The sequence below is a fragment of the Haliotis rufescens genome, unplaced genomic scaffold, assembly GCF_023055435.1.
Source record: "Haliotis rufescens isolate VD_foot unplaced genomic scaffold, xgHalRufe1.0.p SCAF_15, whole genome shotgun sequence".
Lineage (NCBI taxonomy): Eukaryota > Metazoa > Mollusca > Gastropoda > Lepetellida > Haliotidae > Haliotis > Haliotis rufescens.
The window spans coordinates 16,222,404-16,294,492 of NW_025963835.1; the positions used below are offsets into that span (position 1 = coordinate 16,222,404).

The 72,089-nt window shown below is 40.7% G+C and overlaps 1 protein-coding gene across 1 annotated transcript; it reads left to right on the top strand.

Moving 5' to 3' along the window:
- The first annotated feature begins 733 nt into the window (after nucleotides 1-733).
- LOC124138707 lies at nucleotides 734-29,010 on the top strand. The gene is made up of 5 exons (XM_046505521.2): nucleotides 734-1,028; nucleotides 15,400-15,517; nucleotides 16,958-17,031; nucleotides 26,748-26,892; nucleotides 27,890-29,010. Exons 1-5 carry the CDS (start codon nucleotides 993-995, stop codon nucleotides 28,285-28,287), a joined length of 771 nt encoding a protein of 256 aa, XP_046361477.2. The 5' UTR covers nucleotides 734-992; the 3' UTR covers nucleotides 28,288-29,010.
- The last annotated feature ends 43,079 nt before the right edge of the window (nucleotides 29,011-72,089 follow it).

Here is a 72,089-nt window from a genome sequence, read left to right on the forward strand (position 1 = left end):
TATGATTGTGGCTTCGAATCCCGGTTCGCCCCGATTATGTTTCTACGTTTGTCAGCACCATACCCGTGCTCGTGGGTTTCACCGAAGTGGTAAACGTCTGAGACCTGCATCAATTCGGGCTTTTCTTCCCACATTAAGCTGACACGCCTCGATATAACTGGAATAGTGTTAAAAGCGGCGTTAAACCAAACTGACTCACTCACCACACAAAAAAATTCCTCAAAACTATTCATGATCCCTGACTGTTTTTGTTCAGTATATAATAGACACATAGACTGCCTGAATTTGGAAAAAAGGTGTGTTCACCCAACCCGTTCTCGCCAAGTCTTGCATTCAAACTCGCATTCAAAGTCACAAGCCAGTCTACAATACTTTGTCTAGATCTCTTTTAAAAATTATCTGTGCTCCTTTATATTATATATTAAAAGGAAATTAACCAATACAATATTTAAACATGTTTTCATTCAGAGAGACATAACGTTAGTCTAGTTCTGCCCGACTCCATAACAGACCGCTGTGAATATCATATAGCTGAAATATTGCTGACTAAGCGTTTGATAGAAAGCGAACGATTTATTACAACCTATATAAGTAATGCCATTACAGTGTATTGAAATTAATAAAGCCTTTTACAAATGCTCCAGTGAAAAAAACCCAACTAATATACAGTGTCCGACATGCGCCAGATGTCGACGCGACTGTTATGTACATACGGTAGTCTGAACAACAAGTTATGCTGACTGTCACGTGCAGTCAGTGCTGCTCAAACGTAAACAGGACGGTATTTAGTTCCTGGTCCGACGTATACGACGAAACCACTGAATCAGGACAGTGTCTCATGCAGTGACATTTCCCAGCAGGGTGACAAGTACCAATAACAACACAGGCCTTATCGGATGCTGTATTGCGTTTCGTAGGGGGCCGGGTCATAAGCACGGGTCACTAAGCCGGGGTCACGAGAAGCATGTGACGAGAGACTTCTCAGCGACACGATGGGGTGTTTGTGCTCTTGTTTTTTGCCGGTTTCGGTAAGTACTGTTTGTTTTACACACCCACTACTGTTATAGGACATGCAAAGAACATAGCCGTGTTTCCTTCTATTCATGTTGCTTGCTAAGCTCGGAATATTGTAAACAATCACGATTTATCAAACAGGTAAGCGAGATTGACTGACCAAGGGAGCTAACTCTCGTTATTGTTTACACCTGTTTTGTGTTTTGTAGTTACAGGTAAGTATTTTAACAAATCGATTTTTGTTCAAGGGGTAGCATTTTGTTAAGTATGTTTTAATACAAAGTTGAAATCAGCTTTAGTAATTTATCAATGTGTTTTAGAAGGTACGTCTCTGTCTATACACTAGTCAGTGGTTGCTCCAACTCAATGCTGTTATATAATAGTTAACCTATAAAGGAAGCCACATCAGGGTCAAGGCTGGATCATCTACAACAGGTTCAACCAAGTGCTTGCTTATTGCTTATGCCTTCGTATTTAAAATTTAAACGATATTTCTCTCTATCTAAAGTCCTCAAAATACGTGTAACTTTTGAAGTTTAATTGAATTAAATAGTCTATCGATTGGCCTGTCCGTAATGTTCAGGTTACTGTGTTGAAAGTGTAACACTTCCTACACCCATGGAGCGGTCGGGTAGCCTAGTGGTTTAAGCGTTCGCTATATCACGCCGAAGACCCGGGTTCGATTCTCGACATGGGTAATATGTGTGAAGCCCATTTCTGGTGTCCCCCGCCGTGATATTGCTGGAATATTGCTAAAAGCGGCGTAAAACCATACTCACTCACTCTGACACCCAGATAATACTCTCCGATACCTTGTTCGTTTAACACATATATATGGCGCCGTCAAGACCTGTCTAGATGCCTTCTTCTTCCGCGTTGCCTTACCATTTGCCTGTTCTTACCACTCGGTATTGATTGTTCGATCAAGCAATTTGGTTTGGATTGTTTCCACTCAGCAATATTCCAGCTATATGATGGCGGTCTGTAAATAATCAGGACAATCCAGTGATTGACATCGTGAACATCGATCTACGCAAATGGGATACGATGACATGTAACGAGCCAGACCATCCGATCCCGTTAGTCGCCGCTTGCGACAAGTATGGGTCGCTAAAGAACAAACCCAACCCGGATCTCGATCGAGTGAGCGAGTGTTGTTTGACGCCGCAGGCAGCAGGATAATAACAGGATAATGACGAATGGGGGTTTCAGAGAAATGGCAAATATTGAACATAAAGTAAATTCAAATATAGCAGTTAAATTCTTTGCTTGTTTTAATCCTATTTAAAATGTAGTATCATATAATATTACAATACTTACTCATGTTTGTTTGTCTGCACAGACGTATACACGAACTTTGTTCTTATGCCATGCTTTGAAGCACACTCTACACCACAATCTTTAGAGAGACAGGACTCAACCACAAGTGATATAACATTGCCCATGCTCACAGAGCGTTACTAAACTATGAAATTCCTCAACTGAGTTTTGACATTTTTAATTATTACTTACGGAAATTAATTTTTAAGCAGTACCAATTATGAAAATACAGCATTCATTCCTAAACATGCATGCGTCCCATGTGTTTGTTTTGCGTCCATTTTCAAGTTGTATGCGAATACAGGACGCATGATTTTGCGTCCGGTACATCCCTTGACCCAAAACGTTTGTTTGTTTGTTTGTTTGTTTGTTTGTTATTTTAACGCAGCACAAAGCAATATTCCAGCTATATGGCGGCGGTCTGTAATTAATCGGGTCTGGACCAGACAATCCAGTGATTGACATCATGAGCATCAATCTACGAATTTAGGAAACGATGACTGCATGAACCAAGTCGGCGAGCCTGACCACCCGATCCCGTTAGTTGCCTTTTTGCGACACGCATAGGTTGGTGAAGACCTGTTCTAACCCGGACGTTCACGGGTCCTCACCGTAAGCACGTGGACACTGCTATAGTAGAGACGTTAGCCAAGATATTTCAATCATTAGAAGCAGACGAAATCAGTCAATACAGTGAAAATCCTGTTGTACACACATTACTGCCGTACCATCACCACTGAAATCGTGTTAGTCACTGCTAACTCAGAGCTCCAGAGCTCCAGAGCCACAGAGCTCCAGATACCTTTTGAGCAATTGAGTTTTTACTCGAAGGTTTCTATTTTAATTGGGTTATTACATTTTTCATTTGGTAACCAATATGTTTTCACTCATCTTTCATCACTCTATTGGGATTTTGCAAACTGAGTAGACATTTTGGGATTTAAAAAAAAATATATAGTAATGGTTTAGATGTATTTAACGATTCTAAATATAGGCTTGACTCGGAAAGTAAATTAGCTCGCAATTGTGTTTCGGAAATTAGCTCCTTTGTACACATGCTGAAAAAGTTTCATTGGGTATCTACGCGTGCTGTTTTTATACATTTGAGTTTTTCATTTAATGCATGTGTTTCTGTATGAAAGTTAATTGGGTTTTGAACTTCTTTTTTTTTTTTTTTTTTTTTTTTACTCATTTTTTATTTATTTACTTTTATTTATTTTATTTTATTTATTTTATTTATTTATTTTTTTTGGGGGGGGGCGTATTTGACGCAATACGCAGCTTATCTGTAGCTCTGTAGCCAAGAGGATAATCCATTCTTTTGTTGCCCCAGAGACATGGGTTCGAATGGACAGGCTCGGAGACTAGATTTCTGGTCATCGTACCCGTACGGAATGGATCGTTGGTCATAATATCAATCACAGGATTGTCTGATCGGGAATCGCTTATTTACAGTCCACTGTCATATGGCTGGAATATCGCTGAGTATGGCGTTAAACAACAAAAGAACATTAATTATTTGTATCCCCGAATTATGCCGGGAGTGATATTAAAAGCAACATAAATCCGTCTCAATCACATTTTCTCTCTAATTTCTGTTGAGTACTATATATGCGTCTGTGTGCACAAAGTTGAGGATTTATATTAATTGTAAAAGGTCAGTTTTAATGATCAGTTAACGTGCAGTTTACCTGTGTCTACAAAGTTAAATTACTACAACCGTATTCGACGTAATAAGCGCCCCGCTCTATGAAGCGCCCACGGCAGTTACATCCCATTAGTAAGACATCCCATTAGTGAGACACCCATTAGTAAGACATCCCATCAGTGAGACACCCATTGTAAGACAGTGGAGTAGGTGGGATGGTTATGGGCCGGGAAGGCGAAAATCAATCCCTCAGAGTTAGAAATTACGTTCGCCTTCCCGGTCATCACAAAAATTCTTATTATGGCAGATGATCGCCTTCCCGGTACTTGTTAATAACAAAGAAAACACCAATGAAATGAGGACACTATTTAATCTGGGCAACAAAGTCAATATATAACAAGTATAGTATAACATATCATATATCATGCATGTATTTGAAGATGTATATAGATATACATTTTATCATTTATGTAATAATTCAGTTCATTCCCAGTGCAGTAGATCTGCATGCATTGTCAGTGTAGTCCATTGTTGTCGTCAATTGGTTCAACAGATCCTCTTTCAAGGCACGGAGTCTAGAGTCAATCACTCGGTATTTTCTCTTCCGAGCAGGTGCTCTTGGGTGAGCGCCTAGCTGCTCAACCCTCACTTCTGTAAGAGATTGTTCACGTTTCAGAAGATTCACTACCTCGAAGATGTTAGGGTGAGTCTTCTGGGCGCTCTTGTTCAGGTGATGATGCCATCCTTCAAGGCTGTTGTTTGTTCTGCGTCCCTGGTTTCCGAAGTGATTCCACAGGTCCTTGCTCCAAGATCCTTCTACCCATGTAGAGGTAACATAGACGCCTTGAGGACTGTCTGCAATCGCATCAGCCCACAATCGCATCAGCCCACACGTCTTCAACCATGTCTAGTGGCACCAAGGGAAGGGCAGAAGCTCGTCTTACAACCTTCTTCACTTCTTCAACTCTAGTGTATTCTGTTGCCAGTCCTTCCTTCTGTACGCGTCGCCACATACACGGGGTAAAGTGAAAGAAGCAGCCTCTAGTATGTGTAGTTGCGAACACAGATTGAACACCCTTGTGTGCAGCCTCTTGGATGTATTCAAAAGCTCTCACGTAAGTACACTCTGCCTTGTTTGGTAGAAGACAGAATACAAGAGGGAACATATGCTCTTGAAACTCAGCATGAATGGTGTACACTTGGTCGAATAGCTTCGGAGAAGACGAGAAAGTGCCATCTGCATACACAATGTCTGCTTCACACAACAGTTCTAGGTTCTTGTCAGTAGTGAAGATAAGGATAGGGTCCTCGCCTTCTGACATAGGTACCGTATGAATAAATCTCTCTCCTCCTTGAGTACGGGTCCACTCTCCTTCTAAGTTGACGTGTAGTCTACTTTGAGGCAGGCGTGGAACAGTCTTGTGACGCTGGCGGTAAAGGATAGTCTTCATCGCTGCAAAGGTCGGGATCTCAGCCAGCACACCATCAGGTACAACGTCATGGTTCTTCCTCAGGTTGGCGATCTCATCATCGTAGATCCTGGGTATAGGAGTCACCTCGGTCTTGGTACGATGAACTAGTTTCGATTTGAAGGCATCAACGTGTATGATGAAGGGCTGTTCTACATGGTTGTGTGCCTGTCCTTGTGACTGAAGGACATCATCGGAGGTGATGGGTTTGGCCTTGCACTGGCTGGTTACACACTTCCAATAAGTCTTCTCAACAGTCTTCTTGTTAATACGATACTTATGACCACTGTAGTAAAGATGCTTGCCGCCACGAACAGAGTCGATGAAAATCAAACGTACCTGTGCATTAGCCATCGTTTTGAACGTTAATGATCTTGTACTTACTTACTTACTTTGGAGATTTAACGTGCGCTTTCCGACTGATGCGTATTTCGCACACGGGCCCGGCCAGGCCATTTAATGTGTTTCCGAAAAGGGCGAAAGTGGTCTGTGCAACCCAATAGGGGGCTTTAGGGGTTGCTTATATAGAATTTGGGAATTTTGAGATTTGGAATAGATGCCGATGGGGTTGGGGAGGAGAACTAAGGGAGCTGGGTATGGTGGATGTTTGTTTGTTTATGTGATTTTGATTTGGTAGGTTATTGTGTGTTTAGATGCGTTTTATTAGTTCCGTTTTGATTAAGAATACGCCTAAGGCCTTGAAGTTTTCTAGTTTATTTTGTGGGTTTAGTATTGCTTCTAGAGTGAGAGCCTTGTTTAGATTGAGGGTGGTTTGTAATGCGGTTCGATGTGTTAGGTAGTGTGTGCAGTGGATGAGTGCGTGTTCTGGGGTTTCTGGTTGTTTGCAGTGTGGGCAGTTACCTGTAGTGTGTGGGTTTTTTTTAAATTAGGTGGTTATTTAGGTTGGTGTGTCCTGTTTGGAGTTTAGTGATTACTCTGTCGATTTTTTTTGATGGATGGAGAATTTTTTGTTTGGTTAGTGGTTTGCTGAGCACTTTTTTGATTTGGCTATTTGAGTTTAGATATAGGTTATGCCATTTTTTGTGATTTGAGAAGGTTATTTGTTTGCCTGCCTTAGTTAGGTCGTTGGAGCTTTTAAGTATTTGATTTATTAATTTAGGTCGGTTTTTGGTATTTTTGTTTTGGAGGGCTTGCAGTCCACTTAGGGAGTCGGTAAGTATTAGGATTTTTTTTGTGGTTTTTGGATTCTTGATTATGGAGGGCTGAGGCCATGCCCATTAGTTCTGCCGTGAATATTGATTGGTTGTTTGGGAGTCGGAAGGATTGTGTGGTTTTAGTTGGTTGTGTGGTATGGACTCCGAAACCTGTGTGTTTGGAGGTCGGATCTGAGGATCCGTCCGTGTAAATGTAATGATCTTGTACATATAAAAATCTTATATACTTCTTACTTGGGTTTCAGAACAAAGAGACATCCTACTCACAATTCAAACAACTTTTGCGTTAAAGTCGCATCTTCTCAATACAAGATATAGTAGTAGAGATTAACTGATTCCCGCGTGTTGTTTTAGCTTCATCGTTTCTTTACTAGATTACTTAATCTGAGTTCAATGGAAGTTAGTAATCACATTCTCTGAGTTCAATTTTAATAATTTAAGTAGATTATCTCTTTCATTATTTTTCCATCTCACGAGTTCAATGGAAGTTAGTAATCACATTCTCTGAGTTCAATTTTTTTTTTATCTCTTTCTTCACTTTTCCGTCTCACAACACCCCAGTGTCCTCAATGTATAAGTGTCCGTTGTATACATAACGAGGGTACACATCACTGATCTTTTTATTCGCCTTCCCGGTCCCCAGTCCCTTACCCCTCCATTCGCCTTTCCGGTACTACTGGTAAATAGATTTTCGACTTCCCGGCCCGACACCAGTTGGATAGCGATATTTGCTAATATATTGGCAAGTGAACAATACCAATTAGCACCCCTTCCGATTGATAAATGTACACAAGACTTATTTATTCGTGTATAATACGCACTCTTGTGTTATATGCACCATGAATTATGGGCAATTAAATTCTGGAATAATATATTTGTCGTATATAAATATTTCAGGCTGTCAGCATAAACCACGAAATTTATCTTTCGACTCTGTATTGTTCTCTCACAAAAAAATATATTCTAATAAGAGCCCCCTTTTTCTAATTAACGTCGAATACGGTATTTGTCATGCTTTTCTCCCGTATTTACTCTTTAAAGGGGCACTGATCTAACGCAATTCCCCGGACTGGTTGTTGCCTTTGTTATTGTTTTTTCCCCGTGAGTACCCGGATGATACGCAACGCAACTGAGCGTGATACAGAGACTGGGCTACCGTCTGCAAGGATAGCTAAATAAACTTGGAGGCTGGAGGCAATATTTGTTTTACGCATTTTTGAACACTGATTGGTTAACTGTGATCTATAAAGATTTCGACAAAGGGCGCATGTTAATTAATTTATTGTGTCTGGGGTAATTATTCAATCTAAATCCAGGTTTGAAGTGAGGTGAAATGTGTGTTATGTAATATACACGTGGCAGCCCAGTAAGAGGTGAATGATCAGTTGATTTACTTTTTTTTGTAAATCAACGGATCGTTCCTAGTCATCAAAGAATTAACAGAAAATACGTTGATTGATTAATCACTGTTATCTTGCACAGTGGATATGTCAAAAGTGAGTGTTTACATGTCTAGGTTTACTAAAACAAAGGGAATACACTCATATCATGGCGTGAAGTGCCGATGTAAAAATAACATACTTTGTTCAAAGGGTAACTGATAATACGTTGATTGATTGCTCATTGTTATCTATCACTCACTGGATTTTTTAGGAACCGTGGACGTTATAAAAATAGTTGTCACGTGGGCTTTCTCAGCCGACCCTTGAGACTTGACACCTATGTGAAACACCTGAAACAATCTAAGTGATCAGTTGCGAAACGAACACGATATATATTTGAATGTTACAGAGACACGTGACATGGAATAAGTTTCTTTGTACAGCTGCAGACAAGTGGGATATTGTTCCTTTGTGTGGATATTCACGGATACATTCCTCGAACAAGGAAGCTGCCTAAAATTATACACATAAATTTGGTAGGTTGTAATTATGGTATTTGCATTTTGTTTTCCTTCATTTGCTGTAGCATTGAACCGAATCGTTCTTGTTCCTCTACGTCTTGGTTGGGAAATTCTTCAATGCGCGATAGACGTTTTCACAAGTCTTTTCCTTTGTAAGCGTGTATATATTACCGTCAATTTGTAAAATGGGATTCTCTCAGGCAATTTATAAAATGTGTAAATATTTCTGTCATTTTGACTGAAAAATCTGTCCAGATTGACTAAAATTGATTAAGACGATCAAAAGGGCCTAAAAACATCACAACAGATTATTATGTAGGATTAGAAGCCAAACAACATAGAAATGTACTTTTCAACGTAACATTTTCAGCCTCTTGGTGATGACATTAAACATCAAAATGTTTGGAATTCGTTATCATAATAATACAGATGGAAATGTTTTTCAGTCACTTTGTAAAATAACTGAATATTTAGGCGTTTAATAAATTTGAAAATGTTACACATTTTGACAGTAAAAAAATATACACACTATAAAAAAAGCAATGCTCGGGTGAAATATTTACTTTGTGTTGCAAGTCAAAATAGTGTAAACGAAAATCGCAAAATTACCAAGCTAGTGACTTATCAATCCTTCGTCACCATTACCGATGCTACCCACAAAGATACCTACATTTCCTAATTATCCCGAAAACTGTATTTAATTTTGTTGATCAATGTGACCATACGCCCTCATTACCACCCATAAAAGTGACTAATGCGCTTACGAATGGCGCAGCAGAGGTCGCGAACTAGTCTAGATTTCTGCTATGCATCCGGGTACTCACTGGGAAAAAACAATAACAAAGGCAACAACCAGTCCCGGGGAATTGCTTTAGATCAGTGCCCCTTTAACTCCCGACCGCCTCCGTGGTCTGGTGGAAAGAACGTCCGCCCGGAGAGCGAAAGTTTCGGGGCTCGATCCCCGGCCGCGTCGTGCTAAAAAACGTAAAAAGATGGTACATTGTATTAAGCGAGCCTTGGCGAGCTAAATACATAGTGTTTATTCCTAATACAGGATATTTACCATCCCCAAACACACAAGCGTGATAACCTCTTTATCATATAATGTCATTATTTAATTCTATGCTTCAAAATCGCTTTCCCTCTCTCACTTCAATTACCGAAACATTGCGAATTTTCCTGGAATGCGCGCATTGATATTAATTACGTCACAGGGTAAGTGGTGTGTCAGTCGGACAGTGACAGTAGCCAATATAGTTCGAACTGAAATCTGTTTCTTATACAGTGGCGAAGCAACATATACGCAAAACAACAATAGTTTTTAATTGCCTTTCGCGGCAATCCATCGGTCTGTCCGCTAGAGTAACTGCCCTTTGTCAAAGGGAAGCTACTCTAACCCTAGTCTATGAGACGTCACACGGCCACGGTCAGACGTTGTTGACAGTCGGTCTGTCCTGTCATAACGTTAAGAAGTGTAGTCAGATGTACACACAGCGACAAAAGGAAACAAGGTAGCAATTCAAACATATTTCGGCCAAATCCCACTATTTTAATTTGTGGAGAAGGTTTCAAACCACAGAGGTCTACAAGCACAGATATATGGCTACTGGTCCCGCTTGGCTAGGCCTCGTGCCCTCGCAAAATTGTTTCGAAATTTATATCTCTAAAATTGCCCAAACTTATAAAATGCCTTAGCTACGTCACAGTTAGACACTGATTTTCAGTATATTAGACTGTTGTTTGATAATGATAGCAATTATCCCTGTAGTTTATCCAGATTCCCGATGGTTAATTCTGACTCGATCGCCGAATGACGAGGGCGACGCCATGTTTGTTTATAAACACTGAAAGTAGTCCCTACTTGACCTTTGATATTTGCATCTCTATCCGCATATGACCCCAACAGATATCGTTTTTATCCGTTGGCTTTATCCTGCCGAGAAACCTACCCATTATATGATAATTGTTGTTATCCTGCCTGGCGCTCGACATTAAGTGCGTGGCCCAGTCGCCTAAGGCGCCGCGATTTGCTGTGCAGAGATGCGTCCCTTGGGCACGCCAAAAACCTATGATGGTGGGTTTGAATCCCGGTTCGCCCCAATTATGTTTCTAGGTTTGTCAGAACCATACCCGTGCTCGTGGGTTTTACCGATGTGGAGATCTGCATCACTTCGGGCTTTCCTTCCACATTAAGCTGACACGCCGCGATATAGATGGAATAATGTTAAAAGCGGCGTTAAACCCAACTCACTCACTAACTGAGATTGTGTCTTACCCAAATCCTACCTTACCCTTGAATTTCACGTTCGCGGCTAAATTAATATTGTTTGGAATACCACACAATTAAATTAGAACAAGACGCATGTTTATCGACAACAAGAATTCAGTTTACGTATAATGGATGTCAAGTGCTGTGGCTGTAAGGGCCGACATGACACTCCGGTGAATGCAGTGATGACTCAGCATTACGCCACTGCCACAAGCTGATTTGCATATCACGCTATCAAACTTTTATGTTGTTTGTAAACAAACCCGCATATTCTGAAATCAGAGTAGTCTGGCCTTGTGAATTTTTTTCAGTGGAACTGTCCAGTTTTTAACCCATCCTTGATGTATTTGACACACGGTGATCATGAAATGTAATAACATTCACGTAATATTTGAAATCGTATTCCATATGCTTTTATAGCTGAATGGGGGGCCCAGTCGTCTAAGGCGCCGCGATTCGCTGTGCATAGTTGCGTCCCTTTGGGCACACAAGAAACCTATGATTGTGGGTTCGAATCCCGGTTCGCCCATTTTATGTTTCTAGGTTTGTCAGCACCATACACGTGTCGTGGGTTTCACCGAAGTGGTAAACCCAACTCACTCACTCACTCACTTTTAGCTGAATAATTTCACGTTTAAACCACTTGATAAACAATGTTCATGATCATATAAGAATATTGATAGATATAGGAGCAGAAATGACAGGGCGTTACTGTTATACGCATCTGGCATTGCTTTGGTAAATTGTTTCTTTTAAGGTAGATTAATGTTGTCTAGAATAGCAAAACTTCAATTAAAACAGGACAAATATTTATTGACAACATTGTAATCGCAGGGAATCCTGTCTAGAATGAGACCGCCTCCGTGGTCTAGTGGTAGAGCGTCAGCCCGGAGAGCGGAAGATCCGGGGTTCGATCCCCGACCGCGTCATACCAAAATACGTTAAAAGATGGTACTTCTTGTTACCCTGTCTGGCGCTCGGCATAAAGGGACTAAAACAAGGACTGGTCGGCTCGGAGTCAGTATACTGTCTCTGAGTGGGGTATTCATGTTAAACTGCGGCATGGTATCTCAGTGAGTTGGCACTATAAATCGGCATTAGTCCGGACCAGGACAAGCAGCCACACACACACGTGTGCACGTCGCTATATAAGTGCAATAATCCTGGACGCGACGTTCAACCCAATTTCACCTCACCTCACCTCACATCACCTCACCTCACCTCACCTGTCTAGAATGGATTTCAAGTACTCGTGGTTGTGAGGGCCGACGCGACCGGCGCAGTGACTAAGCGTTACACCATTACAGTAAACATGCATATCACGTGACCGAACTTCTTTCTCGTATATCACTGATCGGACTTTTTTCTTATTAATTTTGTAAACAAACGCGCTTTCTTAAATCAGAGCAATACGGCCGAATAAGCCTTTCAGTGCGAGGGAGGTATGAGCACTTTTGTACAGCGTGAATAATTGAGGTGTCATGATACAGGAGTACACATACTGTACGCTAAGCACACAGGAACTCGATGACAGCGGGTATTGCATAATATAGTTTTATAGAAAAAAAGATCGCATCCCCCTATACATATAGTCTATATGTTTTGAAGGGTGTCATATTATTTCTATACGAATCTTTTTTTCTATATTATTTTTCTGTGGGTTTGACTTTTAACAATATATGCGTGTCTCTTTTTCCGTTGCAAAATATTATTACAACAATGCAACTATTAATTTGAAAATATTAATTATGAAGAAATATCAATAACCTTTCCCCTGCAGACATATAAAACAATTGTTATGCCATTCTGCCCAGCCATTTTGTCACTGCCATAACTGTTCGATCACTTCTGGACAATGCAGCATATGTTGCTGACATGTGATGCGCCAACAAACGAGTTTTTATTCCATTCCCTTCAGTTAAAATTTCAAACTTTATTGTGTACACCACTATGATTGACCCAACTGAATACCGCTTGTTCCTCGAAAACAAAACCAATTATTCAGGACGTCATTGTTTTGAAAACACATTATTTTGTTTTCATGATATGTTTCTTTTCGATTTTTGTCCCCCGCCGCGCGAATGCGCGGAGCGGGGGATATCGTATTCACGACCGTCCGTCCGTTCGTCCCACCTGTTTGTTGCCGCGATATCTCAAGAACTAAACACTGGATTGTCTTCATATTTGGAACTATGGTGTATATACAGACTTCGCAGACACCAGTCGGTTTTGGTGACCTTGACCCCATTTTCAAGGTCACAGCAGGCAAATCTGCTTTTGGAGTTGGAAAACGGTGTTGCCGCGATATCTCAAGAACTAAACACTGGATTGTCTTCATATTTGGAACTATGGTGTATATACAGACACCGCAGACACCAGTCGGTTTTGGTGACCTTGGTCCCATTTTCAAGGTCACGGCAGGCAAATCTGCTTTTGGAGTTGGAAAACGGTGTTGCCGCGATATCTCAAGAACTAATCGCTGGATTGTCTTCATATTTGGAACTATGGTGTAAATACAGACATCGCAGACACCAGTCGGTTTTGGTGACCTTGACCTCATTTTCAAGGTCACAGCAGGCAAATCTGCTTTTGGAGTTGGAAAACGGTGTTGCCGCAATATCTCAAGAACTAATCGCTGGATTGTCTTCATATTTGGTACTATGGTGTATATACAGGCGGGGGACATTTCGTCACTTTGTGACAAATACTTGTTATATTACATATGTATTTAAACTCAAATGTGCCAGGTTCTCATTCCTGATTCTGAAGATACCGCATGCGAATTACAATTTGATTCACCTTCTGACAGTATTGCTAATTGCATCAGTAGGTTGGTATGCTACACAATTTCCTCTCGCCGTGTTGATCATTTGGATCAAAGTTATCTTGTTATATGTTCAAGTTTACTTCATTTGATTTCCTCCTACATTAAGCTGACACGCCATGATATAACTGGAATACTATTAAAAGCAGCGTTAAACCCAACTCACTCACTCAATATCAAGATTTAGGGGCGAAACCACCTTTGTAGCAGAAACGCAATTACTCACACTATAAAATAATCACATGTTATTATTCTTATAAGTAAACCCCAATTTACAATCTATGCAGTAGATTATTAATTCAAACTCTACACGGTTCATCATGATATTTATTGTCTTACTTGAAAATCGTAATCCGTAAGCACTTCAGTATTCTAGTGGTAGATGGTTTGTGACGTAAGCATGCCACGCATGATAGGTCGGCTCGCGTTAAAATATGAAATGATAAATAACCATCACATGCTACGAATGAACACCTAAAACCACCTAAAAGTAATATTATCGATTCGTTGTAGGGTTCAAATTTTATTTGTAAACATAGATGTTTCTTGAATGAAAGTCGAAAATGTGTGAAACGCGTATATATATTACTAATACAAAAATAAAATAAAACATAACCAGTATCTGTTACAAATAAGATCTAACATAAACGGTCCAAAAATTCAGGAAATAGCGTTAGAGAGCATCTAATTTTTAATAATTTCTGGGAAAGCGTGCCCCCAAATATCCCCAGCGGGCCCTCGTAAAAATATTTTTGCTTACACTTAAAATCGGCACAGTCGCCCCCATGAGTTTATTGGTTGCATTTTGTTACGGAGAGCGGCGATGCTGTTCGAGAGAATGAAGGGGGCACGGGTGGCCCAGTCGTCTAAGGCGCCGCGATTCGCTGTGCAGAGTTGCGTCCCTTGGATTGTGGCTTCGAATCCCGGTTCGCCCCGATTATGTTTCTAGGGTTTGTCAGCACCATACCCGTGCTCGTGGGTTTCACCGAAGTGGTTAACGTCTGAGACCTGCATCACTTCGGGCTTTCCTCCCACATTAAGCTGACACGCCGCGATATAACCGGAATATTGTTAAAAGCGGCGTTAAACCCAACTCACTCACTCACTCACTCAAGAGAATGACTGCTCAGCGACGACTTGGCACAGAGCAAGCCAATGAAGAGGGCGTAAAATATGACGAAGTCCCAGTTTGACCTGCTTTTGCCGACCGTCGTAAAAACAAGGCCAGAGTACGATCAGTTAAATGCGCATCTATTATTCATGGCCATTGTGGGGTAGGGGTTGGTCTTTGGTATGACGAACCAACGCTATTCATATGAGATTAAAGTCCCTTCGTATTATGTAAAATGTCAAACTGATCATTAAGCGAAAGAGATATCGTTATCTTGCCCTGGTTCATTTCGATTGGATCGTTAGATAGTGTCGATAGTGTACGTATTCATCAACAAAGAGACCACAATCCAGATGTACACGGAGATACATCCCTCGGATGTCCCTCGCTCGTTATGTCTTCAGCAACCCATGCTTGCCGTAAAACAAGGCGACTATGCTTGTCATAAAAGGCGACCAACGGGATCGGGTGGTCAGGCTCGCTGACTTGGTTGATGCATGTCATCGATCCCAAGTGCGTGGATCGATGCTCATGATATTAATCACTGGATTGTCTGGTCCCGACTCGATTATTTACAGACCGCCGTCATATAGCTGGAATATTGCTGAGTGCGGCGTAAAACAACCAACCAACCAACCAACCTTCATATCTCACTTTTTGACACAGGATCCTGATGCATCATCAAAGACGCCATTGTTGTCGGGTACAACCTCGTCACCCAACAACGACAGCAGCAACAACGGCCTGTCGGCCAGACAGAACCGACCACGGAGAAAAGAATTCTGTGAGTACCGGTTGTTCAGATCAGTATTTAGTCAAGTGACGGAGGATTGTGGATTATTACCAGGAGAGATCCATGATATCGATGGCCTGAAATAATCTGTGTGTCAAACTTTTAGCGAAAAGAGATGCCTTTGACAATTTCAAGTCTCCATTAGCAGTTAACGAGCAAGTTTGTATCAGCCACAGGAGATCCGGAAATGATTTCAAACAGTTGAGTGGTGTAGGGACGGAGCCGAGTTTATATTTCCGATTGGATGACATTCAACCGGTCACAGACACCTTCGTACAATTGTGCTCCTTTCCAATGGCTTTGAGTTTGTTTAAATATCCTCTTCCAAGCTTCATTAGAATCTTTCAGAAAGTGTATTTTTTTATGTTTGTTTAATTTCAAAATGTCAGTGCTTATAACTGATTTTCCGTCTCATTTCCGGTCGAGTAATCAGAAGGTTATATCGCCCCGTAATTCAGGGAAAGATGCTTCCGACCAGAATTGCAGATCGGTGGTTGGTTGGTTTGTTGTTTAACGCCGCACTCAGCAATATTCCAGCTATATGACGGCGGTCTGTAAATAATCGAGTCTGGACCAGACAATCCAGTGATTGATATCATGAGCATCGATCTACGCAATTGGGATAGATGACCATCTTCCCGAGGCAAGTGAGTTAACTGACTATATACAGTCAGTTAACTCTCTTGCCTCGGGAAGATGATCGATGATATGCATCAACCAAACAGCGACTAACGGGATCGGGTGGTCAGGCTCGCTGACCTGGTTGATGCATGTCATTGTATCTCAATTGCGTGGATGTATGGACATTACGTCAATCACTGGATTGTCTGGTCCAGACTCGATTATTTTCTGACCACCGTCATAATAGCTGGAGTGCGGCGTATACAACAAACAAATACAACTTGTTCAGACCACTCAAGACAATGTAAATATGATCGAATGATTCGACTAATGTGGATCGCATGGTACAATGTGTGGTCTGGCCGATTGTGTGTCATCTTACACGGCGGTATGAGTCGTCTCTTTCGCTATCAACCACTGGTTTTCATTCACTTCATTTTAATGCCATCATGTATAACTGCTGCGTAAAACAACATTCACTTCACTCACTATTACGACCCGTGAAGATCCGGGGTAGAATGGGTCTCCAGCAACCCATACTTACCGTAAAAGACGACTATGCTTGTCGTAAGTGGCGACTAACGGGATCGGGTGGTCAGGCTCGCTGACCTGGTTGAAGCATGTCATCAATCCCAATCGCGTGGATCGATGCTCATGATATCAATCACTGGATTGTCTGGTCCAGACTCGATTATTTACAGACCTCCGTCATATAGCTGGAATATTGCTGAGTGCAGCGTTAAACAACAAACCAACAACAACACTATTACGTAAACACTGTTATGTGATCACACTTCTTTTCTTACCCAGTGACGTCAGTTGAAGAGCTCGCTAAAGTTCATTGTGCCAAGCTGCCCTTACCTGCATTAGACAAGACGTTTCAGGTAAGATCAAAACGTATTGCCTAAACAAACAAAAAAAATCACCCTTTGGGACCCCGTTGAAGAGTACCACCTAGCGTGTGTGATTATGGTATGATTTGTTGTTTGTTTGTCTCGCTGACTTGGTTGATGAAATTGCGTAATTGCTATTGATCCCAATTGCGTAGATCGATGTTCATGATGTCTACAACTGGATTGTCTGGTTCAGACTCGATTAGGGGCGGTCGGGTAGCCTAGTGGTTAAAGCGTTCGCTCGTCACGCCGAAGACCCGGGTTCGATTCCCGACATGTGCACAATGTGTGAAGCCCATTTCTGGTGTCCCCCGCCGTGATATTGCTGGAATATTGCTAAAAGCGGCGTAAAACCTCACTCACTCACTCACTCACTCACTCACTCACTCACTCACTCACTCACTCAGACTCGATTATTTACAGAACGCAGACATATAGCTGGAATATTGCTGAGTGCGGCGTTAAACAACAAATGATAATGTTTAGATAATTTAGGCCAAGTCTACTGATGTAACGGGGGAGGTCGGGTAGCTTAGTGGTTAAAGCGTTCGCTCGTCACGCCGGAGACCCGGGTTCGATTCCCGACATGGGTACGATGTGTCAAACCCATTTCTTGTGTCCCCCGACGTGATATTGCTGGAATTTTGCTAAAAGCGGCGTAAATTCAAACTCACTCACCCACACTCTACTGATGTAACGAAAATTTCTGTACCATATGTTTGACAAATATGATTCTGGGTCAAGCAATTACTTGAACTGACGGTAAACATCATATATGTTTCTTGAATTTTCGTAAATATATTAATTGTATGGTGTCTCTTTTCTATTGTATTTTATACATTAACCATCCGCCACCACAGCTTGGTGGAAGGGACGTCTTCACCTCCATCCCCTCCAAGAATTTCTCTCGCTCAGGACAGTAATTTGATTGGACGGTTATTTTAAGTGCCGTGCAATACGAGTCGGGATGCCAAGGTGGCGAGTGGGTCTAAGTTATATATCACACGGCAATGGAGATGTCATACTCTTGATAATCGATGTGGTTCCCTCAGTGTCTATAGTAGGGCAAAGGTTTTCGTGTGTATCAGATACCTATTTAAGTTGACACCCCGTAAAACTGAGTAATTGTGTTCTCGCGATTTGACCGCGTCTAGCCTTCAACTCTATGTTTCTGTGTTCCACATCTTTTGCCTTTCATTAATCACAATTAAATGAAATCGACAGATCAAATATCTCTTAAACTTGACGTATTTGTCGCTTGCATTTCGAACTTTCAACACTGATTGTCGTTTATATCGATTCTGGGCAGATAAGCAAAACCTATTTTCGTTAAAAGGCGTAAACGATACATGGTAACTTATAGCTTTATTTAATTGCCTGAGACAACGTGCGTGGCTTGGCGTGGTCATGCGGTTGGGCAAGGCTGGTCGCGGACATCTTCCCCAGGCAAGGGAGTTAACTGACTTTAAAAGTCCAGTTTCCACCCTTGCCGAACTGGGCTGGAATTTCTAGGCTCGATTGTAGCGCCACCACTGGCTATTGGATTGGATTGAATTTTCGGGGATTTAACGTGCGCTTTCCGCATGTAATAAATTACACTTTAGCGTATCTCGCACACGGACTGGCTATTACGAGTTATGCCCCTTTTATGTCCCGCCTTTTGACCAATCAGATTCCACCTCTCATATCACTTGCATTTGCTGCAAACAAATATAATATAATGGGTCTTACCTAGCGCCGTGCATCAATTTGTGTTCCTTGATTAAGAACATGAAAAGATTTGGGAAATATCTGTTGACGCCAAACTGGCGGTACACATGCTTTGCAAATCCTGCAATCGGACATGCAAAAAGGATGTCCAGTTCCTTACGCGTTTTTCACTAGATTATGCATGGACTCGTTTGTCCAGCCAAAATAACACTCCCTTATTCCAGCCTAGATCGGCAAGGGTGGAAACTGGTCTTTTAAAGTCAGTTAATGCTCTTGCCTCGAGACGATGGTCCTAATGAATTGGAGACATGGTGTATTGTGACTATAGTGTATTGGTGACAATAGTGTATTGGTGACTGTAGTGTATTGGTGTCAATATTGTATTGATGACTATAGTGTATTGGTGACTATAGTGTCTTGGTGACAATAGTGTATTGATGACTATAGTGTATTGGTGACTATAGTGTCTTGGTGACAATAGTGTATTGGTGTCAAAAGTGAATTGGTGACTTTAGTGTATGGGTGACAATAGTGTATTTTGACTATCGTGTGTTGGTAACTATAGTGTATTGGTGACTATAGTGTATTGTGACAATAGTGTATTGGTGACTATAGTGTATTGGTGACTATAGTCTATTGTGACAATAGTGTATTTTGACTATCGTGTGTTGGTAACTATAGTGTATTGGTGACTATAGTGTATTGTGACAATAGTGTATTGGTGACTATAGTGTATTGGTGCCTATAGTGTACTGGTGACAATAGTGTATTTGTGACTATAATGTATTGTGAGAATTGTGTATTGGTGACTATAGTGTATTGGTGACAATAGTGTATTGGTGACTATAGTGTATTGGTGACTATAGTGTATTGGTGACTATAGTGTATTGGTGACAATAGTGTTTTGGTGACTATAGTGTATTGGTGACTATAGTGTATTGGGACAATAGTGTATTGTGACTATAGTGTATTGTAATCATTGAGTTCTGATCACATGGTTACAGTCCGACTGAGGATCGGCAGTGATGTGCCTGCGAGCGACCATAATTAGCAGCATCTGCAGAGTACGAACATTACCAGCGCTGACTGACAGGAACGTACGTGCAGATGTAGTATTTAAAACGCGATTGACAAAGATTGCAGTCACCCGTGTGTCGAATCTTGAACGCGACGTTGAGACTCATTTCACCTCATCACCGACTAACTCACTATCTGTATTCATACGCAGACGTTATTTCAGTGCCAGAAAATTCGATTATTTTAAGAATGACATTATCTGATAAAGAGAAATTCAATATAACTCTCGCATGATCACCATAGCAAACCGTCAATGTACCCTATCATCACACTGTTCAGTTCAGGCCCAGGTAGGGGGCACGGGTGGCCCAGTCGTCTAAGGCGCCGCGATTCGCTGTGCAGAGTTGCGTCCCTTGGGCACGCCAGAAACCTATGATTGTGGGTTCGAATCCCGGTTCGCCCCGATTGTGTTTCTAGGTTTGTCAGCACCATACCCGTGCTCGTGGGTTTCACCGAAGTGGTAAACGTCTGAGACCTGCATCACTTCGGGCTTTCCTCCCACATTAAGCTGACACGCCGCGATATAACTGGAATACTGTTAAAAGCGGCGTTAAACCCAACTCACTCACTAACTCACTCAGTTCAGGCCCAGGTTTTCGTCTGGATGGAACCGAGAGATGAAACACAAGAAGTCTACTCTGTATGGGTGTCTTCCCGAGGCAAGGGAGTTAACTGACTGTAAAAGTCCAGTTTCCACCCTTGCCGAACTAGGCTGCAATTATGGAGTTACATTTTGGCTGTTCTAACGAGTCTATGCATAGTCCAATCAAAATAGCGCAACGAACGAGACATCCGGTTCGTAAAAATTCAAAGTGCAAATTTCAGTCGACTGCAGGATCTGCAAAGCATGTGTATCGCCAACTGGGCGTCGACAGATATTTTGCAAATTCTTTCATTTTTTTAAATGAAGGTGCTCACATAATTTGATGCACTTCGCGAGGTAAGAGCCGTTTTATCACAATACAGACCTTGACTATCGAGCAGATCGTCTTGACTGAGCGCCGCCGTGATATGAGAGGTGGAATCTGATTGGTCAATAGGAGGAACATAGAAGGGACATAACTCGTAATAGCCACTGGTGGTGCTACGATCGAGCCTGGAAATTCCATCCTAGTTCGGCAAGGGTGGAAACTGGACTTTTACAGTCAGTTAACTCCCTTGCCTCGAGAAGATATAAGGTTTTAGGGCGCCAGAGAGCAATGGATTGTTTCCAGTAAGCCACCCTGTACATACAAATACGTTCTATTTGATCACTTCTTATAAATATGCGAACATTACCTCCAGTAAACGTAATGAGTGAAATATCACGGCGGGGGACACCAAACATGGGCTTCACACATTGTAAATGAGTGAGTAGGGTTTTACGCCGTTTTTAAGCAATATTCCAGCAATATCACTGCGGGGGACACCAGAAAGGGGCTTCACGCATTGTATCTATGTAGGGGAATCGAACCCGGACTTAGGCGTGACGAGCGACAGCTTTAGCCACAAGACTACCCCAAAGCGTCCACACATTGTACCCATGTTGGGGAATCAAAGTGAATGTTAGGAACAGGTCCTTATATATATGTCCGTTGCCCATAACCACTGCCGATAATATTTGTTTAGGGTTTATGAAAGTAAATGTATCAAGACGAAATATTTGTACAGTTAATACTCTAAAGAGCGAAATAGATTAAATCAATGCTTGATGCAAAAGTCACAATTATATTAACTGATAAATAATGACATTCCCTGGAAATTAACAGACTACCCACCCCGGCACCTGCTTTGTATGCTAATGTCTACAAGAAACGATAAAATACACGAAAACATTGGTATGTACGTTTACCATGCTGTTTAACAAGACCGCCTGCATGGTCTAGTGGTAGAGCGTCTGCGGAAGGTTCGGGGTTCAATCCCCGGACACGTCTTACCAAAAGACAATTAAAGATGGTACTTGTTGTTACCCAGCTGGGCGCTCGGCATTAACGGTCTGAGAGAAGGACTGATCGGCTCGGAGTCAGTTTACTGTGTCTGTGTGGGGTAATCATGTTTAGCTGCGGCATGGTATCTCAGTGGGATAGCACTATAAAGTAGTACAAGCAGGCTCTCTCTCTCTCTCTCTCTCTCTCTCTCTCTCTCTCTCTCACACACACACACACACATTCTCTCTCTCTCTCTCACACACACAAACACACACACACACACATACACACACACACACACACACACACACGTGAATGCACATATATGTGCGACAATCTTGAATATCAGTGCAGCTTTATACAAGCAAACCAACATGAAAGGAAAATGTTCTTTTACCCTATGAAAATATAGGTCTCTGGCCACCAGTCTCAATAAATAAACATTAAGATATGTTACTTGTTGGGTCAAAGAGATAAAAAAAATAATCACAAACACATTTCATGCCTTTTGAGAAAACAACACATTACGTGTACCTTAACTATATGCTGAAAATCACAGAATACATAGAAGAGACCTGGGAGAAAAGAGGCATAATTTGGAAACACCACTTCACAAATAACAATGATTTGTCGTTAGTGACGCATGACATGACATTGAACTTCAATGGAGTTGACTCGACCGTCTTTTAAACTGACAGCAAAGACACTACCGCAACAGACCGACATTGTGTATATCTGACGGCTGTGGCACTTCATGGGAACCACTAATTAAGAATACCACATGGTGACACCAGGGGTTGGATGAGGAGACTATTAAAAATGCTGTTCCCACGTGACGCCTTTTGAGACTGAGACTTCCGAAACTCCGTGCATTTCGCAGCCCACGGCAGACACAATTTCGCCTTCATGTAGGAATTAGGTTGTGATTTTCTAATTGACGTGAACACGTGAATTGGATTGGGTAAAAATGAACTCACTGAGGCCCGACCATTTGGGATTCTTGAGTCCAAGAAGATTGTTCGTGGCTCCCTTTCAAAGGATTTGTGTATGTCTTGAGGTACTGAAATTTGTCTCCAACAAATCCCTACTACCTCGCCATCAAACCACAACCGCCCCCCTCTTTACTTGACTCTTCCGACCCGTGAAGATCCGGGTTTGAATAGTTTTTCAGCAACCAAGCAAGAGGCGACTCCGGTGGTCAGACTCGCTGACTTGGTTGATGCATGTCATCGTATCCTAATTGCGTGGATCGATGTTCATGATGAGAATCACTGGATTGTCTGGTCAAGACTCGATTATTTACAGACCTTCGGCTTACAGCGCGGCGTTAAACAACAAACAAACAAACAATACACGACACTTCCCTTTTCACAAAATATGCAGCACAAATGCAGTTACAATTACCGAACCAACAAAATAATACACTATATATATGGAGCGACATTACTAATTTTACACTATAAAGTACAATACAGCGTATGTTAAGTAGAATTAATAAAACAGATTGTGAGAGGTGGTAGGTATACGTTTTCGCAGTCATAAACATCTGTTTTATCTGTTTGCATCCACAAGAATGACGGTAATGACGATTTACTCTGCAAACATTTATTATTTATGGTATTTCCTTTTCTAAATACCTTAAACACAAATGGGACCGTCTTCGAGGCCTAGCGGATAGAGCATCTGCCTGAAGAGCGGAAGGTCGGTGGTTCGATTCCCGGTCGATTCATACCAAAAGACGTTAAAAGATGGTACTTGTTGTTACCCTGTCTGGCGCTCGGCATTAAGGGGCTAAAACAAGGACTGGTCGGCTCAGAGTCAGTATACTGTGTCTGAGTGGGATATTCATGTTAAACTGCGGCATGGTATCTCAGTGTGCTAGCACTATAAATCGGCATCAGTCCGGAGTAGTACAAGCAGCCACATATACACGTGCATGCACGTCGCTATATAAGTGCAATAATCTTGGACGCGACGTTAAAACCCATTTCACCTCACCTCACCTCTAAATATCTTAAACACAAATGGGACCGTCTTCGAGGTCTAGCGGATAGAGCATCTGCCTCAAGAGCGGAAGGTCGGTGGTTCGATTCCCGGCCGATTCATACCAAAAGACGTTAAAAGATGGTACTTGTTGTTACCCTGCTTGGCGTTCGACATTGAAGGGGGTAAAATGACTGGTCACTTCGGAGTCTGTGTACTGTGTCTGAATTAAGTATCACTGTTGAACTGCGCACGGTATCCTGGCACAATAAGACCGGTATAAGTACTGGCAACCACACACACACGTGCATGCAAGTTACCTAAGCGTGACAGTCTTGAGCGTGACAATCTTGAACGCGACGTTGAACCCCATTTCACCTCATCTCAGCGTAAATGGATGAAAATGCAGTTTGAAATACCAGAATGATTGCGTCGGTTCAAAAACTCCTATGTTTTTTGGCGTTCCGTGCTGTTCAGCAACTAATTTCTATAAAATCCATGCCTTGGTACGAGGGTTGCTTGTTTTTCGAATTGAAACCTTGAAGATGTCAGCATTTCCACAATTACGTTTTGGAGCGAATGTCACAAATCTTTAAAAATAAGTTTTTTCCAGAGCGGAACTTTTGAAATGCCCCCTAAGTGCATGTCAGCTTCCATAGAATTACGTCACAAAAATGCTGACAGCAGGATAACGTGACTTCCTGGACTGAAGTAATGACTCCGTAAGAACCGACGTTTTAATCCGGGAAAATAAATCCATTTTTTTACAAGGACACACTCCTTGCAGGAACAATATATAGATATTATTTTAAAACATTCCGGACATTTTTCTAGTTTAAATGGGATATAAATTTCATTGGACAAATTGACAAGTTTGATAACTAGAAGTCAAGGATGCAAGAATGAATTCGTCTGAAGCAATACAGTTATAGCAAAAACCTTCGACCTATGCTAAGGCCAGTATGAGGTCAGGTGAAATGGGTTTTAACGTCGCTTTCAAGGTTGTACGAGTCAATTTTAAACTGCTAGTCCACTGCGATACCATACCGCAGTTTAACATGAATATCCCACTCATGTCACAATATTTAGACTCCGAGCCGTCCAGTCCTTGTTTTAGCCCCCAAATACCGAGCGCCAAGCAGGGAAACAACAAGTACCATCTTTTAACATCTTTCCGTTTTTTATATCATGATAAAATATTTACATTTTAACGAGGAAAGATCTTGCAATATGTGTCTGTTTTGTTTAAACATATTTTATTCGCATGGCTTGAAAAGGATTATTGCAAACTTAGAATGTCCGTTTCTTGATATGTTTACAATAATTCGCTTACAATAACATGTCTCAAAGTTTGGATTAGGAATAGGAATTGTTCGAACACATCACCACGAAGTGTGTTGTCTGACCATCTTACCTTTTGTTCACTCAAACTCCATTAACAGGAGTCCCTAGGGATCCAGGGTACAATTGGTCTCAAGCAACCTATGTTGGTCGAATGGCGCGACCAGGTGGTGAGGCTGGGTGACTAGATTGATGGCGTGGATCGTTGCGAATAATATCAATCATCTCTGACTCGACTATTTACAGGCTGTCATAGAGCTGGAATCCGTCACGGCGTCACACACCAAACGATTAAACCAAAAAATCCAATTGCAGAATAAGATGAGTGAGTGAGTGAGGTTTTACGCCGCTTTTAGCAATATTCCAGCAATATCACGGCGGGGGACACCAGAAATGGGCTTCACACATTGTACCCATGTCGGGATTCGAACCCGGGTCTTCGGCGTGACGAGCGAACGCTTTAACCACTAGGCTACCCGACCGCCCCCAGAATAAGATGAAAACTATTGAGGATATATATAGATCCTGTATCGAGATCACTAAACGAATGTCTTGTCAGATACTATTTGTCTCACAATGAGTTGTGTCAAAACGTATCTAAAGAGCGAAAGTGAGTCGTAAGACAAATAGTATTTGACACACACGAGTGAAGTAATCTGTTTCTTACGTCAACCCAAACCGGATCCATGTATATTTGGTCTATTCTCAGGATCGACCCGTGAAGATCCGGGATAGAATAGGTCTTCAGCAACCCATGCTTGCTGTAAAAGGCGACTCTGCTTGTCGTAAGAGGCGACTAACGGGATCGGGTGGTCAGGCTCGCTAACATGGTTGATGCATGTCATCGATCCCGATTGCGTGGATCGATGTTCATGATGTCAATCACTGGATTGTCTGGTCCAGACTCGATTATTTACAGACCATATAGCTGGAATACTGCTGTGTGCGGCGTGAAACAACAAACAAACAATCAGGATCACAGTGGCGCATTAATACATAACACAACGGTGATTAAAACCTTCATCCGGCTTACTACTCATATCTGACCCGTGAAGATTCCGGGGTAGAATAGGTCTTCAGCAACCCATGCTTGCCGTAAAAGGTGACTATGCTTGTCGTACAAGGCGACTAACGGGATCGGGTGGTCAGGCTCGCCGACTTGGTTAATGCATGTCATCGATCTCAATTGCGCGGATCGATGCTCATGATATTAATCACTGGATTGTCTGGTCCAGACTCGATTATTTACAGACCGCCGTCATATAGCTGGAATATTGCTGAGTGCAGCGTTAAACAACAAATCAACCAACCAACCTACTACTCATATCTAGTAGGACCCTCCACAAATAAGTTTCAATCATTTCTGTGGATTATCCAGACGATTATGATAATGCAAACCATATAAGATCAAGAACTTTTATTACACAGACGTAGGTGAATTCGACTGAAGTACGTGCACGTGCAACTTATCAAAGAAGTGCAATCAGACTGGTCCGTCATAATCTGACCTCAGGTCATCACCTTTGAGTAGCCAATCACCGACCTGGAAATTGATCTCACACATATGCTTCATACCAGTATCTCAAATAGGTTTCTAGCCCACAGGTGTGTTAGAAATTGTTCTCAAGTACACTACTTAAATTTCTTTTGTGGCATCATGCACACGATTACTCTACTCTGACATTCCAGGACCACAGCAAGCTGTACAACGACCTGCTCGAGAGCTTCAACTCGCTCAAGAACACTATGCACGACTTCAAAGCTGTATTTGAGTATGAGACGAGAGGCATCCCTGTCTTGTCTGAATGTATGAAGCTGCTGAGGAAACGCTGCGGTAAGTTGTTGACGGATGTCTGGTCAGGAAAGATATTATGATAACCTGGAAGTTTAGCTCATGTGGATAATAATAATAATAAAATAATAGTAGTAGTAGTAGTAGTGGTAGTGGTGGTGGTGGTGGTGGTGGTGAGTAGTAGTAGTGGTTGTGATGATGATGATAATGATAATAATAGCTATAGTCCATATATTGTACACTGTCCGGAGAGCGGAAGTTCGATGGTTCCCCACGCGCGTCATACAGAAATACTTCTTGTTACCAACCACACACACACACACACAAAGCACACACACACACACACACACACACACACACACACACACACACACACACACACACACACACACACACACACAAAAGCACCACACACACACAGGAAGTCAACTTTTAAATTGAAAAAGAACGGTGCAGACAGGAGATACTGTGTACAGTTTTAGACCTTTTAATTGTTCTTCGGGAGAAAATATTTACTTCAGATTCTGCCCCGACAAATAGGGAACTTCACATTGATGTTTGCTATCTTGCTGTCAAGATCAGTAATGGTTGATACGCCATTGTATTTTACACCAACACATTGCAGGTATGTGCACATGGGCGTGGTATACAGGGACGTTTCTTTGTTACCTGTGACAATGGACGTATATTTTGGAAGAAATATATGACTTTTTGTTCAATTGTGCTGAAGTGTTAATACATGGATGACCCGTAACGATCCGGGGTAGAATAGGTCTTCAGCAACCCATGCTTGCCGTAAAAGGTGACTATGCTTGTCGTAGGAGGCGACTAACGGGGTCGGTTGGTCAGGCTCGCTGACTTGGTGGATGCATGTCATCTTATCCCAATTGCGTGGATCGATGCTCATGACGTCAATCCCTGGATTGTCTGCTCCAGACTCGATTATTTACAGACCGCCGTCATACAGCTGGAATATTGCTGAATGCGGCGTTAAACAACAAACAGGAACAATAATACATAGATATATATCTACCTCCAGGTAGCGCTGCCCTGTCCGCGTCTCGCACCCGGTTTAGCATCACGATAGAGTATGATCGCCTCGAGGTGTCCCGGATGTGTAAAGGGCCGGCTGAGGACACACTGGAAGCTCTAGAACTCTTCAACAAAGCAAACAAACTCACCAGAAGTATTCTGGAAAAGGCTCCAAAGGTGAAGAACACCATCCAGGTGGTGCTGGACGATGAACAGAGCTTGAGGAGAGAGATCTCCAAGTCCAACATCAGCAGCACTGATGAACCAGAAGCAATGAAGATGTGCGTGGCCAACATCAACAAGCTCCGAAAGCTTCCCGGCTCCATCGAGACAATCCAGAAACACACGCAGAGACAATTCAATGAAATTAAAGAATCATCAAAAGCTCTTTTTGAGGAATCTTAGCTGTGGAAGGATAATTCGTTGAAGTGCTGTATGTTATCTGTGCACATAAACCTAATTAGTCATTAGAACTGATTCTTGATGTTCACAATGCGGAACAAACTGGAAAACTCGTTTCTTGATAGAATTTGATTAACATTAAAGTGGATCTCTTTCCACAAAACGAACTACTGTTATAAGTACCTTAAGTACATCGCTCGTAGAAGTTGGATGCCTTTGTGGAAGGAGGCGTTCTAGCTCTCCACCATCCTGGGTATCGTATGGAATGTCACGAGGGGTCACGAATGGTCGATTTGTATATTTGATTGAGTAACGATTTCGGATACTTATCGGGGTGGTGGAGAGCCTAGTTAGTGGTTAAAGCGTTCGCTCGTCACGCCGAAGGCCGGGTTGGATTCCCACAAGGGTGCAATGTGTAAAACCCACTTCTGGTGTCCCCCGCCGTGATCTTGCTTGAATATTGCTAAAAGCTGCGTAAATCCTAATATTCTCACTCCTATTCTAACCCTGACAAATACATGGATAATAAACAAACGATATTATAAACCCTATCATGAATTATATGATACAGATCTTATTTGTATAAGATCCTTTACCTACCCAATGAGAAGTACATGATGTAGGCATGACGTGTATATATATATGTGAATTGTATGTTGAGAACCTTCCGCTATGGGCGCCATTGGGTAGCCTAGTGGGTAAGGCGTTTGCTTGTCATGCCGAAGACCCGGTTCGATTCCCCACATGGGATGTTAAAGAATGTTATGCAGGAGCAGAATACACCTGCCTGTCCGCTCAACAGTATTTCAACAATTGAAACAGAGTCATGATAATCTCTCTCGCATATCATCCAAGAATGAACTTTGGGACAAATACGTTCAAATCGTTACACTTTTTTTGTTATAGATAGACTAGATTTACATCCGTTTTTCCTGAGCTACAGTCGAAACCCTATTTAACATCATTGACCAAGGATTAACTTCTGTAGGACCTCAAGAATCCATTTTATTCCAACCTGTTATTTGTTTATTCAATTGATAAGCAACACGTTGTTTAGTTTGTGTGCCTGACTGGTTTATGTAATTGTGTGAAGTTTGTCTTCAACCAAGTTACCTTCTCCTAAATACAGTGTTCTTTTGTAGTGGAAGATCATGCCACCGACGATGCTTGGATCACGAGTATGCCACCATTCTGCTACAATCCTCTGTCCTCTAGTCATTCAGTGTATAAAAATAAATAACGTCTGTGCACCAAAACTGATGAAGATTGGCCTCCGAATATATGTGAAAATAATGTTGTGCGACACTGAATGCACATTGGTTTTTCAGTCAGTGGATTACTGCTCAAAAGAAGTTAAAGATGGTATGACAGATTAACTATGGTAATATGAACGATTCGGGGGATATAGAAACGGGCCCCGTCCGTCCGTCACGTTTCCGTTTCCGGAGCATAACTCAGAAACCGTTCAATATTTTTTCATGAAACTTTGCAGGTCTGTGAAGTACATGCTGAACTGGTGCCTTTTGCTATTTAGAAATTTTAGAAATTTTTATTTTTTACGTTTCCATGGCAACAAGATGGACTTAGGTTCTGTGAGGGTAGGGTTCGTTTCCGGAGTATAACTCATAAACCGTTCAATATTTTTTCATCAAACTTTGCAGGTCTGTTAGGTACATGCTGAACTGGTGCCTTTTGCTATTTAGAATTTTTTTACGTTTCCATGGCAACAAGATGAACTTAGGTTCCAAACTCTTCATTTTTTTACAGTTTCCATGACAAGTTCCACCTCGGTTAGAAAAGGTTAGGGTTTGTTTAGATTTAATTATGTCATAAATTCTGCAACAGGGGCGGGGGATATAGCCACGTTAGTGGCAAGCTCTTGTTTAACTTCTTTTGAGTATGTGACATGTGGTCCTTGCTTCTCCAGGTAGACATGTTTTGTGTGTATAACTGCTTCTCGTGGTGCTGTGCTTGATCTGCAAAGACATCTGCTGCACTCTACCGTGTTATGCTGAGGAATCCTGAAATTTAATGTTGGTAATCGTATCTTGTCAGTCGTCTGGTAACCCTTGATGATCCGGGTTAGAATTGGACCTTAGCAACCCATGCTTGTCGGAAGAGGCGACTAACGGGATCGAGTCATCAGGTCTTGGTTGTTGCAAGTCATCGTATCCCAATTGCAAGGATCGATGCTCATGATGTCAATCCCTGAATAGTCTGATACCCCGTGAAGATCCATTTGCAATCCAAATAGCTTCGTTTGGAACCATTGTCGAAAGACACATCGCAAATTTTAGCCGTCCAATCAGATTACTCACATTTGCGAGAAAACACCTGTGCTTGGTGATAAGAGAGATGGGGATTGTGACGTCACTTCCGAAGCGAAGTTTTGGTGGCGAATGGGTCTAAATTTTTGTCATAATAGACGCTTCTTCCAAGTATGTTCGACACTTTAAACCGAAACAAGTTAAACACAATACATAAACTTTCTTGTACCGTACTGTTGTTGATAAGCGTAACTGTGCGAAATTTCCATGCCGAATCACCGTAGTATAGGCAAAGCTTTTTCTCAGTTTGCTTGAGTACGTTGTAACTAGAAACAATTTGTATGTTATGTATATGTATATGAACTGTATTAAACAAGATCAGTCTCTTTTATCAGGAAGTTTATGAATAAAAAAGTATGTTCCTGCCAACAGTGTTTTGTTGTTGTTGCAGCACATACAGTGGGACCCTGGTTCTTCGGACACCTCTATCTTCATTAAGACCCCTTTACACAGGGCTGCGACCTTTGGGCCACCCTTGGGCGATCAAAAACTGGCCAGGACGTTCAATGGTCTCCTAAACCCATAACATCATGTTTCTATGTAACTGCTCCAGCAGTTGTTCAGCAGTAACTGCTCGAGTTGCTCAGCTTCTACAACCACAATGAAACACTGCAGGTACAAGCTCTATATTTATAGGCAGGGTGAGGAGGCACTACAGGTAGCTCAAAGGAGGCAGAAAAGAGGCGGAAGCATTGCCATTGTGTCTCAAGGGTTGCCGTGGTCGCTGAATGAAGGCACGGCGGTTGCCACAGTTATCGTTCAGTGCATGCTGTTGGTCGCCCAAAGGAGGCACAAGGGAGGCACAATCATCGCCCAGATTGTCGGGAAATTATTTCAGCAGAACGCATCTATTACCTGGCGACCATTGGGCGACTACTGTGCCTTCATTCTGCAACACCGCAATGCTTCTGCCTCCTTTGAGCCACCTTTGAGCAACCAACCTACTCGGCGACTTTGTGCGACTGTCTTGAACATGTTCAAAATTCACGGCGTCCATGGCGGTGTCTGAACCTCCTGTGTAACACCTTGGAAGGACCAAGGCAACCATTCTGCCTCCTTTGAGCCTCCAACGACGACCTGGCAAATTTTATGGTCGCACACGGGAGGCTCAAAGGTCGCCATCCCGTGTACTGGCCCCATTAATGTAAAACTTATCATGGAGATTATTGGGAAAGGTGAATCGGTGTAAACCGTTCTTGTACGTTTGTGTTGTGTTGTTGTTGTGTGTTGTTTAATGCCGAACTCAGCAATATTCAAGCTATATGACGGCGGTCTGTAAATAATCTGAACCCGACAATCCAGTGATTGACAACATGAGCATCAAACAAGTAAGCGAGTCTGGCCACCCGATCCCGTTAGTTGCCTCTTACAACAAGCATATTCGCATGGGTTGCTGAACACCAATTCTGACTCGGATGTTCACGGGTTCTACGTTTGTGTAGTTACACCATTTAATGCACTCAACTACCTACAAAACTCTTGGTTTCCTTGGCGCATCACGCTAAATTCATCATAGAACACGTCTCCTAAAGAAAAGAATAACTCGAGGCCGCTTGGAGCTGATGTGAATCCAAACGGTAACATTACACAATACAACAGCCTATACCAAAATTTGCGCCAACGGTTTAGGTGTCAGCACTAGTCAGCTTATACATAATATGTTAATATTAAAATTCTGACCACAAAAAAGTGTTTCATAATAACATAATCTCGGTTAGTCCAATACCATCAAGTTTCATCACGATTGCAATTGGCTCTGAGTGTGTTAAAGAGACCGACCATTTTTATATTTCAAGGGAAGGGGACGCTGCAAAAAAAGATATTACTTAACTGTTTCCCAGGCCCCCCGAATCAAATTGTCGGTCCCTATGTGCGTGTTGTGTAAACGAGGTCAACGCATGACAGCAGATATCTGTGTCACCGTGCCAGCTCGGTCTTCGATACTGCTGTCGTGAGAGAACAATACAATGTCCCTCATCTGCTGTCATGTGACTTCCTCACCTATATGCGGTTACTACTGCTCCCTAATATATAACTGCGTGTTACTCCCACCGTGTACCACATGATTTCCTCACCAATATGCGGTTACTACTGCTCCCTAGTATATAACTGCGTATTACTCCAATCGTGTATCACATGACTTCCTCGCCAATATGCGGTTACTACTGCTCCCTAGTATATAACTGCGTGTTACTCCCACCGTGTATCACATGACTTCCTCGCCAATATGCGGTTACTACTGCTCCCTAGTATATAATTGCGTGTTACTCCCACCGTGTATCACATGACTTCCTCTCCTATATGCGGTTACTACTGCTCCCAAGTATATAACTGCGTGTTACTCCCACCGTGTGTCACATGACTTCCTAACCTATATGCGGTTACTACTGCTCCCTAGTATATAACTGCGTGTTACTCCCACCGTGTATCACATGACTTCCTCGCCAATATGCGGTTACTACTGCTCCCTAGTATATAACTGCGTGTTACTCCCACCGTGTATCGCATGAGTTCCTTACCAATATGCGGTTACTACTGCTCCCTAGTATATAACTGCGTGTTACTCCCACCGTGTATCACATGAGTTCCTCACCTATTTACTATAGCTACCTAGTAAAGTAGTTAATGGAAACTACATCTAAACGGGACTGATGCGACACGAAATTCATGCAAACCTCTTTTTGTAAGGTTGTGTTCAGTTGATTTATTCGTATTAAGAGCGGCATTTCCTTGAAAGCATCCAAGATGCTGCTCTCCGCGTCTGTTAATGTTTCCACTCTTGCTGATACATTCAAAATTTGAGACCTGTGAAGATCCGGGGTAGAATAGGTCTTCAGCAACCCATGCTTGCCGTAAAAGGTGACTATGCTTGTTGTAAGAGGTGACTAACGGGATCGGTTGGTCAAGCTCGCTGACTTGATTGATGCATGTCATCGATCTCAATTGTGTGGATCGATGCTCATGATATCAATCACTGGATTGTCTGGTCCAGACTCGATTATTTACAAACCGCCGTCATTTTGCTGGAATATTGCTGAGTGCGGCGTTAATCTAACAAACAAACAAAACAAAATTTGATTTGATACGCACTAATCATTCCAAACGGGAGTCAAGTTTAGAAGTAGACTTTTTTACGCTCGGCATTAAAGAGCTAAAACAAGGACTGGTCGGCTCGGAGTCAGTATACTGTGTCTGAGTGGGGTTTTCATGTTAAACTGCGGCATGGTATCTCAGTGTGCTAACACTATAAATCGGCATCAGTCCGGACTAGTACAAGCAGCCAAACACACACACGTGCATGCACGTCGCTATATAAGCGCAATAATCTTGGACGCGACGTTAAAACCAATTTCACCACATCCCTCCTGGTTCTCTCATAACATTTCCTTGGTACTCTATCACATGGCATTTCCATCAGTATCTGACAACCCTTGGATAATGAGTATGGCGTACATGCTTTTCCTCAAGAAACCTTTTACTTGCATTAATGTTAACCAAAACAATATGTTCTGCACCATAAAGCAAAACGGTATATTTTTAAATCAAATATTCGATAAACGGCTATGTAATACATAATCTTGCTAGTTAAGGGATTAAGAGAGAAAGTTGTCTAGATTTCACAACTTTTGAGTTACGATGTGGCATGTTCATTCAAAGAGCGTCATACGACTCTTGCTCAAAAGTGCAGAGTTGCGTCCCTTGGGCACGCCAGAAACCTATGATTGTGGGTTCGAATCCCGGTTCGCCCCGATTATGTTTCTAGGTTTGTCAGCACCATACCCGTGCTCGTGGGTTTCACTGAAGTGGTAAACGTCTGGGACCTGCATCACTTCGGGCTTTCCTCCCACATTTAAGCTGACACGCCGCGATATAACTGGAATACTGTTAAAATCGGCGTTAAACCCAACTCACTAACTCACTTGCTCAAAAGTTGTTTGATCAGTAAACGTTCAAACCTTTAATGGTAGACATGTCAAAGACATTTCATTTTCAGTGTGTAGTTCATTTGACGAATCAGTGAGTAAAGTATGTCGGATGCCCCTTTTTCACTTTTCATATATGTTCCCGTGTTTTTTTACTTTCCTTTGCATGTATTAGTGAAGATGTTACAGGTGGGACTGGATACGCTGACCTTTTTTGTCGAACACCTGGTGTCATCACTATTTGATGGTGATTCATAAACACATGATTATGATTAGTCGGAATCGTACAATTGACGTTCGGTTGAAATGTCTTATGATTATGGAAAAAATCTTTAAAAAAACATGATACATCTCAGATATTGTGTAAGACAACATTGCTCTCAACTCACAGATTACATTACAACTGAATAGATTTTTTGTTGTTATCAAAGTAAAGAAGATTTGAACGATCTTTCCTTGTTGCATGCTGTTTGATACGCATGTATCTTTCCTGGTAAGAACGGACACAACAAAAATAAATGCTTCAACTCATTTCATAGTTGACTTTAACATTATGACTCCTTTAATGAATCTTTTCTTGCGTTTTGGGGAAAAAGTTTTCAAAGCAAATAAAATCAATTTCTCAGCAAATATTTCGAAAATAAAATATTATGATAGAATCGGCATGATTCATTTCACGATACGCAGGCTGAATAATATCATGAATATTAGTGGGAAGCATCGAATGCTGTAATACCCGGATGTGTTTTTGCACTAATGGTTTGTGGCAGGAATGAAATACAACTTGAAGCATCATTTAAAGAAAATAAAGCGATGGTTGAGGAGATAACGGCCCAGTTTCAATGATTCTATTTCGATGTCATTTAATAATCATTTCTTGACACGGTCGAATTCTATTTCACTCTGACGACAATTGATGCATATGTCGAACTGACCATACAGGGAAATTTGTATAAATTAAAATATGGATCAGGTAGTTCATTTCTGGCCTTACGTTCAACTACTTTCCGAAAAGTCTTTTCGGACGTGTTGAGACACGACGATATGTTATGTAAACTGACAGCCTAACGAAACTTTACCAAAGTTTGTAATCACTCTACAGTTAGTTACAGCAACACGGAAGCAACCAAAATGTGTAGCACTGTGGGCATGGGTGGCTCCATCTGTATCAGTCCCAGGTGTCAGTCGTGGCATTTCTTTGGCGTTTCTTTATCAAGTGTGAGTGTCTGAGGTGAGGTGAAATGGGGTTTAACGTCGCGTCCAAGATTATTGCACTTATATAGCGACGTGCATGTACGTGTGTGTGTTTGTGTGGCTGCTTGTACTAGTCCGGACTGATGCCGATTTATAGTGCTAGCTCACTGAGGTACCATGCCGCAGTTTAACATGAATACCCCACTCAGACACAGTATACTGACTCCGAGCCGACCAGTCCTTGTTTTAGCCCCTTAATGCCGAGCGCCAGACAGGGTAACAACAAGTACCATCTTTTAACGTCTTTTGGTATGACGCGGCCGGGGATAGAACCCCGGACCTTCCGCTCTCCGGGCGGACGCTCTACCACTAGACCACGGAGGCGGTCTGTGAGTGTCTGACACGCCGTCTGTATCATTTATATACCCTTATTGCACTTGTATTTTCGGCTCCCCAAGCGGCACGAGCCGTGGAGGTGTATGACTTTCTGCATTGTGTTTTTGACATGTGTTTATAAACTTTTGCAATTTCACTTTTAAAGTGGTCAAGTTTTTCCTATGGCCGTCAGTACATTACTTGTTTTGCTACTTATCTATAAATTCCAGAATTATAAGAAACCTGTCTGTGAAACTGGATACAATGTACACATTCATGATTTCCTGTTGTATTTGTGTAACAGTTGATGCTATTGCAAATTTGAATGAGCGATTAAATATCTCACGGAGGCAAGAATGTCCATCAGCCTACATCAACGCCAAGTCTTTACCTTTGCCATTTCAAGAATACTTTCTTGGCTCGATTGTGTAATCCACTCAAATTTACACAGAAAGTTAGGCTTGATATGCCAAGGGTGGAAACAAGGGTGGAAATAGACTAGAAGACACCCTTGCCTCGGGAAGATGTTAAATACAGCCACACGCATTGCAAATTAATAAAAATACTCAAAATCACTTCCTTTACATAGATGGTTCGGTTCACTTTCGGCGAATTGGTTCAATTTCCAACTAGGTACAATTTGTGAAGATTAGTTTCAGTGTACCCCCAATGTGATATGGCTGTAATATCGCTGAAAACGCTGTAAACCTATATCTGCTTACTCGGTTTATTTGCTGAATTGAATCTGCCCTCTCAATGTCTATTTTGCATGGGTATGAAACCGAACTAATATTTATTGGATAGGATCCTGGCAAAACTCAACGTAATTCTGTTCCCTGTGATATTTCAGAAATAGTGCTCAATGCGGCGTAAACACATAGAGGTCAGTTGCAGGTGACGCCACGTGTGTGTGATTGTGTGTGAGTGGTGTGCTCGCGCGTGTGGGTATGTGAATGAGTGTCGTGTGTGTAAGCGTTGTGTGTTAGTGGTGTGTGTGTCCGTGCGCGTGTGTGTGGTGATTGTGTGCGTGTGTGTGTGCGTGGGTGGGTGTGAGTGAGATGTGTGAGCGGTGTGTGCGTGCGTGTTTGAATGAGTGATGTTTGTGTGTGTGCGTGTTTATGTGTGTGAGCATGCGTGTGTGAGTGGTGTATGTGTGCGTGCGTGCGTGCGTGTGTGTGTGTGTGCGTGCGCATGTTCGTTTGTGTGTGCCTATATTTGTGTGTCAGTGGTGTGTGCGCGTGTGCGTGTGCGCGTGTGCGTGTGTGTGCGTGTGTGTGTGTGTGTGCATGGACCACCTACCAATCTGGATTCTGGATCTGGGACCTAAGAAAGCTCAAATCCCTACAAATGTACATGAAAAATTAGAATGAGTGTAACCGGACATCTTATGTTTACTTGTGTGAATAACGCTCACTAACGCCAGGCAAAATTTGAATTTTACAAATTCTTATATCTTAATAAGGCCTTTGTGACCCTTTTGCCCTTGAGTATGTGACCGCTGTCAGCAATAATAGTGTGTGCAATGTCCCATGCCTTCGAGAAACAATGACACCCATGACCCAAATCTGACCTTGGGAACCTTTTCAGTCGCCTCTTACCACCAGCATAGGTAACGGGTTACTTTACTTATGGGTATAGATGAACGTGCGTCCCATTTCCAAGCCATTTTTGTAAATGCCAACAATGATGGTGTCTCTGTAACATACAGTCAAAGTTTACACGTAACGTCTTCAAACAAGTAACATATTCAAACATGTGACGTCTTCAAACAGGTAACGTCTTCAAACATGTAACGTCTTCAAACAAGTAACATCTTCAAACCTGTGACGTCTTCAAACAAGTAACGTCTTCAAACATGTGACGTCTTCAAACAAGTAACGTCTTCAAACATGCGACGTCTTCAAACAAGTAACTTCTTCAAACCTGTGACGTCTTCAAACAAGTAACGTCTTCAAACATGTGACGTCTTCAAACAAGTAACATCTTCAAACATGCGACGTCTTCAAACAAGTAACTTCTTCAAACCTGTGACGTCTTCAAACAAGTAACGTCTTCAAACATGTGACGTCTTCAAACAAGTAACATCTTCAAACATGCGACGTCTTCAAACAAGTAACATCTTCAAACCTGTGACGTCTTCAAACAAGTAACGTCTTCAAACATGTGACGTCTTCAAACAAGTAACGTCTTCAAACATGTAACGTCTTCAAACAAGTAACATCTTCAAACCTGTGAAGTCTTCAAACAAGTAACGTCTTCAAACCTGTGACGTCTTCAAACACGTAACGTCTTCAAACATGTAACGTCTTCAAACAAGTAACATCTTCAAACCTGTGACGTCTTCAAACAAGTAACGTCTTCAAACATGTGACGTCTTCAAACAAGTAACATCTTCAAACATGCGACGTCTTCAAACAAGTAACTTGTTCAAACCTGTGACGTCTTCAAACACGTAACGTCTTCAAACATGTAACGTCTTCAAACAAGTAACGTCTTCAAACATATGACGTCTTCAAACAAGTAACATCTTCAAACCTGTGACGTCTTCAAACAAGTAACGCCTTCAAACAAGTAACGCCTTTAAACAAGTAACGTCTTCAAACATGTGACGTCTTCAAACAAGTAACTTCTTCAAACCTGTGACGCCTTCAAACACGTAACGTCTTCAAACCTCTGACGTCTTCAAACAAGTAACATCTTCAAACCTATGACGCCTTCAAACAAGTAACGTCTTCAAACCTGTGACGTCTTCAAACCTGTGACGTCTTCAAACACGTAACACCTTCAAACATGTAACGCCTTCAAACATGTGACGTCTTCAAACAAGTAACGTCTTCAAACCTGTGACGTCTTCAAACTTGTAACGCCTTCAAACACGTAACGTCTTCAAACAAGTTACATCTTCAAACATGTGACGTCTTCAAACACGTAACGTCTTCAAACCTGTGACGTCTTCAAACAGGTAACGTCTTCAAACAAGTAACGCCTTCAAACAAGTAATATCTTCAAACCTGTGACGTCTTCAAACAAGTAACGCCTTCAAACAAGTAACGTCTTCAAACAAGTAACGTCTTCAAACAAGTAACGTCTTCAAACATGTAACGTCTTCAAACAAGTAACATCTTCAAACCTGTGACGTCTTCAAACAAGTAACGTCTTCAAACATGTGACGTCTTCAAACAAGTAACGTCTTCAAACATGTAACGTCTTCAAACAAGTAACTTCTTCAAACCTGTGACGTCTTCAAACAAGTAACGTCTTCAAACATGTGACGTCTTCAAACAAGTAACATCTTCAAACATGCGACGTCTTCAAACAAGTAACTTCTTCAAACCTGTGACGTCTTCAAACAAGTAACGTCTTCAAACATGTGACGTCTTCAAACAAGTAACATCTTCAAACATGCGACGTCTTCAAACAAGTAACTTCTTCAAACCTGTGACGTCTTCAAACAAGTAACGTCTTCAAACATGTGACGTCTTCAAACAAGTAACGTCTTCAAACATGTAACGTCTTCAAACAAGTAACATCTTCAAACCTGTGACGTCTTCAAACAAGTAACGTCTTCAAACCTGTGACGTCTTCAAACACGTAACGTCTTCAAACATGTAACGTCTTCAAACAAGTAACATCTTCAAACCTGTGACGTCTTCAAACAAGTAACTTCTTCAAACATGTGACGTCTTCAAACAAGTAACGTCTTCAAACATGTGACATCTTAAAACATGTAACGCCTTCAAACAAGTAACGCCTTCAAACAAGTAACGCCTTCAAACATGTAACGTCTTCAAACAAGATACGTCTTCAAACATGTAAGGTTTTCAAAGGGATCTATTGTATCATTGCCATGTCAGAGCCAGCATCAGATAACGTTGATATTGCTTTGAAAATTCTCTGACGTCAAAACTATAACGCAAGTAACAATAACGTCAATCTTAGGCAATATGCGATGACCTTTGAAATCAATATATTTCTTTTAGTGCAAACTAATGTAACGTCCTACATATTTCAACAATTGCACCTCCCACACAAAGCTTTATCCCTGTATAAAGTGTCCTTCATAACGTGAATATGTGGTGAGAGCCAACTCTTCCTGGCTACATGCAGTGTGCCAATACCACCCTATATCTCAAACACAGGGCACATTTTGAACGATGGCCTTCCTCAAAAGAGAGAGGGCACGGGTGGCCAGTCGTCATAGGCGCCGCGATTCGCTGTGCAGAGTTGCGTCCCTTGGGCACACCAGAAACCTATGATTGTGGCTTCGAATCCCGGTTCGCCCCGATTATGTTTCTATGTTTGTCAGCACCATACCCGTGCTCATGGGTTTCACCGAAGTGGTAAACGTCTGAGACCTGCATCACTTCGGGCTTTCCTCCCACATTAAGCTGATACGCCGCGATATAAATGTAATACTGTTAAAAGCAGCGTTAAACTCAACTCACTTACTCACTCTTCAAAAGAGAAGTAACTATTTCCTCGGATTAGACACTTGTTAGATTTGTGCTTCATTAACGACGACTGCTACCGATAGGACATTCACGCGAGCATCTGGCATCACTGTAATTTACAGTGATGTATGAGAGCATCTGTTTGTTTCAATCATGTCGACTCTTTCTGAGGTGCGAGTCTGCCTGTTTCTTCGCCATTGACGTCTCTGTCGAGTACTTCCATGGTAAATGCGCTTGTGGTGGCACACGGTCAGTTTCGGAGAGTAGTTTGATGTGTGACCGCGTTCGGCAGTTTGACTTCTGACTGGCTTTATTCCTGCCTCACACTGACGCATATGTAGCACTTGTAGTAACATTCTAAATCTTAGTCTTCATAAGGAACCAACCTCTTAGAGGTAGGGGAATATTGGCATTTTCTGACCGTTCTTACCTGCTCTTCTGCGTTGGGGCTCTTAGTCATGCAATGTTTTGATGATCGTAAGTGTAATGTTATTGATTAGCATTATTACCAATCACAAATTGATGCAATAGTTTTGGGATAAATGGAATCTAAAAGAGATAATTCAAAAGTATGATTTAGTGAATGGATTTGGTTGACATAATTTTTTTGCGTCACATTTTGTCATCTAAACCATATCATATTATCCTCAAAATCTGTAAACAGTCCAATTACAAGCTTAAACAACTTTTTGATTGTCGTATTTGTGACAATGGTTATAGAAAAGTGAATAGTCTAAATTACTTGCGATGCCTTTTGATAAAATGCATGTTATATTTCACTTAATCGTATTAATCATGATGATTCTACCCAAATCGTAATGGAATATCGCCTGCGTTCCTCCTTCTGATCGGTAATGCAGTCATTACTGCACCTTATATCTTGATTGCGGATGATCAGCATGTATAAGACAACTATCGCGTGAACAACCCCCATCGAAAGGAATTATCTCAACCGTACACAAAGACTGATCCTGAGTCAGGATCGATACATTTTGATAATGTCCGTCACTGGCACCAGAAAGCCTCAATGTTTCGTAACGTTCTTCAAGACCAGTTTTGATTAAATAATCCCCTTGTTGCATAATGCTACTGTTTCAGAAAGTCACAACTTTCACAGCCTCAGTAGTTCGCGAAAGAAACTCGAGTATTTATTGCGCCCACCATTCGTGACCAACTCGTGTTATTCCGGGACAAGCCGAATAACGTGCCCCTCTCATGGCCATGTTTGCGACCGGGTTCCGTCTTAGCGCAAACGGGCATACCTAAAGCAATTGTCAACTCGCTGTTTAATGGTTCACATATATTTCCCCATGTATTATATATAATTCAGATGCAATTTAAAGCACATCGGGACATGAGAAATTATATAGTATGATTGAACGCGTTTAACTGTGTCTTAGGTATATTTTTAGATGAAGACATATGTAAAATCAAAATTATTTCTGAGGGATTCTTTGACGAAGGATTTGAAATCATACGCGCTTTCTGATTGTTTTGTCGTTTTTTCGCAGATAACATTCATCCATAGGGGGACGAGTCTTCTTGCAGGTTACGGAAACGGGCGAGTACAGACGAATGTGCATCCACAGTGTTTATGACAATACTCAAAATCTTTTCTCTCTCTGTGTGGATGCGTTCAAAGCGAAATGTTTCAGTGAAAAGGTTTCAATAAGAAGCCTGCCCATCCCTAAGGTAAACGAATTCCTACCTGTAGAAACTACTTGTGTTCGTGACTGCATTTTGTTACCCCGAAAACTAAAATTGTTCACTCCTAGTTATCTATGGTATTCGTGTCGGAATATACCGTGTCCGCAAAACGTGTTTCATATTTGAACTTTCCTCCTATTGATAAATAAAGGATATTAGAGCCAATGCATTTCATGTGTTCATTGTGTAACACCACACGCAGCAATATATATTGAATAGGTTGTGTTGGGTTGCACAAAAATCGATTTCTTCGCTTGGGTCTTCCTGATGTATACGTTTTCAGAAATACAATCTAGAAGCATGACAGGATTATATTAAGACCTGCTCACGATCAAAGGCAAAGTTTTAATTTAGTATTATTGCACCGAATGCCATATTACGTTACAATGCTAAAATCCCGGAAAATAAGAACATTACAAATATCCAAAATTTGAACAAAATTACATTTTCCACAATTTGACGGCCATCGATTGGAATCCGAGATTGAAATAGCAGAAACCTCATAAGACTAAAATTTAATTCATATGTCAACTCTTCGTTCTGGTGACGTTTATTAATATTACACATGAACGTTCCTGGACTGAAGGCAATTCAGCAGGGAAACGTTGATGCCTCAATGATCATTAGAGCTTCGTAATTAAAATCCCAAAGTAAATTCCAAAACAGTGTGAAAGGCGACGATGTAGTGGAAAAAAAATAACTTCACCCACTCTCAGGGCCATACATCCAGTTAAAAAAGGAAACATATTTGTATCGGATATACAGGTGTTTCTTGTCTAACGTCTTCCCCAGCTACATCGTGGTGGCCTGAAAATAATTATGTTCGAATCAGGGAAACCAATGATTGATATTATGAGCATAGACGGGATATGATCAGCTCAATGCAAGTAGCCGATTATGAGCACTTGATCCATTTAGCGTCCTAAATATAGTACTAAATCTCATTTTTTCAACAACGCCTACAAAAGATATTTGCCAATGAGTTTTTTAGACTTTGAGCGCTTTTAGTCTAAGGGTAGCCCAGTCGTCTCAGGCGCCACAATTGGCTGATCAGCGTTGTGTCCCACAGGCGCGCTACATGCAGGTGGTAAACGACCTGCGCTTCTTCGGGTTTTCCACCCACATCAAGTTAACAGGCCGTGGTATTGACGAAATACTGCTCTGACTATCTGACCACCTGTCTGACTAACTGACTGACGGAAAGATTTCATGGTATAAGTTTTCCTGAACAAAAGAGTCTGCTTCTTTTCTGTTATTTTGATTCAAACTAAATCTATACATTTTATCCAGGAGCCTAACGTCCATGTTATACATATAGTTCCAAATCCAAGGGAAAACATGTATTCTGCAACATCGTCTACAATGGCCGAATTTGACATCTGATCATGTTGCCTTCGTTAAAATACATTGAGGAGCTCTGTTTCAGTGGGAAAAAAAATGTTTCTATTTACAATAAATTATTGATACACTCAGAGTCAGTAACATTGAGTTCATTTACAAATAACGCTTGTATTATTGATATTTGCATATTATATCTGTATTTGCAACTTTTTAGGAGAAAAAGACAATCTGTATATCTGATCTGATCAAAGTATTCTTTCCTGAGTAGAGCCGACTATCCTGCTGTCATACTATTCTAGTAATAGTTCATGCCCAACCATCAATGTACTACAGGCTTCCGGAGCCTTAAAACCTCGAATGCGTCCCTTGGACACGCCAGAAACCTATGATTGGGGATTTGAATCCCGATCCCGGTTCGCCCCGATTATGTTTCTAGGTTTGTCAGCACCATACCCGTGCTCGTGGGTTTCACCGAAGCGGTAAACGTCTGAGACCTGCATCACTTCGGGCTTTTCTCCAACATTATTATCACGCCGTGATATAACTGAAATACTGTTAGATGCGGCGTAAAACCCAACTCACTCACTCACTCACCCACTCACTCACTCACTTGAAACGTCGACAACCGTGTTGGCGCAGTCTAGTGTGGCTAGGGCTGACAACGTCACAGTCAAGTAGTCGTTCATTGAGAAATACTCAAATAAGGATCTTTATTAGTGTGCGTGGTCTGCTTGTCTTGGGTCTGTTATCACAGGATCCTGGCGATTGTTGGCATGTCTGGGTCCAAGCTGCCCCATGACAATGACCCCCCTTCCTCTCTGTTCTGCAGATAAACGTGGCATGCCACTATGGATGTCTGGTTCTCAGCTGCTTCATACCAATGACCCCCCATCAACCACCCACCCCCCCCCCCCCCCCCCACCCCCCACCCCCATCCCCACCCCCTCCCTAAAGAAGTTAAAGCCACAAATACTTATGCTGTCCGCCAACCAATTTGAAGATGGGACTTGCCCCAGGGGGAGGCACAGAGCCCGTCCAAGAATATATTGGACGCCAAAACTAAAGTCTTCACTTCTTGAGTGTGCGAAAGCAACAGGATGGCCAGATATGCCACGAGTAAATGGCAAATTGTTGAAGCAGCACTGGGACAAAACCATGCCAATGTATGCATGCCTGACAGAACAAAGTATCCGTGACCAGCTCCAGCGACTACAGTTATATATGCGCGTTGAACCTGGTGAGCTACCTGCTAACACTCGTCAGGTGACTTTGCATGAACCCTCAGTTCCATTAGTAGCAGACCCCAAATTGCCGATGAACGTTCGCATTAATCTCCCTAAATTATCTGATGCAGTTTTCACTGATGACCCACGCATGGGCTCACAAAATAAAATTCCTGATGGTGGTCTCGAAGATTTTGGGTTTCAACCCCTAAACTGTCAATGATCTTTCTGGTGATCCCTTGCATATTGTGTTTATGTTATTTTATAATCAAATGTGTGATTTACCGATTGAGAAACGGAGGCCAATTAAACAATTTAACAAATCATTTCAACATAATCAACTCGATAAATTAAATGACATTATTTCTGTCACTCTAATGCTGACAGTTCTTTACATGACATTAACTGTTGCGTATATGATGCTGCTCGAACACTGGAGGAACTCCATGCAGTTTCCAAAGACAATAACCACAAAAGGGTAAAAAACAAAATCATCCAAAGAAAAAACGGTTCCAAATAAAACTAAATGAAACAAGGAAAGCAATATCCTGGATAGAACTTTGCTTGACATTACGTTCTCAGGGCAAGACAAAAAGACAAAAGATAATTTGGAGAAAAAAAATTAAAACAAATTAAAGTCATCAAGAGAGAAAATTCGCAATCAAATTCTTGATTCTCTGAAGGCAAAGTTAAGGGTTTGGACTGAAAGAAAGAGAAAGTGCGATACGAAAAAATAATTTCATTTCAACAAAATAAGCTGTTCAAATCTAATGAAAAACAGTTTTACAGTCAATTAAATGCAACCAATTGCTATGATGCATTTCATTTGCCGATGGTAGAGAACGTGTGTATCGATGACGTCGTTGAACGTTACGCCAATGCATGTGTCAGACAGCGAGATCGATTCGGCGGTGGCAATGACGTGGTTTGGGGAGCAATAAACACACGTTTCAGGACCTTCACAACGCTGTGTGGATAAAATTCTAAGGCCTGAAGTCGTTCCATTGCTGTAACGTCACCAACGACCCCAACGTCAGTTGATCTTCCAGCATGATAGTGCACGTCCACGGCTTTCACACAAGCTGGAATCAATGTAATGAACTGGCCGGCCTATTCACCAGATTTGAACCCCATTGAACATGCGTGTGTTCAACTGGAGAGACTCTACACACGGCAACCACCGCCAGGCAACGTTGCAGATTTGACCTTGGCCTTTCAGCAAGAGTGGAAGAACATTCCTATGGCGTTTATCCCTCGTCTCTGTGACTCTATGCCCTAGTCCTGCACCATGACCGTGGAATATATTTATTTTATGAAAAAATAATAATCTAGAAATGCATACAAAAGCAAGTCTAGCCAGCTCAAGCTAGCTCTATCTGAAATCAGCATAGGGAATTTTTTAATTTTTAGATTCAAGAAGGATATTGTGTAATATAAGATTTCAGAGACTAAATGTTAGTCTATCTATGCCCCAACGCATCCATGCTTGTGCTGCGGCTGATGGGGGCTACAGAATATACTGACTGTGTTGACAGGGGTGCACCCATTTGAGACCATCTGTACGAAGCCTGATTGGCAGCATTACAAGTCTTCTGAGATTGATTGCATATCTACCTCACATGCGTTTTCAAAGTGTGCAAGAACATTTTCTCTGTCCATGTATATTTATTGTGCAATGATACATGGGACACATATTACACTTTTGTAAATATATTAGTAACTATATTATAAAATATGTGCCTGTGGCCTCTTGGAAACCGAAATATAAGATTGTGAGGTTGCTGGAATTAGCTGCACAGTTGCTGATACGGCTTTTAACAGCAACAACTCACTGTGACAACAACTCTAACTACCAGATAAAAACCTTTACACGAGGCTTGATAATTAGAGGATAAAAACATATAGTCTTTTTATGTAGAGCGAGGTTATTAGTGGATTTAACAGCGCTAACTTGAATTTGGAACCAAACGTGCGTCGTGAGTCTGTAACGTCAACTTACCTTGGAACATACTCGATTTCGATCGCATTTCCTTCGCAACGGCTCTAGCCACACAGACTTGTGGTAGAGGTCAGATGGTTAGGTTAGCCGTATGAGGATATGGTGGTGATATTTGAGATACCCTGACCTTCGATTCTCCGGGCAGGAGGTGTCGAAATCGCATGGACAACCAGTGGACAACATGACGCGTTAGAGCTAAGTAGCACAGTAATACAATCGGTCAGCTCTAGCTGTTGGGTGATATATCATATTAAAGATACAATATATTAGTCATGATCAGGCCATGTACTCTGCTCGCACAATATAAAACGCCAGGGTATAATCAGCCTCGCTCATCGACCACAGATTCTATTGGGCGTAAAAGGTGAACTAGTGATGATAATTACAATAGACTACTGTTAAAACGAACACGCTTATAACGAACTGACGGATAAAACGAACTTACTTTTTGGTCCCGACTATTTGCTGTAGTTATGCTGTATATATGCTAAAACGAACTACGGTCATAACGAACTAAAATTAGTAGTCCCTTTGAGTTCGTTATAACCGTAGTTTACTGTATACAAATAGATGAGTGACGACACCAGGTGTTCGCGCAAAGTGTAAGCATGTCCTGCTCAAGCAGTCGCATCCGCCACGAAACAGTTTCGTTGCAAAATCCGTATTTGTTTGTTGCCTTACGCCATCAAACTTCATCTTGTCATTGTGTCATATATCACGGCAATGAGAGAACTGCATATAAATAATACAAAACAAATCTAGACCTCACCTCCCCAGGTCCCATTGCAATAGTCATATAAAACAAACTAACATATCTACCTACAAAAGCCGAAACGCTTCTTTGTGCACGTGGGTCTGTTACGTACAATTTGGGGGACAAAAAGTTTTGGGGAAGTTTTTTCCTTGTACAATTTAGCAATGTCCTCGCAAGGTCTCAAATTGACAGTTTTGTTTTATTTTTTGGTTGTTTGTTTATTTGTTTGTTGGTTGGTTAGCGTCTCTCTCAGTCACTTTCCAGCCAAGCCAGCGAGCCTGGCCACCCAACTCTGACGACACGAATGGGTTCCTGAAGACCAATTCTAACCTAGGCCTTCACGGGGAACCAGTTGACAAAGAAGATATGTACGTAGTACCATTACACACATGTTAACAAGAACACCTTCAGGTTCAGATTATTATGTTATCCGTATCCTTGGAGTGTTTAATTCATGAACAAAAATATATATGAATAAAGGAAACGATTACGTGTGTTATTGTACAATGAAACCGAAGTTTCGCTGGCGTTGTTTAAATCTGGGTTTACTAGCTACAAGTATATGAATAGTGAGTGAGTGAGTATGGTTTTACGCCGCATTTAGCAATATACCAGCAATATCACGGCGGGGGACACCAGAAATGGGATTCACAGATTGTACCCATGTCGGGAATCGAACCCGGGTCTTCGTCGTGGCGAGCGAACGCTTTAACCGATCGGCTACCCGTCCGCCAAGTATATGAATAGCAGTTAAGTCTGAAACTGAGCTAAGTACAAGCATCCACACACACGCGCACACACGCACACACGCACACACACACTCACACAGACACAGACACACACACACAAACACACACACACAAACACACACTAACGCATACACACACGCACATATACACACACGGACACACATACATTCGCATACACACACGCACATATACACACACGGACACATACACATACAGACATACACACAGACACACGCACGCATATACACACACGCACACACACACATACACACACAGAGACATACACACACACACACACACGTGTTGCTATATAGGTTCAATAATCTTTAACGCGACCTTAAAATAACTTCACCTCTCCTCATCTCGACTGACCTCAGCTTAAACTGATCAGGTGGTTGTAATGGCTGATCTGAGTGATTGCTTCACCGGTTTCCCTGTTTCAGAAATGTGTATTTGCAGTGAGTCTGATTAAGCAAAGTTGCTGCTAAATGGGACGCAAAACATACGAGGGGCATTCAATAAGTTTTGCAACTTCAATGTAAGACCAAGTCGCAGAATATCTTTTGTACTTTTATTTTTCAATATAATCTCCATTCACCTTAATACACTTATTCCATTTGTCCTTCAAGCTTTTAATACCACTTTTATAGAAATCCGCAGATTTGCCCTCTAACCACGCCTCTGTGGCAGCCTTTATGTCCTCGTCATCCTGGAAGCGTCTTCCACGTAGGGCAGATTTCATTTGCCGGAACAGGAAATAGTCACCCGGGGCGAAGTCTGGGCTGTAGGGTGGGTGATTCAACTGTACAGTCCAGACTTAGCCCCAAGTGACTATTTCATTCATATTCATTCACAAGCATTCATGAAAGAAACTGTACATCAAACCTTTCATTCGATACCAACTGCCTAAACGTTATGCATTAGAACTACTCTACCGCCATTCCACAAGTAGTAGAATCGATATTTAATGCGACACAAATTTCCACGTATGTAAAATTAACATTCGCTACAACATCAGTCTTCTTCATTTAAAAAAGTAACATAAGTACCAACTTCAATTATTCCATTCCCGGAGGTCGTAGACGTCACACCATATAGAAGAGGCTTTTAACAGATTGGCTCATATATAACTATTGCATTCACCAATAATATGATCTACCGGTTGGAAGACAGAAAAAGAATTCTAATTTGGAACTGGAAGATGACTCAAGTATGCTACGCTTCAAATAATCTCGTTTCATAACTAACCTAGCTAAGGTATTAATATACGTTGAAATAGTATTAAAGAAGAGGAATTATATCAAATATATATGAAAGTTCACATACATTATATCGTGTCTTACCTATTCGCGGACACCTGGAATCGCTACTGTTTGGTAGAGAGAGAGAGAGAGAGAGAGAGAGATTCTTTATTTCCTCCAGATGCGATTCCGAAGATTACAATGAATATATATTCAATTACACGCAGTTAACACAATAAAAAAAGGCACAACATATTTACAATTACACACAGTTTATCAAATTCAGATACCTAAATGATGACAGATTTTCACTAGAAGATATATATCAGAAGATGCTTAGTTTGTACAGATACGAGGAGAACTGAAGTATAATAGTTTCCCAGGTGTGTTGATCCAGATTGTGAGTAAATTTTGTTTCAGCCCCAAATAAGACTGATAACATATCTGTTTCATCTTGCATTTCAAAATCAACATATTTTTGAACGTCAAGTACGTCAATGAGAGAAGAGAAAAACGCATTTCTTTCTGATATCAGCGCTTCACAATGTAAAATAACGTGGCTGTCATAGTCAAAAGCATGCCTATTACAGAGCATGCACTCTTTCGAAAGTTTACTACGTGATGAGACTTTCACACAGAGTTGTAAAGCAGGTCGATATTCCGGGTACAGAAAAGCTAATTGCCAAAGTACATGGTATGTTAATTTCGTATGAATTCTCTATTCCTTTTCCTCAATGTATGAATGGAATATAAAACTGTATTATCTAAAAAATGTCATTGAGATGAAATCCACATGTGTCATATTTAGATGGACGTAACATACTGATAGAAAAATATATCACCGAAACAACGTGTGACCTATCTCAAATTGGTAGATGTGACATTTGGACACCTGTTTTGCGTCTCATTCCAGGACAGCTGCACTTAGTGTTCTACACAAACGGGTAACATATAGTCACAGTTAACACCAAATACAACAACAAAAATGTCCATTCCCTCTTAACACCAACATTAACTGTTTGTCACATCCAAATGCCTCACTATCTCAATCTGACACCGCTTTTGAGACGGTGTTTTGTCTCCGTTCAATGCACACATGGTCAGACATGGTCCGGTGATTCCGAGAAAGTTATGTCCAAACAACCTAACCCTTTTTTATGTGCCATCTTGACAACAGTTATGCATATTAAGGTCACGGATTTATATACATTATTTTCTATTTCTATAAAATTATGATGGTAAGTTAACAGCAAATCGGCCATGGAACGCCAAAGGTCTCTTACCCTGCTTTTCAGTCATCCATCTATATCATGTTCACCGTTATTTTGCCTGTCACGCCCTCTGGAATCTGCTTCGGTGGATAAACGAGACTGGTTACTCTCTGGCGTTGATTTTCTGTTATTATATTTGCTAAAGTAATTGTGGTTGTACAGTGGATACTGAATCATCTATATTACAACGGTCGTTGAATCTTTAGATGTTTGGTCTCGACTGGTCTCTGGAAGCGATGCCCCTATCTGTACTTAACTGATCACACAAACATGTACCACATGCTACACTGACAGGATATCGTGAGCATATACACCACCTCCTCATTGTACATTGACATGATACCACGAGCTTGTTCACAACCCATACGGTGGTAGATTGACAAGATATCAGGACCTTGTACACTAACTTCCCACGGTGTAGTGATATTATACCACGAGCTTGTACACAACCCATACGGTGGTAGATTGACAAGATATCAGGACCTTGTACACTAACTTCCCACGGTGTAGTGATATTATACCACAAGCTTGTACACAACCAATACGGTGGTAGATTGACAAGATATCAGGACCTTGTACACTAACTTCCAAGGGTGTAGTGATATTATACCACGAGCTTGTACACAACCCATACGGTCGTAGATTGATAAGATATCAGGACCTTGTACACTAACTTCCCACAGTAAAGTGATATTATATCACGAGCTTGTACACAACTCACATCCCATTACGTTGACATAATATCAAGCATATATACACCACCTCCCCCATGGTACATTGTCATGATATCATGGACATATACTACCTCCCCAATGGTACATTGTCATGATATCATGAACTTTTACACCAACTCCCCCATGGTACACTGTTATGATATCATGAACATATCTATCACCTCTCCCATGGTTCATTGTCATAATATCATTAACATATACACATTCCTCCCCCATGGTACATTGTCATGATATCATAAACATATACACCACCTCGTACATTGTCCTGATATCATGAACATATACACCGAGTCGTACATTGTCCTGAAATCATGAACATATACACTACCTCCACCATGGTGCATTGTCATGATATCATTAACATATACACTACCTCCACCATGGTGCATTGTCATGATATCATTAACATATACACTACCTCCCCCATGGTACATTGTCATGATATTACCATCTACACCACATCCCCATGGTACATTATCATGATATCATTAACATATACACCACCTCTCTAATGGTACATTGTCATGATATCGTTAACAGATACACCACCTCCCCCATGGTACTTTGACATATTACGACTTTGCACACAACACCTCCTTTGATACATCGAAATGAGATCACGAATATGTACACAACACCTACTATGGTTCACTGACATGAGGACAGGATCACAGAGCAAACACTGGAATTTAAACGTCAGCAGTTATAACACTCAACTTCATTACAATTACAATTTAAGTCAGATGTTATTACAATTTACAGCTCCACTGCCAGTAGGATGGAGTGCAGTAAAAGGAGGGCATGACCTCATTGTTTCTTTATTAGTCCGCTTGTTTTAAGTTACGACAGCCCATGTTAGACTTGACGTCAATATATTTTCTTTCTTCTATGGGGGGCAAGGGTGGCCCAGTCGTCGCGATTCGCTGTGCAGAGTTGCGTCCCTTGGGCCGGAAACCTATGCTTGTGGGTTCGAATCCCGGTTCGCCCCGATTATATTTCTAGGTTTGTCAGCACCACAACCGTGCTCGTGGGTGTCACCGCAGTGGTAAACGTCTGGGACTTGAATCACCTCGGGAATTTGGGCTTTCCTCCCACATTAATCTGACACGCCGCGGTACAACTGGAATACTGTTAAAAGCGGCGTTAAACCCAACTCACTCACTCACTCTTTCGTCTATGGAGGTATACACGTAACTTCAGTGTTTCAGGACATGGGTCCTCTCGGTAAAGGTCTCTGCACAGGTCGCTTTATACAAGACAATGTTACTTTTCTATAGCCAGTAAATAGGCACTGCCTTCGTGGCCTAGTGGATAGAATGTCTGCCCGGAGAGCGAAAGCTCGCTGGTTCGATTCCCCGGCCTTGTCGTACCAAAAGGCGTTAAAAGATGATTTTTGCTGGTACACTGCCTGACTGTTAGAAGATGGTACTTGTCTTCCTGCCTGGCGCATTTAGGGGATAGAACAAGGACGGCACTTCGGGGTATTCATGTCAAACTGCGATATGGTATCTCAGTGGGCTTGTACTATAAAGTACGGCTTAGTACAATCAGCCACATACACATGCACGTCGCTATATGTGTGCAATAATCTTGAACGCGAGAGGCCATACATTTTATAGGCCTTGATAATTACGAGGTGCTCTTACGAAGTTAGTGTCACAGAACTACACAGAAATGTAATTATCTCTATTTATCTAACGAATGGGAAGTAATGATTTCTCTGTTAGTCAATAAGAGCGCCGATATGGCTGTGTGTGATTTTTATATAATAATCATGATCATAATCATAATCATAATCATAATATACGTACCTCGCTTTCGAAATGTCACGCTTGCATCCCAAGTACCAAGTTGTCCCCATTGTTCTCGGTGCCTCAGGGTTGGTACCTCCCAATCTGTTGACTGAAACTCGGAGAGTACCCGAGTTTGTTGCCACGAATACAGCGCTTCTGACAATCTGTGTAATGCAGAAGGCTGCAGTGTTGGGGAGTCTTCACATTCTCCGAAAAGTGGGTTTGACTAGGCAGCGCTTCCTTGGAGAGGAGGCAAGGGCCCTGAGCTGATGATTAGCCTAACCAGACTGTGCCAGGATCACTCAAATCCTCTTTGCTGAATTTTTATTTCAATCTTTAAATAGAAATGATATTGGCATGTCCTTTGGACTCGACGAATGCAACCTTTTTCATCCGAAACGTGGCAAGGAAGAAGAGGGAGGATGGGTCAGTTTACTTGGGGGAGGAGTTATTGACCATCTCGTAGAAGCCCGGGCCTGTATGTATTGGGGATGCAGGTTCGGAACGAACTCCAGAATCAAGGAAAAACCATATCAAGGAAACAAAAGGGTAGAGTACAAATGTAGACTTAAGAAAACCTAGAGTTCCGAGCTGAACGCTCGCAATAAAGTCTAAGCCACAAATACTTATCCTGTATCCGTCCTTTCGTATTCTTTTAGTGTTGTTGATTGGACGAAACACGAAATTCAGCGTATTGACACCTTCACACGAAGAATCATGTCAGACAATAGATCCCACCACCCTCGCTCTTCCCTCAATCGCTTATTTTTTACAGTAATGTGGGAAGACGTGGTTTGATTAACGTTGGGGCTCTTCAAGATGGAATTGTGTTGTTCTCTTTTGCACACATTTATTTGGCTGATGATCCTCTTGTGAAGCATGTCAAGACTCATAATGAGAAAACAAGGCATACCACAGTTTTCGTAAACGAGTCAGTTATGTAGGACATAATCTCAATGTCAATGTTAACTTTGTTGATGGTTCTGTACTGCTGGACAGTACAGAAATGAGTGTCAGCCAAGCGAAGTGCCACTTCAAATCGGCCAACTGCATCGAGTTTATGTGCAGTGTGTTGTGAAGTTATGCAGTCCTTCGCTTGGATGAAGTCGGCTGTTCTGAAAAGTGAAACAGAAGGTTTTCTGTTTTCTGCTCAGGACCAGTCACTTCCCACTTGAAACCGTCAATGTGTGATTTTGCAACAAAACGTATGTAATGTAGATTATGCAATGAATTTAATGAGACTGTCCAACACATTGTCAGTGGATGCCCAGCTTTGACACAAACACAGTATCTTGAGCGACATGATGGAGTGGCTCGATCCTTTTATTAACGTCTGCGCCATGCTTGTGGTTTTGACACACAGGTCCATCCATGTTACGACCCAGAATATTAGCTCTTGTCCTTTTTTATAAATCCAATGAAATCATTCATATCATTGGATTTTCTGTCCCCTTTTGACACCAATGTGATTGACAGGATTCAGGAAAAACATGGCCAATTTGCGGACCTCGCTTTCGAAATGTCACGCTTGCATCCCAAATACAAAGTTGTCCGACTCACCATTGTTCTTGGTGCCTCAGGTTTGGTACATCCCGATCTGTTTTCTGACATTGGGAGAGTTATTGCCTGAGCTGTTCTTTGTCGGGGATACCATAGCGTTCAACTGTTCCTAAATTCGTTTCGTATATATATATGTTTGTTTTGCCAAGTTTAATAAAAACATGTATATCAAAGGCTTACGGAATAGTTTACTCCCTCTTTGGAATAAAACATTTGATTGTGACAACAGAAAGAGTTCATGATATGTATGGGGGCTAAGTCTGGGCTGTACAGTAAATCACCCACCCTACAGCCCAGATGTAGCCCCCAGTGACTATTTCCTGTTCCGGCAAATGAAATCTGCCCTACGTGGAAGACGCTTCATGGATGACGAGGACATAAAGGTTGCCACAGAGGCGTGGTTAGAGGGCCAATCTCCGGATTTCTATAAAAGTGGTATTAAAAGCTTGAAGGACAAATGGAATAAGTGTACATGTATCGAGGTGAATGGAGATTATATTGAAAAATAAAAGTGCAAAAGATATTCTGCTACGTGGTCTTATAATGAAGTTGCAAAACTTATTGAACGTCCCTCGAAAGCTATTATTATATGCTGTTAATTTAGATTTATTTGATGGTACAGTCATTGGTTTACAGAAAGATGTTCTTAAAACTTTCTGTACCACATGGGGTTTAAAAGTGGATTTGTTTAAAACTGAAATTTTAGTTTTTATAAATGGTGATCCAGTCGTGAGGACAGAATAATGGAAGTATAGTGATGTCTGTGTCAAAATATCAACTTATTATAACTATGTTGGGTTGTTTTCTTCTAGTGGATTGTGTTGGGCCAATGGAAATAACACACTTGTAAATAAAGTACACGAAGCATTATTTGCTGTAAAGAAATAACAATATAAATATTAAAAATATTTTAATGTTAGTTTTATTTAAAAAAAGGTTTTTTGTAAATATGCTTTGTAATATTCATTTGAAACTTGGGTTCATTCGAAGATAGGATTTATTAACGACTTCTTGTTAATGTTGTAAATTTGCATTAGGAATTCGTTATCATGTCACAAATGTTGCTGTGCTGAGTGATGTGGCAGATATTGTTTATCTATTGAGTATCATGAAAAATGTATTAAATATTGGCTCAAAAAGTTTTTAATATCAAATGATATACACCCCAAAAACAGCTTCCTTTTATGAAAACCGTTAGATCAGTGTGATCTAACATGGATAAGATATGTCAAACAACTACTATATACTTATGGAACTGGTCATGTTTGGATTTCGCAGGAAGTTGGGGACGAAACACTAATAAGAGAGTTGGTCCAAAGAATACAAGGTTGTAAACAGCAGGATTGATATGGTAAAGTATAAAACGCGGTTAATAGTATTTGTGTTGAATAGTATTTGTCTACACTAACATTTCGTGAATATAGACGTGTATTGTGTTTCTTAAGAGTAGGAGAATTGCCAGTAAACTTAATGTAGATGATATGGTAATGAAAAATGTAAAGACTCTTTTATGTAATATGCATGCAGTAGAAGCATCCTCACTATCGATTACATGTAGAATCACGAAACAAAGAGGTAGAGATAGTAACAATTTATTTCATGTGAGATACATTAAATGTATAAATAATGAATGCAAAACCACGAGGATGAACACCCTCATACATCTTTTTTGTTGGCAGATTTCCAATGATATATATTTTAAACCCTACAGTTTACATGGAAACAATAAAAATGCAACACATAAATAAATATACAACGAAAGGTGATTTCAAAACGAAAACAAAATGCTACCAAAGACAATCATTGATGGTGCGAAAAGAACCATGAATTATTTATATAGAGACATCAGTTTATGGACAAAAGGACATTCCCAGAGTAAACCGGTTTCGTTGTTTTGTAAAAGAGAAGGCAATACACAGCCACAACAAACCCGAATCAACCGTAGTACATTTAGGGTAGAAATAGATGGACGAAACATTTCATGATGTCATACAATGATAAACATGAAATAATATAGCAGGTATCTTACACACTGGCATATATTGTACATATGGTATAATTTTACATACCAAACCTGATAAATTGGTATCATATAAGAAAACATTGCTCACATATCTACTTTCAAAACATTATCACAAATTCAAAATTGAATTAAACTCACTGCAAATTCTGGTGACAAGTCTGTGGTATGCTCTCAGCATGTACATGCAAGATAATTATATAAACATCCAACGTGGGTACTGGCATATAAAACAAGATCTCGTTGGACAAATTTTTTTTTAAGATCTTGGGCCAACGTGGATAAAACACATTGCTCTGTCCGATCGTCTTGAGAACTAGATATCATTTATGTTTCTTTATGAAAAGGCCTGCAGAACTTATCCGAACTTTCGCATATCAATAATAACATAAAGAACATAGATGTGGAATGTTTGCAGTAGGGCATTTCAGTAACGACATCAAGGCCTCGTTTCAATATGGTTAATAACCGAATTAATGTTATATGTTCTTTAATTATACAGTGAAGATATGCCAGATATGTAAGAAACAAACCCACAACCATACAAAATAGGAAAGTAAGCAGTCCTTATCTAGAAAGCAACTCGACCATTCGGTTCAGAATATACCGAAAACTCACAAGTTGGGGATCATAAATATTTTGGGGGATATTTTTGGGATATTGTGTGCCCATTTTTCACTACAAATAATCTTTCCCCCAAAATATTCATGATCCCTAACGCTTTTTTGTTCAGTATAAAATTAATAAAAGCGACAATTACAAATAAAACAAACCAATGTCAGTATATAAATAGAGCGATTCAACCCTTTCCATATCTAATAGAAATCTCGAGTCGATTGTAGGATTTCGGCTAATATCATGCGTATGTGTTTATGAATCACTATCAAATAGAGATGATGCCAAGTGCTCGCGAAAAGTTGAGCGTCTCCTGCCCCAGCAGTGGCACCCGTCACAAACACATGCAAAGGCAACTCAATTGTTCTGCTGAAAAAAAGCACGGGAACATATGATACAAGTCAAAATAGGGAATTGCATCGTACATCATTTTGTCACTGATGCCTCAGATTTGGAAATGTCCCCCACATGTCTTCAATAAAACCTTTTGAAAGCTTTACTGAGGCCTTGAATGTTGTAACCTTGATCAAACAACTTCTGAGCAAGAGTCGTATGACGCAATTATGGAAAGAATAACGACCAAATAATATAACATTCAGACTGCCTACGTACTGGTTGATGTCTATTCATAACCAGTTAAATTATCTTTCAAAACTAGAGGTTACATTTACTACCGGTTCATGGATAGATTTTTTCGCTTGAAAAGGCCATGACATGCTTCAAATATTTCTTTTGAAGTGAGACAAGCCCTTTAAACCAACCGCCATGTGTTGGTGTATTTGATGTAGGCAATTCAATACATCATATGCTGTGACAGTGAACGGACCCTGTTCCAGAAAGCGATCTTAGCGCTTCGACAATCGGAAGTCTATGTTAATGTAAGGGCGTTACAGTCGCCTCGGAGCTAAGATCGCCTTGACGAACGGACCTAGCCCATTAGAACCATTCGAAGTGTTTCATCTCAATTATGTGTTAAAAGGAAAAATACGTGACAGAGTATCCGCAACCTGTGTACCCACGAGATTAACACAAATACATGTTGACATGTCCTCAGTCACAATTTTGTACCATTTTTCATTACCTCAGTAGGTGTACGTTTTAAAGGATTCCTGGAAGTCCGTGCATGTACAGAGTGGCGTTTACAAGTCATCGTTATGTTCTTGTTTACAACCTTTATGTCAGGACACATATTCGTGTTCTTTAAACAAAAGCGGTAAAACCATTTCCATATTCATAAGACATCTTTGCTAGGAGCAGAATAGATTGTAGATTGCGACAGAATCATGTCCATATAGACAAGACATCTTTGCTAGGAGCAGAATAGATTTTATCATCCAAAACTGGCTCCCACAGGAGATATCGCTTGGATGAGATCAAGCGATATCTACACTGTAGATATCGCTGCAAAGAAATTACATCACAATGCTGTGCAGACCATTGTGACGTCACTGGTTACCATGACGTCACAATCAAATGACATCACTAATGGCTCTGCTACTGAAGCTGTTTGCAGTACTTTTTACACTGAAGACACTGCTAATTACTGTCTCCAAATTGAAAAAGTTAAAAGAATGATGTTGGATGATAAATAAAATCTCACCCTCGTGTCTTTTGATATCAAATATATCAACACTCGTTGATAAAAGTGGAAAAAATCGTCGGCAAGCCTCGGAATGTTTTCACTTTTATCAACTCGTGTTGATATATTTGATATCAAAAGACACTCTGGTGAGATTTTCTATGTAGATTGCGACAAAATCATTTCCATATAGACAAGACATCTCTGTTAAACGTAGAGTTGATTGTGGAATTTCGACATATCTCAAGAATACGTGTTTATGAATACCTACGAAATATTGATGATACCGCGAAAACAACCGCTTTTAACCTCATCGAAATTCTGTGGTAGAAGTTATACCCAGTAATTCGCGAGAGTAGACTTGATTAACTGTACTTCATCTTGTTCGCATTGCTTGAATCGTTGCTAATGCGATGATAGTCAAACAGCCAATTCCCTTTCACTGGTTTAACCGGCACAAGACATAAAAGAGACCAGTGAAGCCGCCTCATCTGATTCAAAGTGACAAAAACTATCGACAAGGCTGCCTAACAAGAGGGATGACTTCAACTTCCCCATGCTTATGATATAGTTGTAATCGTACTATGGCCTCTTCGCTGAAATCTAGAGATAGCAAATGAAACATAAAAGCTAAAAACATAACCACCTTGAAAGATGAGTTGTGAATAACACCATAGTCGAATATTTTTAAGAATTGGTCACACATTTTGTCACACATTTTCTGTACATTATTAAGATTGAAAGCTTTTTCGCGAGCTTCATACATGCATGTCCCTAGATACAATGATAACACATAAAACCGTGCCATATGTACATTGAAGTCAGAGACAAGCGTATTTATTAATCTCATATCAAATGAGTTTCGCAAAAGTGGTTTCTCCAAAATAAAGATAAATATAATCGACCAATTTTGATCAAATGTATATATATACGTTTAAAATAGCACAAATGGATGTTTTGCTGTGGAAAATGACAATATATAAAATTAGATGTAATCCCAATATTTCCCAAGAGAATGTGTGTCTTATATATAACTACATCTGTGATCGGATATTGTTTTCCCAAAGCTGACACAGAATGACGGTAACCTTTGGTTGTATGGTAGCATGTATTACATAAATTTGATTGTTTTAGTACTTTTGTTATGCGATATGAGTCTCAGTTCTTTTTTTCTATAATTCTGGAATTTCAGAGTTACAGATGGTGACCTTAATGAGAGCACAAAGCACTTTAGAGATGTATGTGACAGGGAGAAGGGATCGCAACATATGCATGACGACGTTCATAAGATATGTATGTATCTCTATGTTATGTGTCATATAAATCCTAGGATCATTCCATAAAGGATTGAATGAAGGATTCCATAAAGGATTGAATGAAGGATTCCATATAATGGAACACACATGTTGTTGTGGTGATCACGCACAAAAGAATTAATAACACACGTTGAATTGGTGAACAAATAGTTGCAACAGAATTATATATATGATGTTTGAACATATATTCCGAAATCTCTTTCTTTCATCATTCCCTGCCGGTTGAAATATATATTTCCACAAAACGACTTGTAAACACTCACGGCTTCATAAATATTCACATCCATCTGAGATTTCGAAACTTTCACGTACAAATATAAACCATGGATAATACGGAAGAAATAAAGAGGTATGTGTACGTGTTGATGACACCTGCCATCAACAAATAACAGTAATACTGTTTGTATCCCCGCACAGACAGAATTGTATCCCTGTTTATAAATGAGGAATTTCACAAGTGCAACTTCTTGTTTTCCACGTTATCACACATTGAACATGCTCTTCTGAAAGGCATTCGTTGTACAGCATAAGAACAACTATTGAGCATGAAGGATGAGCACAGATAAGCCTTACATGGCAAATATCATCTTCCTTGGTGTTGCTGATGCTGCTGGACTGCTTGGCGTGCGCTCTGCATCTTGGAGTGTTGAAAGGTTGAACACCGAAGGCATCAAACGCTTGAACTTCTTATTCATTCCAAAATATATAAGCGGATCTAAGATGTGAGAGGCTTTGGCACAAAGGGCTGGTACAAGGGCAACATATATGGGGATTGTGACGTTGGACGCAAAGGCCTCTACCATGCTGACGATAGCGTAGGGTGTCCACGCCAGGACAAAAACCGATAGCATCAGAATAGTTACCTGAAAGGAAAAAATGAGATCTACAAAGTACCAATTATCACATCATTGTAACAAAATAACAAAAGGAACAAATTAATACTTTCTTGGTATTCACGTCACAAGGAATATCATCGTCAGGAGAACATAGTCTCAACACATTTTGAAATCAGTTTGATATCACCTTAATTCTATGGTTCTGTGAACAGTCAAATAAGTAACAATGTGACGATTACACAGAATAATGATGTGTCAGAATTAGCTTGAATTAGATATTTGAAATCAACACTGTTTTTTCCTGCGATAATCATCTATATGTTTTGGAACAAATATACAACCTCTTCTTCATGATATAAGCAATCAAAGTATTTGGACACGTATTATTTTATAAGGAATTTCAAACAATATAACCAGAGTGCCTTTAGGCGTAAGGTTTAGTAAAAGGAAGACAGAAATATTGCATTGGAGATGTATGAACTGTCGTAACTTAAGAAGGTTGGGCTAACATTTACGAAGACCACGCTACAAGAATACCGTACTTTCAGCAGACGAAGCTCCTGCAGGGACCACTGTTTCCAACGTGAGTTTTGTTTCCAACGTAACATTTTCTGCCGGGTTGCCGTGCTTATGCTTGTTATAGAGATGTAGCTGAAGGCCATGGCCGTTATAGGCAGTGCTAAGCAGAACACAAAGCTGCTTATAAGATACGATTTGTTTGGGTGTTTCCACAGAAGGGTACACGAGAGGCCATATCGTTCTACATCATACATGCCCCACCCGGCCAATGGGGTGATGGCCCAAAAAAAGGCATAGGAATGGATAACAACCAAGCTGGTGATGATTTTCCACCGGTTGTGTACTTGAACTGTAAAAAAAGAAAATATTAAATGTACAAAAATGTGTTAAAAATATTTACCCATATTTTAATAATGAGGACTCCCTGAATAGAATCTGACCTCGAAAATATTGGACAAGTCCATTGTATGACCAGATGGGTTGGGTTTGGTTTTTCCGCATATTCTCACAGTTCGATCATCTGTACGTGTTCTACCAATTCTCATATCTTTCCCTCTTATGGATGAGATCATTCGGCCATCGCGTTTATCTGCTTTGCCTAGCTGCATCTATGGGGAACATTCACTAGACACGTCCCCCTAATAAAACCAGGTCGTGCATTTTTCGACGTCATCAAGTTGCGAGCGCATGTCCGAATCTCCAAAATAAACCACGCTTCGTTCTTCATTGTTCTTCATATTCATATAATGGAAATTATGGATTAACCCTTGGTACTGAGTTGGTTCGTAGGTAGAGAGTTATTGTCAAACTGTTTTGTGCAAGGATTGCAATGTAATTGAAAAAGAAATAATACATGACATATACCACTGTGTGCTCTACGCAAGTGAGCGGAACGATTTAATTCCTAAAACTGGAAATGACAATTATTATACATAACAATGATATATCAGTCAACTAATGTTAGTGTCATGTGAAAAAAAGCCAGGTTCCTTAATTAAATCTTGATAGTAAGATAAATCCCCTGTATACTAGTATATCTTCCCTTCAGAAAGAAATAACTCTGTAAAACCCTACGTGTAACCATTTTTGTACTATGGGTATGATGGCCTTCGCGCAACTCACGAAAAAAAACAGAAACGTAAAAAACGTATGAATCTGTAAGTGACAAAGCATCTTCATTGAAGTCAATATACTGTTTATGTTTCGTTATCAATTTATGACGGGACGATCAATAGATAACTTTAAAATACATTGTTCTGAGAATGCAGCATTGAGCCGCCATGTCACTTTAACCTTCCTATACGTTTAATTACTAATGTTTTGTACGCCATAGTTCAAGCCTTCTGGGAAATATTCTCAAAAACCGAATCGATTTAACGCGTTTTCAAGTATTCTGTTAATATCGATTTGCCGTTTTTATAGATGGATTTTGAAACTATACTGAGATATTAATATTTCGTCCCCTATTTTCTCCAGAAACGTTGAGAACATTATCTTTCGAAAGAAGATAATGCTCTTAAAGCTTTATAGAAATTTGATCTTAATTCACCACCTCACAGACAAATTAAATACAGCAAATAAAGTGGCCATTAGCGAATAGTGTGCACTATGCTCTTTCAACAAAGACTCTAAGAGCGTCATACGACTCTTGGACAAATCAGGGATACAACACTAAATGTCTGGGTAAAGCTTTTAAAATAATTATGTTAGTATTATGGCAATAAACGCGCCATATTTATTAGAATTGCTTGCAAAAAGCGGAGTCGATTGTACGATCCGACAATATATCATGTGTTTATGAATCCCTATCAAAGAGTGTATCCTGCCCCACCAGTGACAACAGTCACAAACACATACAAATTCAAGTCATTTTTTCACCTGATAAAAACACGGGAACATAAGCTTTAAGTCAAAATAGGGAATTGCATCGGACATCATTCTTGTCACTGATGCTTCAAATTTGGAAATGTCCTTCACAATGGATGTTATAACCTTGATCAAACAACCTCTGAACCATGTGATGTATGACGCCCTTTGAAATCTTGATAGAAAGTGCATGTCCGATTGTAGACTCTAAGAGCTGGAGCTGCAGGAATATTGATCGATATAAAGGGAAAGTTGACAATGTGAAAGTTGAAGTCATCCCACTTGTCATACAGTTTGTATTGTCACTCTGAATCTTTATGCATAGATCTAAATGTAAAACAGATGAGGCGGTCTCACTGGTCGCCTTTATTTCTAGTTCAGGTTCAGTAGAAGGGAATTGCCTATTTGATGGTTATTAACGGTATCAGATCAGCGATACACCTGAAGACATTTCCAAATTTGACGTATCAGTGCAGTTTCAATTGACTTGCCTTTGCATGTGTTTGTGACGGGTGCCACTGGTGGGGCAGGAGACGCTCACCTTTTAGGAACACCTAGTATCATCATTTCTTTATAGTGATTCATAAACATTTGCTTATGACATAATCGGAATCCAACATTGGTCTCTTCTCTTAGCAGGAATTTCTTATGATTATTTAAAAAACTATTGTCCGTTATATTTACTAATTTTGCGGATTAAGCTGCTTTATTAACAAGAAACATACTTCATTACAGCGGATGTGTGATGCTTGAGTAGAACCACTGAAACTAAATGCGAGAAAGGTGTAGCTGTCCACGCGTCATTTGCAATCGATGAAGTTATTGTTCAGGACACACACACATATAATAACAAAATTTTATATTTCGACAGTGTCCACATAGATGCCATTTTGTAACTAACGTGCGAGTTAACCAGTTCTGTTCTGTGGAAGTTTAATCTTCTAATCAAATGTGTGACATTAAATTGATTTTTGACACGTTGAGATTATCGACATTTATATTTATTGTAGGGGCGGTCGGGTAGCCTAGTGGTTAAAGCGTTCGCTCGTCACGCCGAAGACCCGGGTTCGATTCCCGACATGGGTACAATGTGTGAACCCCATTTCTGGTGTCCCCCGCAGTGATATTGCTGGAATATTGCTTAAAGCGGCGTAAAACCATTCCCATTCATTCAGTTATTGTAACACGGCCTTTATATATTTGAGTGAAGAATGAATACCGTATGCCACTTTCAGCAATATTCTAGTGATAGTTGAGAAGTGAAATCAATGTTGATATTGAAACAAACTTTCAATTTCAACTTAAGGATTACCGCCTGTTCTATCGATACCTGTCTCAAGAATAGTTATTGCACCACAAAGATGTCTGCTCCAAAGGTAAATAATGTCGTATTGTTAGTCACGTCTTAAGACAACATTTGTCCGTTATTCCGCCTTCCTAATTATCTCTATTCCATTCAAGGGCATACAAGTAAGCTAACGTTTTAAAAAGAGAAACACGGTTACAAACTTCTATTCAGATTCATGAAGGAAGGATAGCCACAGTGAGCTAACAAAGATCCTCGCAATTAAGGCTAAGTCGGATGTCATGAGTGAGTGAGTGAGTTGAGTTTAACGCCGCTTTTAACAGTATTCCAGTTATATCGCGGCGTGTCAGCTTAATGTGGGAGGAAAGCCCGAAGTGATGCAGGTCTCAGACGTATACCACTTCGGTGAAACCAACGAACACAGGTATGGTGCTGACAAACCTAGAAACATAATCGGAGCGAACCAGGATTCGAAGCTACAGTCATAGGTTTTTGGCGTGCCCAAGGGACGCAACTCGGCACACCGAATCGCGGCTTCTTAGACGAGTGGCCATCCGTGCCCCCTGAAAAAGTCGTTTTTCTTAACACCTCAGTATCAGAATGGCCTGTACATTATGAAGCCTGGGACAGACAAGCCAGTTTTTGGGCCGCCTTGGTAACCAAGCCACGAAGCCTGACCACCCGATCTAATGTAGTTGCCTGTTTAAGGAGCATTGGAACGTTTGGACCAAACCTGGTTGCCGATACCCTACAGCATCACGCACACTGACCTAAAGCTGGCCTCTTCACTGAGATGTAGCGGACCAAGCTCATCACCCCGAGGGTTGTCATGCTGTTCACGCCGAAGTAGAAGCCCAAAAAGCCATTTATATCACAGCCTGTGGAAGAAATAATCATACGAGATGATGTGCTAGACTTCAAGGGACATATTGCTACAAAAATCAATATTTATATTCAGGGGTTATATGAGTGATGTTGCAATCTTCACTTTGATATTATCACTTTGACATTCAAAAGATGGGAAATTTAGAATTTACAAAGATATGCTGAATACTGCCTTCTACGATAGAACTAATGAACATATGTAAGGCTATGCTTCACGCAGTGATGTTCAAACTACCGTCTTCAAGAGTAACATTTAGTTTTTACTGGGCTACGCTACACGCAATGATCTTTATGCCACAAGAGAAATATCTTAGGTTGTGATACACGAAAGATGTTATTTAAAACTCCCATCTTATACGAATGAGTTATGTGCAGCCATACAAAACGAAAATATCTAGTACCCAGTATCTTTTTTCTTGGACCAGATCGAACAGCATTTTGTTATATTCCGTTTCCTTAGAAAACTATTAAGTTTCTGAATCGCCAACACAATGTTGTTATGGAAACATTTTAGAAATATGTCTCTTATGTCATATATTGAATCTGGACAAGATGTCTATCTTTACGAAAGTCGTCAGGAAAGAAATGCCGTTTTTGTCTTTTGTATAATCATTACCGAAGTTCACATTCATCTGTTGAAATATTATATTTGTAATGGTTAGTTTTTATCGTCACAAATGAGTAAGTTTAGTTTAACACCCCTTTTAGCAACATTCCAGCAATATCGGGTCCATTTCATAACATAAGACGACTCACCATGTGCTGAAATGTTTCTGTGGGTGCGGTCTTACCTATCTTTCCAAATGTCCATCTGTGTGAAAAGGTGGCAGCGATGGTCATCGGGTACCCCATGAGCGGATGTCCGAGGTCCGAGATGGCTAGATTGACTATGTAATAATCACAGGCGTTAAAGGACCTCCGCAGTCGGTATGCAAGACATATGACGAGTGTGTTGAGAGGGATAGCTATGAGATCTGAAACATATGAAGAAGTAAAGGTAATTTTTTTATCAAAATATTATGTGTATTTTCTTTCCGCTATTCCCCGTTTGAAATTTTTATGAATTATAATAGTGAGTAAATGAATTTGGCTCGTAACGGCGCTTTGAACAGTATTTCAGTTTTATCACGGCATGTCAGCTTGATGTGAAAGGAAAGCCACTTTGTTGAAACCCACGAGTATTAGTATGTTGCGGAAAAATCCAGAAACATTATCACAGCAAACCGGGATTCGAACCTGCAATCGTAGGTTTGTGGCGTGCCTGAGGAAAAAAACTCTGTGAAGCGATTTGTGGCGTCCTAGACGAAAGGCCATCGGTGCCCAATCCCTGTGATAACGAGCGGAAACGTGCAAACTGAAAGGAAGCGACAAGTTCAATAACCTCCGCCAGCGAATTAACAAATCCAGACACCACTTTGGTTACCCGGGTGATAACAGATGCCTGACACCCGGATAATTATCGTAAGACACCACTAAACCATATTTGGTTGTGAAGTACGGTGATAATTAGGAGTCATCGTACCTCGTCTTTGCTCATGATGTCAGTCACTGGTTCGTCTGACACAGATTCATAACGCATAGGCCGTCGTGATATAACTTAAATATTGACTGCGGCGTTAAACAAGCAACACATTTCAAGATAACAGTGACAAACTGTGACAAGATGTACATCTCAATCTAATAATTACAACCAATGATTTTTATTGAAAACAAATATAATAATCGACGATACTGTTAACCTGTGCAGATCACAAGCACAATTTAAAACCCATATTACAAAGCACCATGAGGTAGATACACACCGTTACTCATATTCTCATTTTATTGTACAATAGGTCTTCATTCATTTATTTATTTTAAAAAGTGTGTGCCAAAAATAAACACACGGTATTAAGTGACAAAAATACTTTTTTATTCATGGTTTATTGTAAATACTTGTTGCCATTTCGGTGACAGTGAAAATCATTCCTTGACTTACTTCCGTGGGGATGCATTGATCGTTTTACTGACGTGTTGGACACTGAAAGCCTCTATGATAGATACCGCACTGGACACAGGTGCAGCATTGGAGAACAATGTGGAGCACGTCCTATTAACCGCGACCTGCTGGACAAATGTCAGGGTCGATACTATTTGACCGTTGTCGAGGCCATGATGATGAATGTATGGCTTCCTGTCCGAGAAGGTCGTTGAAGCAGCAAACTGCGTCCGGTAGGATTTGTGTTAAAGATTGGGTTCAGCGTCTCTAGAAGCAGTGACATCCTGCTGGCGCCTGGCAGTTGGAGTCCATTGGATGAGAAGACGACATCCGCTGCAGCTGTCCTCGACGTGTATTTAACTTTCTCATTGAACCTTTAAATTAAGCATATCTTATTGTCCAAAGGGACAATGGGATTGAGTCAAGTGCAATATTTTGTATAATTTTTCCAATAATACAGTTTAACATTATACTACATAGTGGAAATGAACAATTTAGAATTTAAGAATGACATTGTGGGAAACAGTGTTTAATATATGCAGTCATGTACAATGTATTGTAAAGGGAAAATAGTGTTATACAGTTATTTGTTAACATTAGATTTAACAAAAGTAATTTATGAAATTTGGAAACAATAATATGCTGACTGAGGAATATATGAATACATAGATAAATGATTTTTTTCTATAAATTTAAAATTCCGATTGTGTATATTGCAACAACTTAGTGATACAATAGCAGTAAAATAAGATCTGACATTATTTTTACTTTCCTTGTCGATAAGTGGGGAAAAACAAAAACAAAGTTCCTGAAGAACTTATTGGAATATGTTGCAATGTGTACAGTATTTATTAAGCCGTTCTTTTACCTAACAGTTTGATGTATTGTAATTTATTGTGGTGAATGTGTAAGTTTGCACTCTGTGGAATAAAAAATATACTGTTCAGATATTCTCTTTCCCACCTAAAATTTCTTAAATGACAGCGGATTCGTCAAAAAGCAATTGTCTAAGATTCTATATTGGTTCAAATAATTTATTTCATTATCGTGCTTTTCGGAAATCCTTCCCGAAAAAGTGCAAAATAATTCATCATTTTGAGACTAAATTCAATAGCAGTAAATTGTAAGATGATATAACTGTTTTGGATCCGATGAACTATATACACATTTATTAGACATACACCTGAAGTAATGACAGAAATAGAAGGAAGGGACGATTTCGTTTTATCACAGATGAACATTTAACCATCACAATACATACATACTAGTATCTGGTTAGCAATATACCAGCTATCTGAAGGCGGTCTGGACCAGACAAGCCAGTGAGTGATATCATGAGCATCGATCCACGCAATTGGGATCGATGACATGCATCAACCAAGTCAGCGAGCCTGACCACCCGATCCGGTTAGTCGCATTTTACGACAAGCATAGTCGCCTTTTGCGGCAAGCATTGGTTGCTGAAGACCTATTCTATTCCGGATCTTCACGTGTAACATAGGACAGAGACAATCTCAAAATTCCAAGTGTCAACATAACCACTGGACTCAGCAGAGATCAGAGACGTCCAATGAAATGCAAAGGAAGAAAACAGAACTTTCTTTCACTCAAGACTATATGTACACAATGTATTGATGATCTACAGGAGATCACAGTTATAATGGCGACCATAATATTTACTTGAATGTGTCCATGACTATTTTAATATTTGGCTAGTTTCTTCACTAAGTTATGTTGTTTACATGGAAAGGACATTGGATGGACAGTGACGTTTAATGGTATGTACAGGTGTCTGGTGGAATTAAATATTTACATATACAATTAAATTTATCAGCAATGTCCAGACTATTACATAAAGTGCATTTCCTATCCACTCTTAGTGTATTGGTCCATCTTGCACATTCGATGGGTAAATAATATTGATCATCTTTTAAAAATGATAAGGTTTTTTAAAGTGGTCTGTCCCACTCTTGTAGCGAATGGTTCAGTTCAGCCAACGACGTCGGCGTCCAATGACGTTGAGGCACCCGTCTCCCTATCTTGTCCCAGACGTTTTCAGTGAAGGAAAGGTCTGGGTTCATTGCTGCCCATGGTATTCTATGGATGTTCTTCTTCTGAGGGTGAGTATTGGCGATTCGTGCACAGTATGCACGGGCGTTGTCGCCCTGAAAGACAAACGTCGACCCTCACGCCTTGCAAACGGGACAACAAAGGATGTCAGTATATTGTCCCGATAGTACTGTCCAGTGACCCTTGATGTTCATTTTGACGTCGCCAGTCACGAAGCCGCCTGTCAAGGAAGTGCAAAGTGAGTCGGGACTCATCTGAAAACATGACACGTGACCAGTGACGATTAGCTCAGTTTCAACGTCGTGGACACCATTGACGTCTATTGGCAATGTCACGATTTGTAAGGAGCGGCAAGACACGTGGCCGTTGAGCATACAGATGAGCTGCATGTAGACGATTTCTTATCGTCTGGCCCGTAACTCGTACTCGTGTAGCCTAATGAAAGTTTGCAGCAATTTTATTCGCCGTTGGAGCTGGATTTCGTTGAGCCTCGTTCCTGTATCGATCCAATCGATCCTGTACTCTTGTCGTTAACCTAGGACGCCCTCAACTGGGTTGATCGTCATAATTTTTGGTTTGTTGGTATCAAATCACAGACTGTACAACACTGAGCGTATTTGCCACTTCATGCTGACTTCCGAGAGTTTCCGGCATGACCAAACACCGTAGACACTAATCGCATTAAAGACGCCTCATCGCTGGTTCATGCGCAAACAATGAATGAAGTCAAGGAAATCATGATGATTAGCACAATAAAAAAGATTGGCAGAAATAATCGACCTACCATGAAAGTGTCAAAATCAGGATATACCCCCCCCCCCCCCCCCCAACCCCAACCCCCCCCCCCCCCCCCCCCCCCCCCCCCACCGCACGTGGTATTAACATTTATTTCATGAACCCCTGCTTTTTAAAGTATATTTCCAAAGCAATGTTACCCTTCATGATTTTATAATGAATTCCTTGAATTTGAAATTTTAGACTTCCATTTTTTTGTACAGGTTCTCCAGACGTAATCTGATCAGATGCTTAAGCCAACATGTAGACAGAGATAACTACCCAGTACAGATGTTCATGTTCCCAGTTTTAGTTCACATTAGTCACAGTGAAACTAGTCTACAAAATATTATGAACTAACACTGTCAGTTATGAGTATTTTCCAGATTGAAATCTTGGCCCAAAGAAATGACTGTTGTCTTCACTGTAATATCCAGGAGTCTCCATCCTGTCTTCTGACAGGAATTATTTTTCTACTTAACGATAATGAAAATGTTCAATCTTAGAAAGATTTTCCTAGCCCATTAACTTGGAGTCATATATTAAAATAAGAAGTACAGTTGTGTCAAATATCTTTAATGAACATTGTATAGATGAACCACAATATCTGGATTTTGTTGAAATGTGATGCTTTTGATGGTTTTACACAGAGATATTTCTTGTTTACATCAGTTTACAGTTCATATTAAATATAAAGCCTGGATATTTGTATTATCATTTTCTAAGCAAAATATGCAGCGACAAAAAGAGGTTTCGTACTATTTCTTGAGGCATTTCAAATAATCATTTTACACTTGTTCATGTTTATTTTCAGTTATCAGAGCTTGCAGTTTTTTTATAAATTTATTGAGTAATTTATGTAGACCTTTCTTGCAGCTTTCTGGCATTGCTGTATCATTAGCACATAAAAGGGCAAAGACAACAACAGAAGTAGTAATAACAGAGTCAAGGCAGTCATTTCTTCAAGTGACATTTAGAAGTTGGTATTTTGAACAAGGAAGATAGTCATTATTTTTACTACACTGCTTTTTTGCATTTTTAAACTTTGAGAAAGAGTGCTCAAACACTGCTCAATTCTTTAACTACAACACCTGATGTGATATACATCTCTGGCGCTAGTAGGGAGTTGTATGAATTATAATGTGACGGGAAATCGGGTTATTATTCAAACCATTTCTCTGTATCTTCAAATCTCTAATTAAGCATAGCGAGAAAACCCTTAGTGTTTCAACCATCTTGTGCAATCAAAACCTGTTTGAAATTATTAACATCCTGACTTGTGAAACCCAATTTAAAGCTCCAATAGCATCATGTGATTTTCACACCTACCAAATCAGTTTAAGCACATATTATAAATTTCATAACGAGCTTTTGCGAGAAATATTTTCATTTCATTTCT

Coding starts and splice junctions, on each gene's coding strand:
- LOC124138707 (XM_046505521.2), top strand. CDS start 993: ATGGGGTGTTTGTGCTCTTGTTTTTTGCCGGTTTCG. Junction 1,029..15,399: donor CTTGTTTTTTGCCGGTTTCG/GTAAGTACTGTT, acceptor TTTTTGACACAG/GATCCTGATGCATCATCAAA. Junction 17,032..26,747: donor CATTAGACAAGACGTTTCAG/GTAAGATCAAAA, acceptor CTGACATTCCAG/GACCACAGCAAGCTGTACAA.